The 51,086-nt window shown below is 41.6% G+C and overlaps 1 protein-coding gene and 1 long non-coding RNA gene across 2 annotated transcripts in view; both read right to left on the bottom strand.

The window, feature by feature from the left end:
* The window catches only part of LOC116061474, a 21,687-nt gene extending 20,493 nt beyond the window's left edge, over positions 1-1,194 (bottom strand). The window contains exon 1 of the long non-coding RNA XR_004107725.1: positions 1,119-1,194. This is a non-coding gene — a long non-coding RNA (uncharacterized LOC116061474). The remainder of the gene's footprint in view (positions 1-1,118) is intronic.
* A 13,609-nt stretch (positions 1,195-14,803) lies between these two features.
* LOC116061469 (heparan sulfate glucosamine 3-O-sulfotransferase 3A1-like) lies at positions 14,804-50,619 on the bottom strand. Its single transcript, XM_031315691.2, has 2 exons — positions 49,707-50,619; positions 14,804-16,421 (listed from the first exon to the last, which is right to left on the bottom strand). The coding sequence occupies exons 1-2, from the start codon at positions 50,270-50,272 to the stop codon at positions 15,800-15,802; spliced, it is 1,188 nt and encodes a 395-aa protein (XP_031171551.1). The 5' UTR covers positions 50,273-50,619; the 3' UTR covers positions 14,804-15,799.
* Positions 50,620-51,086: the final 467 nt, after the last annotated feature.

Raw genomic sequence — 51,086 nt, 5'->3', positions numbered from 1 at the left:
GAGTGCTATGTGCAGAGGCTGGAGCAGAGAGGTCATACTGACTGGTTCAGACCTGAGAGGTCACTGCTCACAAATTAGTCTGTTGATGGGTCAGTGAGAGGGGTCGGGAGCCCGCAGGAAGAGGTCAGGGGTCAAGTTTGTGCAAACATAAACTCACCGTGTTGCAGCTACTGTCAGGAGCTGTGCAGGATGCAGTCATCTTACGTAGTGGTGTATAGTAGCCTTTTCCAGTCGGCCCTTTCCTCCCTGGTGGCTTAGCTGGATATAGCTTGACGCGTGCAGTTGTAAAGATGAGGAGTAAAAGTTGATCCAGTCGGTCCAATGACCATTTATTGTTATTGATGTAGGTAGAATGTTACAAAAAACTTGAGGTAAAATAAAACAAACAATTAAACTAAAGCAGTCTCTTATATGGTAGCAAACGGCTTGTCACGTCATGGCATCATACAGCACACCACCACACGGTCAAAAGACCGTTTCCCTCTCAGGCCACGCCCACTACTGTAGCTTCCTGCCTTTCCCCTTGGGCTCCACCTTCAGCCTCCTAACCGTCCTTTAGGTGGGGGTAGACAGGCCTGTGGCCATATTACTCACTAATTCATTCATCCATCCACACACACACTCACTACTATTCACAAGAAAGAAACATGAAATAAACCCAAAGCTCATTTTGGCTCCTACATGGTGAATAAAGAGATGGATAAAGTATGAAAAAAGGGCTTTTTTTGAAGAAATGTTGTAGCATCATATTATTATGGGTTTTTAACAACAGGGCAACTATATCAACATTTGCTAATACTTGTTTTTAGCCATGTTAGCATCAACATTTCAGCTTGTTTAATACTTTGGTGTATGACGAAATACCAATAACATTCCAATGTAATGCTAAGCAAAGTTGGTGAACATGGTAAACTTTATACTTGCTAAACATGTTCAATGGACTGCATATATATAGTGCACAAACACTTAATAAATTAGCATGTTAATATCCAATTGAGCCTGGCTGTTAGTAGGGCTGGGCGATATGGCCGAAATCTTCTATCCTGATGTAGGTACTTTGATATCTCGATAACGATATATATCATCATATAGCATGTTGTCTGGTAATTCAATAAAACAATAGTCTAAATCAGGGGTCTTCAACATTTTTTAAGCCAAGGACCCCTTAACTCAAAGAGAGACGGCGCAGGGACCGATTGCTTAGCCCGTCCTGTTAGCATGCTGACGTTAGCATTTAGCTCAAAGCACCACTGTGCCTAAGTACAGCCTCACAGAGCTGCTTTCATGGGGGTATACTTTTATCACAACATTTTAAAAATGAAACAATTACTCATCACATTTACTCTCTACTACGCCTGCTTTTATAATAACAAAATTCTATCATCTTATTCATATTCAATTCCTTTAGTCCTTCATCTTTGAACAACATCATCTGGCTTCACTTTCCTTAAAAAAAAGGCATGCTTGTCTTTTTTTGTGAGATTGTTTTACAGTGTTGAAATTGGGTTGTGCAAAAGAGAAAGCTACTTTAATCTACCGTGCGGGCGGGCAGGCAGTGTGCAGATATTTTCTATCGCTCCATTACCTCCCTATTGATTGAAGGACTGGATTTGATGTGTTAATCCGCTCTCCCTGGTAAAAGATTCCTGTCTATAGAGACACTAAACACACACACACACACACACACACACACACACACACACACACTACCGCTTGCGCTGACTGAAAAAAAGTAATCAACAGAGAATTCTACAAGGTTCCTTATTCACCTCGCAGTCTTCTGAAAGCCTTTGATCAAGAAGTGCTTAGGTTTCACATAAACGGTTGGATACCTTTCAGAGACCATGCTAAGCACACAGCTACTTGGGGGATTTAGCCTACTTTAATGCCTGTTTTCAGAGCTTCTCTGTGGTATTTGAGCCAACACGTTAGCTGAGGTGCATGGCGAGTTATGAACTGCCACACAAGTAGATATCGCGGAGGCCAACGAAATGCATGATTGTCATGAAATATTGGCTAAACCCAAAGGCTCTTCTTTGTTGTTCCACAACAAAGCAGCGTGCCTTCAAGTGGCTTTTGTCAGCTCTTCTTAATTTTATGGCTCTTTGCATTAAATCATGTGGAAAGGTCAGTGTGAGAGCATCAAAAATTAAACCAAAACATTCTGTAAGATACTCTGTTTCCTAAATAATATAATAGCATGATCTGAACTGAATTTTAGTCAGTGATCCAAAATGAGAGGAAGAAAAAAAATTTGTAGATATTAGTTATTTAGTAATAAATAATAAAATCTCTACATCCTATTAAGCTTCTTATCCATCCACCCAGTTTACACACTTTGTCAAATTAAATATCAACAAATCCTATTTCCTATGACAAATACGCTTCATTTCCAATAACTGTGTCCCATTTCTGTGCCATCTTTCTGACTGACGAGACATCTTTGTTTGGAAACACTATCCTACTCTCCCAAGTCCTGAGACACCGAGAGTGAAATGAGCCATTTTGAAATCTTATTAAATAAACATGTTTGTGAGTTTGCCTGCATCTACTGTATACGTGCCTCTTTGTCTCATACATGTATAATGTGTTGACACTCCCATAGCACACTGTGATTAAAACAAATGCAATTTTTAGAGTACACATTGTCGAGCAAAGTGGCCTGTAACGTTGATTAATTTATTCCTTCTGAGCGTCCCGTTTCCTTTGTTTAGTTACGCTAAACACTTCTTTTCCAAACCACAGTATGCCATAGTGCACCCTTCACTTCCTATTTTGGTTGTTGACATACAGCAGGCTTTCTTTTTTCATTTACTTAACTCCTGGATTCATTGCCCCTTCCTTTTCTCTGGATAGAGGGAATCCTGCACTTGCAGGAAGACAATGTCAGACTTACCTCTTGGCCAAAATTCACCGTCTCCACGTTTTTCAGTGGCCAGCGCAGTATTGAAAAAAAAAAAAGCAACACTCACATGAGAGCACCGCCACCCCCATGAATCAAAGCGCAGAGCAACGAAAGGTTAAAAGCTCCTGGGGCCTGCAGACACATTTTTCAGGGGGGGCGGGTAATAGGATCAGGGCTTCCATAACTCCTCAGAACAGCCAATCCTCCCTCGTTTCTGCCCGTTTAGCCTTCAAAGAGAAAGTTTGTGTGTCTGTGACGGCTGGTCAGGGGGTTAAGAGAGGAAAGTGCATTTTTTCGGTCACAAACTCAATTTCCTTGGTGAGCTAAAGAGGCCATGCTTTAAAACCCAGAGCATAAAGCAGGTTTAATTTGTCCCACATACAGTATCCTCCTGAACCTCTCACTCTGGTACAGACAGAGTCCTGATTGCTAAAGCTGAAGAGCCAGCAGCAAAAGAATGTCTATCCAGCTATTTTTCTCTGAATCTTGACCCTTTGTAACTATAATAATAACACACTCTGTATTCATTCATGCTTCTGTGTCATCGTGTCTTCATGTTGTTATCTTAATGTGGAAAATTTGTCAGCAAAGGAAATGAGGCCAAACAAATTAACCCTGTTTCTCATTTTTAGCAACTACAATATGTTATTTTACATGACAGCATTTTCCCGTACATGCTGTGTTTTATGGTACATGCCCTGATCTGTAATATAAGGTTAACAGAGACGAGGGAACCAAGAAAAGAACAAAAACACAGAAAATGACAAACGTATACTAACAGAGTACCAGACTAGTCACACTAGCATTTATAGAAGTGACATTTCTGAGCAAAATTGGCAAGCACGGTGGGCCACTGTAGCCGGCAGTTAACCGATAAATTATAAGAGTCTATACTCCGGCAATGTCCGACGAATCAGGTGCAGAAATTGTCCGAAGTTTCCCTCTCACACATGTAGCACAGAACAGGGGATTGTCCGTGTCAGACAAATTCTCACATAGGCCTACTGAAAATACTCTGTTTGGTTAACGCGGATACTACTGTAGTCACGTAGCCAGTTCATAATTTGGTCATAATCAACAAGTCCCTTGCCGTTCCTTGAAATTGTCTGATGATTTCGCCAACTTCCATTATTAACAGAAGTTCCCGAATCTTGTCCTCTCTCCAGTTTAGTCTATATCCACGATGTTCCACTTCTGGGATTGCTCCAGTGCTGCAGGAAATTCCGCCGGATGCATGTTCGTTTCCTTCAGTTTTCTTTGTGTTGTAATTTTAAACTCCGGTCGATTTCTGAGGACTATGGTTAACTGCTCCTCAGATCTCTGCAGGGTAAATCCAGACAGCTAGCTAGACTATCTGTCCAATCTGAGTTTTCTGTTGCACGACTAAAACTACTTTTGAACGTACACATTCCACCAAAACAAGTTCCTTCCCGAGACTATTTTGCAGCGGCTCCATGCGGAGCTTAGCACCGCCCATGCCGATTGTGATTGGTTTAAAGAAATGCCAATAAATCAGAGCACGTTTTTCTCCCATCCTGGAATGCTGTGTGGACTAGCCAGACCCTCCTCCGCAGCGCTGTGGAGGAAGGTCTGGCAAAGCGAGACTACTCCAGTTAGACATTTCCGTTGCAGTCTTCGTGTAAATCACCCTTCTTCTTCACCCTTGCATGCTTGTTTTCTTCCAGTTTCGTGCGAGCCACGATAGAAACGTCATCAACACGCCCACTCGCTCGCTGTGAATTCTCCGGACAATGACCTGCTCTACAGTATTCACACATGGGCTCAATCGGACATTATACAAACTTTGTACTAAGGAGCTAGCAGGGTAAAGACTGTTTAATGTCCGGTCCAACTGATTCAGACATTTGAGTTCTCACATACAGCTCCGGGTAATGTCTAGATTGAAGGACACAGAGAAACTAGTTAACCAGCCTTCCCCTGTGAAAAGAAACCTCTGCATGTTGGATATTCTGACAAAAAGCTCTGTAGTACAGACATGAGAAGGTGGTCATGTAAACACAGACCACAGCAGATCCCAGGGGATGTGTATTGTGTATGTGGTATTAAATTGGGGACTGTATCTGCTGTAGGAAAACTTTAAAACACTGTAACTGTTAAAGGAATAGTTCTGGGTAATACACTTGTTTGCTTTCTTTCCGAGAGGATCAACACTAATCACTTGTCTGTGTGAGGTGTGTAGCTTAACTTAGCATAAACTGGACGCAGTTAGCCTGGCTCTGTCCAAAGTTAAAACAACTACACCTCCCAGCAGCTCTAAAGCTGACTAATTAACATGATGTATCTTGTTTGATTAACCCGTCCATGAACAGAAATGGAAACACTTTCCACTTTTGTTTACATTGTTGGGTTGGATTTTCTCAAGCTCTCTGTTCACATCTGAGGATGTATTTCATCTGTAGTTATTTTAGATATGCCCACTGCATGAGGCTTTGACACAGTGGTAATCTGGGCTAAAAGTAACACTACTACTCACCATGGCCTTTTGTATCGCGTACACGCCTCTACAATGTGATCAATTATCACTGTGCCTCTGAGGCTACATGCCTGAGTGCCTGAACTGCTCGTCTGATGACTGGGGGCCAATACATTTTAGCTATCATCACTTGAGCGAGAACACTGTCCCTGATAATTAAAAGAGCTCCATTGTTATGCGGCAGATCTGCTGTTCCTACTATGCATGCGGCGCTGAGATCAGATGACGATGACAGGCCGAGTGTGAAGCGGAGCCTGGGAGTAGGTGACGAGGGGGCAGGGTCCCCGAGGGTGACCTCGGCCAGGCTTCACTTACCAGCTGCTGCCTGAAACGGGACACCCGAGCCCCTCGGCTGCTATCCACCTGGATCACTTACCTGACACGCACATAGACTATGCTGCATACACACAGATACAGATGCAAATGCCTACGGTATCCCTTTCTTTCTCTTACTGTACAGTAGTCATGCACACATTGCTTTCTTTCAGGCAACATAAATTGCTGTGGAAACTCAATGCAGTGTCATCTGTGGGCCAATGTTATGGAGTTTTAGACTCAGGGCTTAGGATGTCTTTTTGTTTAGGGTCTTGCCTTCTATATCAGCAATAATATCATAATTGTTGTTTACTGGCCCAGAATGGATGAATCAAACTTTAAAGCATTTCTCTTCATTGATCTGTTTCATTTCTGCTGTTCTATCGGTGTATAATTCAGGACACTCAAGACACCAGTAAAATGACTACTATTGTTTCCCAAAGTGTGGTTTCTGTGGTTGCCAAAGAGTTGAACCATCACCCACTCAGGCAGCAGCACCAAATAGCTGCGTTGACATTGGAAACAATGGAAGTGGCTGCGGTGGCAACTGCTTTCCGTCTAAAAGTATTTTTACCGCGTCAAAGCCCTCACTGGCCTTCCACCAGTGAATATAGCCAAATGTGTGCTGGAATGCACAACCAAACTGGAGGTACCACTACTGGGACTTGAACCCCATGTTTCTGTTACATTGGCCTAAACAAATCAATTTCATCTGATTTATAAGATGCTAATTCTGTGCTTGTTATATATGTTTTGTGTCACATTTTATCTGTAAAAGTGTTAGGACAGGCAGGATACGCTTGACAAAAGCCATTTTTTTAATTTCACTGAGCTTTTCTTTGTTAAATAAAGGTTAAATACCATGTACCAGCATGACCACGGAGCCTGCTGAGAAAAGGGCACCACGTTAAGAAATGTCCACAAAGTTTACGACTGTTTTTCAAAGGCCAGGCGGCGTTATGTGCAGCAATGCATCACACTCAAACACACCTTACAGCAGTCAGCGTGTGGCGAAATACTTGACAGCACGTGTAAATGATCCTCCATACAACCTCGCTGATTACTGTGGCATCCCCAGAAACAAATCCATCACCTGATTACACCCAAACCTTTACGGCAACACACAAAGTAACACACTGTCATACCTGTCATATTTATTTTAGAGTGCGAGGGCCTCTGTTTGTAGCAGCCAGAGCTCGTGCATACTTTACACAATGACCCCCACAGCACTCTCATTTGTCAGAGCAAGACAAACCTTAGTTAAAGTCAAGGAGTGGAGGAACCCCCCCAAGTTGGGTGGAGTGACAGAATGGGGAGTGACGCTAGATAAACACACACAGTGTTATATGTCATAGGGTGCTTAGTGTTAAAAAAACCACTCCCCAAGAGGTTAAAAAGCAACTGACTAAATCAGATTCAGTTGACCAAAGGGACAAATTTGCCTCATTCGCTGCTGTGAAGACCAACAGCTCATAGTCCCCATCGCCCGCTCTCCATCTTTACATCAATTGTGCCAAGATTGCAAAAGTGTGCCATGACCTGCCTCACCAAAATGCACAGTCTGAGAGGTAATATTGAATCTGTCTGTAACACCTCATAAAGGCTCTCCTCTATGGGAGTTCATGTTGGCTTTCCCCAGTAACACTTTGCCTCCACAGTCTTAGGTGATAAATAATTACTTGTCGGAGACTTGACTTTTTTTCTGTGGCGTTTGCATGCTGTCCCTTCACTCAGCACTGTGGCACTCTGAAAGCGTCAATTATTAACGAGCTGCCTTTTTGCCTCAGTGTGTACTCTGTCTCTGTGTTTGGATTTTTGTGTTGTTTCTGTGCAAATAATACTGCAGACTTTTGTTTTAGGTTGCATGCATGAATGTGGATTGACAGATGATTATACTCGAATAACTTCCTGTTTGTTATTTGTATGAAGTCTTTATGTCTTTGTGTTTGAGTGTCAGCGAGGGTTTCTGAATGAGAGGTAAGGGGGGGTGAAAGTGAGCCAAAGTGTAAAGAGGTTGGTGAGTTTTTCAGCCATAATCAGAATCAGAATTAGAATCAGAATCAGTTTTAATGGCCAAGTGTGAACACAAACAGAGAACTTGACTCCGGCTTTTGGTTTCTCTCGAAGTACATACACAGAAATACACATACGGCTCAAAACAACAAGACTGTTTGACTGCTATGTGCAGATATGTGTATACTTGTATATAAGAAAGTGAATATGTAAATACACATACATGTAGACAAACATCTGTATAAGGATTATAACATAACAGTTTGCACCATGTTTGCATCCATCATTAGTGTAAGGGGCACCCAGATCTGATGTGTGTCTGTGTGTGTGTGTGTGTGTGTGTGTGTGTGTGTGACGACCTCTGAGCATGATGGGCCAATGTCTGTAATGAGTGGGAGGTAAACAGGGACGAGTTCTCATTTATTCATAAGGCAAACAGAGACTGTGCAGTGAATGGGAATAAGTATGTAATGATTTATTTAAAGCTATTTGTTTCAGGCCACACAGACTAATTTCTCTCTTTATCCAACTCTGTGCCCCCATGTCTCTGGATATACTTCTCCTTTGTGCTATGTCAAAATAACAAACGGAGCTATTTGTACCATCTCACCCTGGCTGACATGTTTTAATTCTAATGTACACAGTGTGGAGGAACACCTTTTGTAAAATGACTCCGGAAAGCAGTTAATGCGACAAAAGAAAAAAAAAAAAAAAAGTACAGCCTTCCTCTAAGAGTGTTTACATGTGGTGTCGCAATTATGAGGCTTATGATTATATTAGGAAATGTTTATCCAGAACATAATGTTTCAAGGTTGTTTGTCTTCTTGTATGCATGACTCTAACAATACTCAGGTTTCTGCATTTTGTGTGTGATTTTTTGACATCCGGTTTCATTCTCCACAGCAGTTCAGAATCTACTTTAGTGTCTGGCTGCCTGGAAAGTGCTGCATGTATCACTCCACGCTGGATTTGGCTTCTCTATCTGATCACCAATAAAATATATACTTTGACTTTCATTACAGTGCATAAAGTTATGTGCTATTTCTTGACAAACAACAGTTCATCCAGATGCCCAAATACTTCGGTGCATAGTCTGGCAAACTCACTGTGACAACAAGACTCTGGGAAGTCACTGCGCCTATTCTTTGTGAAGAAACAGTTACAGCACGTAACTCGCCATAAAACCACAAACTTTCATTTTTACATTTCTTTTAGTGTGCGGATTAACTAAACTATCAAACATACATCAGGTTTGTTATTAAGCTTTGGAGCTGTTGGTAGGTGGATTGTTTGTTTGTTTTTTACTTTGGACGGAGCTAGGCTAGCTGTTTCCCCCTATTTCCACTATTTATGCTAAGCTAAGCTTATTGCCTCCTGGCTCTTGCCTCAGACTCAATACATATACACATATTCACAAACACACACACACACACACACACACACACACACACACACACACACACACACACACATATATATATATATATATATATATATATATATATATGAGTGACCAGTTAACAAATCAGCTAATTGTACCACAGGGTGTTCCAGTTTATTTAAAAGTAACCCAGGGGATATTTTGGTTTCTGAGAACCAGAATAAGAGCTGTGTACATGCAAAAACACAAGGACACAACTCTTTGAGACCTGATATAACCTAGAAACCAGTATCCATGCATGACTAAAAGGTTCCAGTGTTGAGTGGCAGGGCTGACAGAACCTTCCACTAACAGGGCAAACTTCTCCTCCCTTGAGGACGCTTGGGCTCTACCCCTCAGACGATCTGGCCGTCTTGTTTAGAGGCCTGTCACCCTGCTTTCCATCCAGGAGAAGGAAAATTTGAGCTTAACATGAACACATCTTTAATCATGTGTCAGGATCAATTATCACCCTTTGAAAAGCAGCAGCTCTTTTGAAGAAGGTTCTTTTAAGGAGAGATGCGTGAAAACTTTGACGAAGTCAAAACACACATGTCTGGAAAGAGTCCTGCTCCCAGACAATCTTAATTGCTAATTTTGTGTGTTGTCTGCTATACTCCGGGCACAGAAATGACAGTTCAAAGAGCAGTCATTTGCTTTATTACTAGCATGCAAACCGTTGGTGAAATGCCTTTTCATCAAGAACAAACAATTGGTCATTTTCATGAGAATGTCTTTAAACCTAATACCAACAATTTTGCTGCAGCATAACTAAACATTTCTTTCTGTACGTACATTTTTTTTTTTTTTTTATGCAGGCCACAATCTTTCTATTCTGTCACAACGAGGAAAATCTGCAGTGTGGTTTAAAAAATAAATTATAGAAACGAAAACTCTGCCGCAGAAAATATGAAAGTCTTTCTTTCCCCATTTGAATCTGTACAACGAATCGAACTGTTGATGCATGCTATGCTGTATGTTTAATGTAAATGCATATATGTTTACTGGCCTGGAGGCTACTGAGTATGAAACACAGGTTTCTTGGTTACATCTGGCCACAGTGCACCAGATAACAGTCGAAAAGTCTGCTTTGAAGTTTGAAGATCTCCCTTTAAGATACACAGTCCACGATAGATAAAGCAAACTTGAAATTGAAAGTGCGACTCGGTCACCCCCCTCGGCTGTTTTGATTAAGGCTGTGTGTGGAGCGTGCCTGCCAGAGATATTTGCTCAGACTTGGCCAGGGATTAAGGGCTTCTCTTCTGGGATCCAGAGGTCTGATCCCCTCCATGTCCCTCCGCGGGGCACAAGTGGGTGGCGACTGTGTTCGTGTGTGTGTGAACGATTTCATATGCGTATATGACACAGCGTGAAGCCACGTCTGCATGTATGTATATATAAGTGTGTGCAGTTAAAGGAAAGATGCACAAACCATTCAGAGTTTGTGTCTCACTGCTGCCTTCTTCTTCAAAGCAACCTCTATGATCCCCTCACTTCATCGTTTTACATGGCCTATATCATGCTTGTGGCACCTCACATGCAGGCGCACAAGTACACATACACAAGTGCTGGTGGGTTGTTATTGTACAGCCCACCCATCTTTGTGCCACACTCCTGTAACGCCTGTGTGTGCAAAAACAGGCTCAGAGTTGCGTGTATGGAAAAGGGGGTCTGGATGAGTGGAGGTTTTGGTGGCTTAGTTACAGTTTAAAGGGGGAGGGGGGGGGTACAAGCTAATTGTGCACAGGTGACTCCACACAGGTGCTCTTGCGTCTTTACACGTGTTTGTGAGAGAGAGTGATGCCACATTTATGGAGTAAAAAGCATAAAAGGGGAAATATAAGAAGAAAGAAAAGCGGCTCAAAGAGATTTGCGAGGCTACCAGAAATGCCTGTCTTTCTGCAGCGGCTCGCCCCACCCTCAAAAAACCACCACATGCGGTCAGCTGTTTTTCAATAGACAGCCTGCAAGTTCTCTCCAGGTCCGTGCCATTGATATTGAGCTGAATGCTCTCTGACAGGGGTGGTCTGTACGCCGTCCCGCAGCAGATGTTGCCGTTCCATTTTCTCTTTCATAGTTAGCTGCCCTTCAGAGAATTGAGCGGGAGGATGAAAACTGTCTCTGTTTATTACTGTGAGGAACCGTCGCTGAAGAGGCCCCGCTGACCCACTCAGGAAGGAATAACAAGCAAATTGAACAAGTCAACAAATGGACATCAGCCTTCCTTTCCCTCTGCTCCCGCAACTCAGTTAAAGTCACGACATCATTTTAGCACACTGACGATCAGCATGAATAGGCTTCATAAATGTGTTGCCTCTCAACAGGTTCCCTCGTCTCATCGGGGTTCGTCTACTAAGTGCCTGACAGGGCAATTTCTCTAATCAGTCAGCCGACTGCGGGAGGGAAAAGGCTGAGACATTCCTGTAGCATAGAAAAACATGCAGGTGGAGTGGAGGAGCACTGAATCAATGGAGATGTGGGGAGAAAAGGACAATTTTGTTTGGGCGGGGAGGGAGACATCTTTAGAGCTGCAAGGATTAATCGATTAATCAATTAGTTGTCAACTCTTACATTAATCGCCAACTATTTAGATAATTGATTAGTCGGTTTTGGTAATTCTTTAAGACAAAAGTAAAAATTTGTTGATTCCAGCTTGTTAAATGTGAATACTTTCTAGTTTCTTCTCTCCTCTGTGACTGTAAACTGAATATCTTTGAGTTGTGGACAAAACAAGACATTTTGAAGACATCATCTTGGGCTTTTGGGAAACACTGATCCACATTTTTCACCATCTTCTGACATTTTATAGACCAAACAAAATTAATCGTATAATCGAGAAAATAATCAACAGATTAATCGACTATGAAAATAATCGTTAGTTGCAGCCCTGGACATCAGTAGACATAAGTAGAGAGCTTGTCCCTTCAGGCATAAGCTGTGATTGACATACTGTATCACTACAACATTAAGACTACAGTTATTCTGTACAGTGACAGAGGCATGTTTGCGGTTTCAAGCTGTCAGTTTTACTATAGTCTCACATTGCCAGACCTTCCTCCACAGCGCTGCGGAGCAGGGTCTGGCTGGTCCACACAGCATTCTGGTGATGGGAGAAAAACCGCACGGAGCCATGGTGCCTCTGCAAAATAGCCTCGGGAAGGAACTTGTTTTGGAGGAATGTGTACGTTCAAAAGTCGTGCAACAGAAAACTCAGATTGGACAGATAGTCTAGCTAGCTGTCTGGATTTACCCTGCAGAGATCTGAGGAGCAGTTAACCATAGTCCTCAGAAATCCACCAGAGTTTAAGAAGCCAACACAAAGAAAGAGGAAGGTAACAGACATCTGGCCATAAAGAGTGATATCCGGTGGAATTCCCGGCGGCAACAGACCAATCCCGGATGAAGAACGTCGTGGATATAGACTAGTTTTACTATAAAACCATCATCAGGAGGAGGTGGAGGTAATATATGAGAACTTTTCAACTATTAGGCCTACTATTGATAAAGGGTTTCTATCTCTACTGGCAAAATCTTTAAATCTAGGCAGGTCAAGCACAATTTTAACTGCAAATTGGTTGCCCACGACTAATTTTAGGTTCATTTCTGCCAGATCAGTTGCCATTTGACATTCAGTCTGAGGCGGAGGACGAACAATGGACGATCGGACGTATGGCACATCAGAAATTTTGTGTTCAAAAGTTGCATTTAAAACTGTTGCAAGCTTGTTTTAATATGACTGGAGTAGTGTTTTACATATTGTGGCTAACTGTAGACTAAAATGGAACTTCACTAGAAAACAGACCATATTATCCGTATCAGCCGTCTGCAAGTCCATATTCTTTTGTTTCTTCTTGGTTTCAATTACAATTACACGCACACATTAGTAGTGCTGCCTTTCTCTTTTATGTCTTTTTGAGCAAATCTCCATAATATTGTTTACATAAATACTTTATTGTAATTGTCAATGTACAAAACTTACCGGGGGTTCTGTCTCTGTGCGACACCCACATCGTCACCGGTCGATCAAACCATTTAAGCAGAAAGGGATTGAAACGTGTAGTTTAAGGTGACAAAACATAGATTAACAGTGTCTAGCCAGTTTAAGGATTGTATGTTGTGCATAAATGATCTTCTTTTATGTTAGAGTCTACATATTAAATTAGATTTAACTGCATTTCAAAGCCAATAGACGTACTCGTACTTCGAAGTCTTCAAGCTGCCAGGAGACCTTAAATAAGGCTCCCAGATTGCAAGCATCTTTTCTTTTTTTGGGGGGGGCATTTCTGCCTTTATTTGATAGGAAAGCTGAGATATGAAAGGGGAGAGAGAGAGAGAGAGAGAGAGAGAGAGAGGGGGGAAGACATGCAGGAAAACAGTCACAGGTCAGACTCAAACCCTGGACCTTATGCGTCGAGGAATAAACCTCTGCGTATGTGCACCCGCTCTACCAACTGAGCTAACCGGCCACTGCAAGCATCTTTTAAAATCCTCAATGCCTACTTTGACACCCGGCCCTAGAGGCTGGACAGAGATAAGCAGAGACAATATGTGAAGGTGTACCAGTGGAGATAGGAAAGGAGCGAGGGAGTGCTGTTGCGATTCTGCAGGAAGCTGAGCTTGTTAGATGCGTGAGCAGCACCGCAATGAATTTAATGTTCTCTCCTTAACGTTGTGGATAGGGTATCCCGTTACACTGTATGCATGCATTTTTTGAGTTGAAATAGAATCAATACATAAAAGTCAGTGTAAATAAAATATTTACATATAACATCTTTTATTCAAGGAGTGCCTTCAAAATCCCAACAACTTTCAGAAAACAACAGTCAGAACAGCACAATTAGATTGGTAATATAATCCCCCCCCCAAAAAAAATCTATATTAGATTCCTCTCTGATGCGCACACCAAAAAATCAACATGAGTTTGTGTCTTTTGAGGCACATCTGCTTTTAGAAAGTGGCTCACAATACAAGTAGACAGAAATTAGGAACACAACTCAGCCATTGTTCTCATGCTCCCTGGGTTTAAAAAAGTCTTCCACGCACACGCACACGCACACGCACACGCACACGCACACACACACACACACACACACACACACCGCCTCGAGCCAAGGAAGGCCAGTGACATCAAGTGTATTCAATTCACAAGGAGGCATGTTGAGGAAATTTGAGTCACAGTTTGGGAAGGAGGTCTTTTCCCTCCACCAGAGTCGCTGTTGCTTGAATAACAGTGAGTGCTATCTTTGTCTGTAACTTCATTAACTGAAGGTGGAAGGGAACGAGCCTCGAAATAACAAACTCACAGCTCTGGCACTAAAAGCTAAAAGTGGAGACAAGCGTTCCCACACTGTATAGGAAATATATATTACAACGGAGGACCTGAAATTAAAACGAGGATAACATGTTTTTAGTATAAAAAACAAACCAAAACTCTAAAGGCATGGGGAGCATATAATAATAATAATAATAATAATAATAATAATAATAATAATAATTATAGTAATAACAGAGCAAATAATCACTGAGGAGTTATTCAAAATACATACATACTGCTTGAATAAATACATTTCAAAAATACATATATGTTTATCTTTTCTTTTTGCTAGAAAATTTCAAATTTGAAAGCAGCTATGTGTGTTTAAAATATGGCATTAAATCACTCAGTAACTGCTCTTATCAAAAGCCCCTGGACACAATGTGATTTCACCCATCTTCTTAAAGAAGCACTGCATACTGTACATTATTTCTGTGTCACAGCCAAGGACTTCACACTGGAAAAAAAAAAAAATATATATATATATATATATTCAGAGAGATATGATGCAAATCCGTTCGACGACTCAATGTGTTTTCAGAAAGAAAATATCTGTATGATTGTGGATTAAGATGGAAAATGTAACAGTGAAATATTGCATATCTGTGGTGCCACTGAGAGGAGATTGGGCGTCTTTCTCTCCTGGAACAGCCACATATTGATTAGGGTTAGTGCTGAGGACGGAGTACGGGGAACACTGTTTCGGAAAAAAAAGAAATAGAAAAATTTAAGAATAAAGTCATAATATTTCCAATAAAAAAGTTATAACATTTCAGGAAAAAAAACACAATATTTTGAGTCAATGTATTTTGGCAAAAAAGGACTTGTCCTGTGACATTTTGGTTGTTATATTCCCAAATATATTATATTTATTTGTTATATATATTTATATATTAGGAGAAAAGTCATACTTTTAACAGAATCAAATCTCACTGTGATTCCAAAAAAGTCAAGATATATGAAGTTGTATATTTATGAGAAAAAAATGAACTTTTATTCAGAAAGGTAATGTTTCGAGAGTATAACAACCAAAATGTCATAATTAGATTATTATGAAATTATTAAATGTGCATGTTTTAGCATTGCCTGACTCGCCATAAAGGGTTTTGCTTGCAAAAACCTTATTTGTTCAACAGATTATTGGGTTATTCACAAAATATTCTACTTATTTTTCATACATTTTAGGACTCAATTCTTTTAAAATTGTATATTTTTCATACTGTTGGTTTCTGTAACATTACGACCTTTCCTGAAATATTACGACTGTATTCTCTAATCACCCCCTTAGAGTGATCCTAATACTCCGTTGTAGTATTTCTCTCTCAGAGAAAAACACATTCAGTCATCCCAGCCAAAAAAACGCCCAGTCATCTGGTAGAACTTCATGTTGAAGGGCCTGTAGAAGTCCCGTAGCCTCTGCACCACCTCAGGGTCAATGTTGGGATGGGTCCGCCCTTTGGTTTTGCCCAGGCAGTGGGGCTTGCTGCTGCCCTCTGCCTTCTTGAGGCACGGGAAACCCTTGGTCTGGTTGAAGTAAAAGTGTTTGTCTGTGATGATCCTCTTGAGCCCCAGGAAGTCCTGCACGCGGCCCAGCTCTCCGGCCGGGTCGCTGATCAGCCGCTCGCCGCTCACAAACAGGATCTGCTTCATGGGGAAGTACTGCAGCCAGTTGTCCAGGTGCTTGGCGTAGATGCCGATCTGGATGGCGCTCCATGAGGTGTCGATGAGCCCCGTAGTTCTGTTTTTGAAGGTGAGGCTCTCGAAAGAGGGGATGTCAGGCTTCTTGGACAGTGTCTGTGTGAAGTCCGAGATAGCCCTGGTGACGGGGTCCCTCACCACCACGATCAGCTTGGTGTCCCGGGACATGGCGGATATTCTGGCTGGAGCCTCTCTGGTCACAAAGTAGCTGGGGGTTTTCTCCATGGTGATCTGGCCTTCCAGGGTCTTGGGCATCAGCTCCCTGGTAGGAGAAAAATAGAAGAAAAAAAAAAAGGAAGTGAGATATTTGTTTGACCTGCACTCCGGACTGAATCCCACTGAGTAACTGTCACAGTTTTATAACCGCTCTTATTACAATAAACATTACAAACTGGATGAACTCAGGCTATGTCATCAAAAACTTTGAATCCAATCAATCAAGAATAACACTGGAAACAGTTTGTTTGCGGTTGTATATTTATTTGATCGCTATCGGGTGTCTTTTTCTCCAAGCTCAATTAGCTGCCAAGAGGTGCGACCAAATGTTGATTTGAAGTTTTGGCGCAGCACCGCGCTCTGGATGTAAAAGACATTCTTGTGGTGATAGTATGCAGATGCTACCTCAAGTGTTCCTTAATGTAGCCTGAGGGCTTATGAAATGAAGAAGGGGACTCCCCTGGGTCCATTTGAAAGAGGGTATTCTTTACTCTCATATGGCGCGAAAAAAGGAGAATGTCAATCTCTATACCCATACTGTGGTAGTGCTGGTTATAAAATATTGATATTTGAGCAGAAAGGCCCTCTCGGCATAACTGATCACCTTCCTGTATTTCGCTTTTCACAACAAATGGTGGAAGAACATCAGAAAAGTATTTCGACATTTCAATTTTGCCACCGGTGGATAGTGAGACATATTCTTGTGGTGAAACACTGTATTTATTTGAATTTTGGGGAATTGCTCTGTTTGTAGGTGTTATAAACAGTTCCACACACAGAGTACCTATAGACAGAGATTTTATTTGTAAAATGGGTTCACCTCCTAGCAGAGATGGGGACTCGAGTCTGAGACTCGGACTCGAGTCACACTTAAGTCGCACAAACAGCTGACTTCAGACTTGACTCGGACTTGACCCAAAAGACTTCAGACTCGAGTTTCGAGACTCGTCAACAACATGTTTTCATGAAATTATTTCTTTTTAAATATAAATGTATTCATGTATTTCTATTTTCTTTTATTGGTGCATATACGTTGGGGAAACGTATGACGAGCCTCATGTCCCCTGCCCTTTGCCATAATGTGCAATGCAACGCATGCGTTATGCCTTATGTGCGCGCACTCACACATAAAAATACATTGACGATGGCGACACCAAGTCCTCCCAGAGTTGTGCCTTTTGTCATTAGTTTTGATTTCAATTAGGCCTACTTGGTAAACAGAGACAGTAAGTCAACAGCTACGTGCAAGGTGTGTGGCACCAAGATAAATGATGCCGGATCAACAATGTCGAACTTCATCAGGCATCTCGAAACGCACCCAAATAGGTCAGTCACTCACACGCTAATGTGAAAGAGACGTTACATTTAGCATATATCGTCACAGGTAACAAGCTAACCATTGCAAAGTTTTGTGCTAATGCTGGGAACAGGCACATTGTATCTTTATAGTTAGTAGTTGCTGAAGCTCAGACATCCATGGCGCACAGGAGGCAGGACGCACAGATCCCTCTCCCCAGGAACAAACCTGCCGTGGATACGCTGGCCTCACTAACCTCTCCTCCTCTGAGTCGGCTCTCCCTCGCACTGGACTCCGTTTCACTGAGCGTACTCACACTTAGAAAATAAATAAATTGCATTAGATCAGTGAGTTCAAACTGCTTATTGTGCGTAATTTGGACTGACACTGAGATGCATGTTGTTCTGTAACTGGTGTGGCGCTGCCACTATTCTCTTGATTTCCACTTCGACATTAGATTTCTTTGAGTGAAAGAGACGTTACATTTAGCATATATCACCACAGGTAACAAGCTAACCATCGTAAAGTGTTGTGCTAATGCTGGGAACAGGCACATTGTATCTTTATAGTTGTATCCATATGATGTGACAGCTTTAGGTTAATATTTCACCAGGTCCGAGGGCTAGAGGGATGTGTTAAGTAGACCCCATAAAGTTATCCCACAACTGATTTTAATACTGTACTGTACAGATGGTAGCTACAGGACATGCTTTGAATTCATAAGATTTAACAATACAGTGTTAGGGACAGATCAGATGGCCAGAGACTTGAGACTTGACTTGGACTCGTGGCAAAAGACTTGAGACTTGACTTGAACTTGCCCCTCAAAGACTTGAGACTTGACTTGGACTCGAGCTCAAAGACTTGAGACTTGACTTGGACTTCCAAAAAATGACTTGTGAACATCTCTGCCTCCTAGTGATGAAAGTATACTCATAAGTAAAGTTCAACTAGACATAACCTCAATCAATCAATCAATCAACTCCACACACACACACACACACACACACACACACACACACACACACACACACACATATATGTACAACACTATATCACTCCCCCCAGCCCCATTCACCCACCTACCAACCCAGCCCTAAATCGACAAAAATGAGGCGACGCCTGCGAGCTAGTTCAGGCAGCCAACTCGCGCTGCACTGCGTACACACACATGACATGCCTCAATCCCTGTATCATTTACCAAACACACCCCCTCAATTTGTCTATTTAAGCTGAACAATTTCCCCACCTCTGCCTTGTCAATGCTGCTGCTGCTCTGCACCTGTATCGCTGTTAGCCCCACCACCACCACCCCAGCATCCACCTGCAGGCTCCGGCCAGGGGGAAGCTACTTTATCATCACTACCCATTATCTCACGTGAACCCATACTGCGGGGAGTGATGAGGTCGGAGTCTGGCCTCCAAACACAGTGTTCTGCTGTTATAATAAACATTTCAAACTGAAATGAAATCATTAAAAGCAGGAACCGTGCTGAACCAAGCTGAGGAAACGCCAACCTCACGTTACAACATTTATTTGGCGTCATGTGTGCATGAGTCCTTTCTGCCGCAAACTCAGGGAGACCAGCTAATCCGTTCGGCCACGCCACTCATCTTTCTCCGCTTTCCTTCTTGCCCAGTTGCCTTCACGACTGTGACCTTAAGCAAAGCGGGTAAAAGCAGCCCATGAATGATTAACACGCCCTCCCTCTACCATTTAGAGCCTCTGCAGAATACAGCTTTAAAATTCTACAAAGTACAGAATGCAGGCGTTAATTATTCATCTGCTTGGCTTGTGCTGCTTTAAGCGAGGACTGGCGCTGACAAAGTGGCCCAGGCTGCTCCCAGGGTAGACGCAGTTTGCCACCCGTGACAGAACTACTGAGACCCTAAAGCAGGGAGGTCCTCGGATATTTCTGAAGAGTGCTCAACACTTCAGTCTGCTGTTTACAGGACCATGCTGTGGCAAGCTTCTTCCTACTGCGGGGTGTCTTTTTCTGATGTGATGGGCATCGTTTTTTTTCTGCATTGCAGAAAGAGGCTGGTAAACAATCATGCTCCGTTTAACATTCACAGAATGAAATCACACAGAGGGCACTGAGATATTTGCTGAGGACAAGCTTTACACAAACAGAGCACATTTTTAAAAGATACCAGCTGTCACAATGAATGTGATGGTTTCACTGCAGGCTTCCCCCCCAACAAGTCCTCTAAATTAAATGACAAAACAGCTTTTAATTGCTCTCTAGAATGACAAGCATTTTCTGATCTGATGGCCCTATCAGCAGAAAAACATGCAAATCACTGTTATAACAATTAAAGCATTTTCTGATCTAACACAACTAGGTTTGCTTAGGTTTAGTCACAAAAACAACGTGTTTAAAGTTAGGGAATGATTGTTGTCATGGTTGAAAGAAACCAACGTTGACTGTCAGAAGAAAATGGGAAGCGACCAGTCGTACCCCCATGTCAAAATCCAACGTTTTGTTGACCCGGGCCTCCACCTTTCTGCGAACTTTGTTGTTTTTCCTTACACTCCTTTCCTCCAAGACTGCTAAAGGTCTTTGTCACTTGTAAATGTGTAATTTTGGGCATTTTCTGAAACAAATGATGCTGTCGAGGACATTCTCTTTTCCTCAGTCAACAGTTATTTTTTTCTCTCGCTTTTACAAAGAATAGATGCATGATGAAAAACAAAACATTTGGACTATTCTTAGCACAGATGTGGAACAAAATCAGTCCACAAATTAATTCAAAAATAAAAAAAAATATCTCTGACAATAAAACTAAAACCATGTCAGAGGAAGAATCCCAAACTGCTGAAGAGTCACGATTACTGAGGTGACATTACGAGTGTGTCTTTGCCAAGTTTTCCTTGTGGTTGTTTCCGGGCTTTAAAAACAGCTGCTGGTTGAGCTCAGCGTATGTAGTGAAACAGATCTAAAAGCCATAAGTCAATACCTTCAGGCCAATGTCAAAACGCATCCCTGCTACGTGGCTGAGTGGATGTCCTCTGTGAGGAATGGATCACGAGGTCAGCGCAAGGGGGACACATTCAGGAAGCGGTCGATAAGAGCAAGAGCGGCAACACAGGTGCACTGATGTCTAGAACATCCTCCTGCAACGCTGACTGTTACCTGACCTCCAGAGTCCTCTCAGTATCTGCGAGCTCTCCTACAGCTGTGTAAAGAGCAGCATTGACAAGGCTCCTTTCCTCTCACATTAGCTCTGCCCCGTTGCCCCAAGAGTCCAGAGTGAGGCTGTATAATGGTGCTTTAAAACAAATCCAATGCCACCTGGGACTGCAGTGGCTGCTAAGCTGACAAGTCGATAATAAAAGAACACAGAGACAAATTATCGATGGGGGATCATCAGACGCTGGCATCTTCCTGAGCGTCTTCCTGACAATACTGGCAACATGCTAATTTGGAAACCGCTAGACTTCTGAAACAACAGCCCTTACAGTACCACAACTGTATGATGCAAAAGAGAATATTTTGGTTTATGAAAAAGAAATGAGCCCGTACTAAAGGAAGCATCCATATTTGATGGCGTGCGTCGAGCTTATTCTGTGGTCGATGCACTCACAGCGGTGGTGTGTCGGTGCGAGGGCACTCTGGAGGGTTTTTCAGGGTCAGTGAGGTATGTGGCATGGTGTGCAACATGAGTATGGTCATAAATCATAAAGTAATCATGTATCCAGGTTGATGTACATTTTATAGTTATTGGGAGAATGCTTTCCGGTTCATCGGTGGAGTGCAGTCTTATGAAACAGGTACTGGTTTAACGCCATTTTGTTCTGTTCAAATTTAAACATCATACCAGGTCTGTATCTAATTATTGATGATTTTAATTATTTAAATTAGGTATGCCTTAGTCTATATCCATGATGTTCTACTTCCGGGACTGCTCCGTTGCCGGATTTCACTCTTTTTCGGCCGGATGTCGGTTACCTTCCGCTTTTTTTTTGTTGGAATTTTAAACTCCGGTTGATTTCTGAGGACTATGGTTAACTGCTCCTCTCTGCAGGGTAAATCCAGACAGCTAGCTAGACTAGACTGAGTTTTCTGTTGCACGTCTAAAACAACTTTTGGACGTACACATGTTCCAACAAAACAAGTTCCTTCCCGAGGCTATTTTGCAGAGGCACCGTGGCTCTGTCCGGCGCTTAACATCATCACAATAATCATGACGACTGTGATTGGTTTAAAGAAATGCCAATAAACCAGAGCACGTTTCTCTCCCATCCCCGAATGCTGTGTGGACTAGCCAGACCCTGCTCCGCAGCGCTGTGGAGGAAGGTCTGGCAAAGCGATACTAGGTATGCCACCAACTGAGCATTGCACTCACTTTTTTTAAAAGATAATTTTTTGGCTTGTTTGGCCTTTATTTGATAGGACAGCTGAAGACAGGAAAGGGGGGAGAGAGAGGGGGATGACACGCAGCAAAGGGCTGTGGGTCGGTTTCGAACCCGGGCCACCGCGGTAAGGACTGGCGCACTCACAACCAGGTGTGCTACCAGGGCACTATGAGCATTGCACTTCTAATTATGTTTAGGTGTAATTATCCCTGGGTCTTTTCTGGATCAGACTCATTGTTACCTCCGCCGAGCAGGTTATGTTTTCAGCTTTGTAGTTTGTTTGTTGGTGTCTGTCAGCAGAATTACAAAAGAACTACAGGTCTGATTTTCATAAAACTTGGTGGATGTGTGTGGCATGGGCCAAGGAAGAGCCCATTCAATTTTGGGACAGATACACAAATTATTTCTCACTTTCGTTAACATTGGGAGACATTCATGTGGTGTCGGAATAATCGGAAAATTTACACTGCATTAACATTATGAAAAGGGCCTGCCTTGGCTGGGGTCTGTCCTCTCAGGGTGCCTTTTTAGTTCATACATTTATTGATACATGTTGCATTCGGGAAGGTTTTAGAAAGGGCTCGTTTTGAATTGTTTCCTAAGTTTTAGACCTGTGGAGCCCTCTAAAGCAAAATCGGGAAATTTGAGGAGTTGAAAAAACGTTTTGTTTTTGCCAGACAAACTATATTGTTGATTATTTTCATGTCCATCTTATCAATTAAGTGACAAATGCACACCAATGTATGTGTTATAGAAGTAAAGAACTTCAACTCTCAACTTTCAGGTTTGAGTTCGGCAAAGGAGCAAGGAACACAGAGAACACAGTTTTACAGTAAGTGAACTGCACATGGGGTATTTCTTTCCATTCTGCAGCAGAAGCATGCAGCGCTCTCTAATGAAACTTTATTGGCAGGGTAGGTGATGTAACAGATGACAAACTGGCCAAGCGCTTGATATTCACTGCAGTTCCAGATCCTGCTTTGATGTCTTCATCCTACTGCTAAAATATGACTCCCCAAGCACGCTGATGCATGAAACACAGGCATCGGGATCCACTCATGAAACAAAAACAGACCCAAACCGAATAAAGAAACACGGGACATGAACCATGGCTTCCCTTTAAATCAAATTCACTGCTTTGGCATGCATATAAGTATTGGAGAGACACAAGAAAAAACATATTTAGGATGACTAAAAAGTTTAGAACATTAAAAAACAACTTGTGTACATAACAGAACAAAACATACTGTAATTGTACGTCGTTCCTCTCATATGGAACTAACTAGCTGGAGAGGAAGGCCAGGCAGCTCATTCAGGCAGCTCTTTTCCCTATTAAAAAACCAAATCCAATGTACACAGTAACGTGCAGTACATCACTCAATGCATCCTTTGTAGGCTCGTCTATAAAGTAACCACTTTAGAATAAAGGGCCTGACGCATCACTGCTTTCGTTTCCCTACTGAACGAATTTTACTCGCAAACTAACTCAACTCTGCCCTCATATATAGTGTAAGCTGTGACTCATGTCTGCCTGTTATATATAAATGCCAAAAAAAAGTCTGAATGTGCCCATAAGGTCTTATTTACTGTAAATCAGTTGCACACATAACATGACAACATGACATATGAATTAGGGAGAAGTAAAAAACTAACAAGTGATCAGCTCTGAATGGGCCATTTCCTGGTGTTATCCTTTGCCTTTTAGAAAGGGACTTGGATCTGGGCCAATGTCTGTCAATTGACGGGAGTTGTAAAGACAAAGAGGCAAGTGGGCTTGAGTGCTGTCCACTTCACCCCCACAAGCTTTTGATTCATTTTTTCTCTTCCAGCAGGGATCCCTGGCAGACATAACTGCACTCCCACAGTGTTCCCCTGCCACTACCACCAGATAATAATCTTGTAATTGGCTCAATATTTCTGCTGTTTGCAGGCGAAGCAAAGGCAAGCGCCGCTCTTGGTGGCTTGGACTCACCAGATATTTTCCAGGTCAGTGGATGCTAGCGGAGGTCAGAGAGAAAAGAGGAGGAGGTAGGGGGGTGAGTAATGGCTGCTGTGCGGTGAGGTGAAAGCCCACTCCTCGGAGCACGGGGCTTCACTGCTCTGCCGGCCTTGTGCAACAACACACCCTTAACCTGCCCTGCAGGCAGCAATCACTGCCAGCGCTGCCACACATAACGGCATACAAATGAGAAACATGCCGTGGGATGTGCCGTGTAAAAGCCTCTGCAAATGACTCTGGGAACACAAATGAATGACAAAATGACATGTTTGCTAATTCACATTCACACGTTTTAGGGGTGGGCAGTGCAACGTGGGCTTCATCATCTGCTGAGGCTGGACGGCGAGCAATCAGCTGTTTATAATTCAGGGATTACAGGTGTGAGCTTCCCAACAGCAGACAGCCTCGGGCCAGGATAATCGTCCGTTTTATGACCCTGACAGTCTCAGTCCTGCCAACCTGACCTTTTTTTCCCCCTCCACTGGATCCTCATGCACTGTGTCACTGTCTCTGTCTGCACACCTGCACTTTACACCTCTAAATCCTCCCCCACCCCCTCATAGACAGTTAAGTACTCCTCCAACATGGCTACACAGGATTACTGCCGTCTGAATTGCACAGCTTCCATATCACAGTTGAGTATCTTGAGTTTTCTGTTAAGGCATTTCAAAAACCGAATCAGGGACAAACGGTGTGCAGGATTGTATTCCTAACAAAGGCTACATTGTGTGATTTTCCTCTCTGGTTGAAGGTGTGTCAATCATGAAAATCACCTGTTGTTGCCTTTGATTGTAATTAAAGCTTGCATGCTCACAGCTGCCCTTGACATATGAGTAGAGAGCCCTGTTTGTCAAGGAAGTCGAACTGAACTTTATTATTGCCATAGATTTTCAGCTAATTCTGACTCTCTACTTCTAACTACATACATTGTGTATGACTTTGTTCCTACGTGGTCTTAACTGGTCCAATCTGAAAAGGATGAAGAAAAGCAGTCCAAAAAAAATCCTAATTAGTAATGCTTATTTTGTAGTCAGACCTGACATCTGAAAATCATCTTGTGCACTGTTTTGATGCAACCTTGGCCATTGTTTTAGGTTTTCTTCCCATCATTTCCCAAGTCGTCCTACAGTAAGTAGCTTTATAGTGAAGCATGACTGTGGGGACATTGGCTAAAAAAAATAGCTGGAGTAGTCATGCTGTGTTAGAATAGAATACAGAAACTGGTTATTTTACTAATTAAGCAAAAGCAAATTCTCAAGCAATTGGCAATTTCAGTTAAGTAGAAATTATCCAAGGTGGGCTCTCGAAATAAAGAGTGAAATCAGAGTGGTACATGGGAACTGTAGGGGGTCGGAAGCAATTATGAAAAACATACAATTACTAGATAAGAGTCGTCTATTCTTGGAAAACAAGATGGTTTTGATAAAGAGTGAGTAGGAAAGGAAAGAAAGCCTGCACGACACTGGGGACACATACGATAACAATGTCACTGCGGATGAAAAACTTGGGAAATGTCAGCTTTTAAATAACAGGAACCTCATTGTCAGATTGATGATTTGGTGTGTTTCAAATTAGACGAAAAAGGATTTGAATGGGTTTCAAAAGCTTGTGCTGGTTCTGTCTGGCAGAAGAGCAGGAACTTAGACTGAACATGCTAAACTTGTTTAAAGTTAAACATCAGTGTCATTTAATAAAACAACTTTGTTAAAAACGTCCAAAGTACAACACATGAGTAGATCGGGGAAAAGACACATCGGAAATGCTACAACGTGTTGTGTTGTAAGATTCAGTCACATTGGCTATTAGATGGTGAAAGCATTCAAATACACTTGAAAAAACAATGCTGGCCTGTTGCCATTGTAATTTATCTCTGGTGAAATGTCTGGTTACTCTTGGAAAATGTCTGTCAAATTTATGAGACCTCATAATGTCTGGAAGGAAAAAAGAATCAGACCTATGCGATTTGTTACAGAGTGAACTTGATTATAAATGGAGATAAAGAATACTATTGTATCGTACACTGTTGTAAAAACATTTCTTTCATGAACACTTGCCTTACCACTGAGCATCAAGTTTTTCCTCCTTTTTTTTCTTTCCACACAACGGCCGCTATGCGATTTCGTAAAAGATTAATAGAGTTAGCTTTGCAGTATGTTCTTATAAATTTATCAACAGTGTTTTTAACGGAATACTTCTTTTTTTTCCGTGGTGCTGAGTGTAAGTCCCCGGTTTATTGCATAAGGGGGGAAAAGGGGGCTTTATCTTTATGGCAACTTGCTTGTGTATTATTCACCATCTCTAATTGTGGTGGAAGAGTGACAGAGGGAGGCAAAGAGGTCGCAGGACGCACTCAGGCCATCTGAGGCCTTTTAGACATCAACGAGCAAAGGCTGCTCACTTTTAGATCCAGAGTGCATATCAGCAGAGAGGACAAGGGGGTGAGGTGGGTGAGAATGATGAGGGGCACAGAGAGGGAGACCTAAAATAGAAAGAAGAAAGAAAACAGGCACAGACAGAAATATCCCATTTACAATAAGAGTATATACTTTACATGCTAAAGTAGCTTTTAAAGCAGAATTCTTATTTTAGTTTAAGATTTGACCTGATGGTTGCGCTAGATAAAAAGGTTAGGGAACCTCCATTGTTACTGCAATTCAACCTGAGGGTAGTATCGCATTGCCAGACCTACCTCCACAGCGCCGCGGAGGAGGGTCTGGTTTGTCCACACAGCATTCCAGGATGGGAGAAAAACATGCTCTGGTTAATTGGCTTTTTTTTCTTTTTTTTTTTAAAACAATCACAATTGTCTTGGGCGGCGCTAAGCGCGGGACGGAGCAACGGTGCCTCTGCAAAATAGCCTCCGGAAGGAACTTGTTTTGGTGGAACGTGTACGTTCAAAAGTTGTCGTGCAACTGAAAACTCAGAAAACCCAAAATGAGGGACATCCGGTGGCATTTCCAACGGCATGTGAACAATCCCTTAAATGAAACTTCGTTGATTTAGACTATCCTGAGGGCAACATGAATGTCTGTACAAAAATACATAGCAACCGAGACATTTTACTCAAAACCACAAATGTCAACCTCATGCTGGCGCTAGAGGAAAGCTCATTGTAATCCATTCAATGGTTGTTGAGATACTTCAGTCTAAAGTAGAGCATTCAACTGACGTTTCCGTCCCTAAATCCAGGTTGTTACCGTCGCTTAAAAACAAAGGTTGTGCTACGTACAAAATGACAACTCTAGTTGCCATGATAACCATTTATTCTCTGGTTCTGAATCTATATAGGTCTCCTATAACCTGAGGATGTTTTTTCTCTCTCAGTTCTGCTCAGATCAAGTCAAAACTTAGCACTAATTATCTGTAACATTTCTGTGATGCAGTGATTTACGTGAATTATAAAAATACATCTGAGGCTTGGAGAAATCGTTTCATTTTACACCTCCCCGGGTGGTTTGAGCAATTGAATTTCAATCGGTTCACATTGCTTCTTTGGTGCTTTTACACCTGGATTTTCACTTGGATTTTACGTTGCCATGGGATCACTCGAGATGCTTTTCAATGGCAGGTGTACAATAAAACGTGGCGAAAGTAAGCCGGGTGAAAGTCTGTGTCCGAATTAGCTGAGACGCGGAACCAATTCTGTATATTGCCTGGAGAGTCTGACAAACCCACACAAACTGAAATCGAGCCAGCAGAGATAAGGCTATATTTTGGATTTAGTGATTCATGTTCCATCGAACCAAATTACTATAAGACCTAAATATAACGCAAGCTCTGTATTTTATCTAATGTCATCACGTGGGGTTTATGTATCTCTGAATGGATTCTCAGACACAGCACGCACATTACTTTTTCATATTTCTCTGACCCACTTGTTCAGAGTTATGTGGAGTTTGAGTCAGAGCATGTTGGAGATGACACGTGAGTGGGATCGGCTTTGGTAAAAGCTCAATGCTATTTTTCTTTCTGCCAAGTCAGTTGTTAGGGTCTCAACAGCTTGTGGGAGATAAGACATCTTAACTTGATTTAATACCAACGCTCATTTTCAAGGTATTGTGTTTCTTGAACGTTCACTTTTATACTGAAGGTGGCTTCATTAGGAAAATTCAAGTGGTCCTTCCATAGCCCTCCTTACCCTTTCTCTATAGTTTCTAGCATTGAAATAATCTGAGGAGAAAAAAGAGCCACTTGCCTCAAACGGAAACCATTTCAATGGGTTTTTAAATTCTACATTTAAGCCTGATTTGAATACAAAAAAAAGCCCTGTGTCAAATGCATGAGAGCAAAATTAAATGTGAATTTGTTCAGAGCCAAATGGAAGGCTTTGAGGGGACTGCTCTGCAATAATTACCCATGACAAAAGGCTAGGGCTTTTGTCTTTGGGACCATTACCATGGTGATTTTCAAGCTGCTGAAACATTCAATATACACATTCAGTCTGCTGAATATGCCACATAGACTTTCACCAAAAAGATATGTTATGAGCCACATTTCTGCTGGCACAGATCCCGCCTGAGTGCCTCCACTGCTGCTGCTGTTGTTGAGAGGAGCAGCAAATCAAATATTAGAGCTCAGAAAAAGACATAAAACCTTGCGGTTTAAAAAAATATGAAGGCTAAAGTATGATAACTAAAGCCCAGTTTCAGATCCTTCTACAAAAACAAAATGATGGGCTGGCAAAAAGACAATCCCTTCCTTCTTCTCTCTTTGTAGACTCATCATTTCTCATCATGGTGATTTTGACCTTCTCATTTTATTAGGGTGAAAACTCCCAAATGTTCAGCCTATTGTGTATGTTGATGTACTGTACTTTCATCTTTCTCCCTAAAGATTTTTTGGGATCTTCAATCAAGGAACATGGTGGTGTTTTTTTCTATTCCTCTGTTGTTTGCTCTGCCATATCCCTCGGCTCTTCCTGTATGATCTAATATGTATTCTGATAGGCGGCTTATTAAACAGTCTTGTTAAATCAGGGATGAAGGTTTCATTATCAGTGCAAGGAAACATTAGCAGATTCAAGAAGACGTCTCATATACACAAAAAGCATTTGGTCATTAAACTTTTGGGAATGCTCTTAAATGCAGCGTCGCCACACCTAGAAAGTGCATCCAGTGCATACAATACAGCATTACTCATGCAACATGCACGTCTGTTATCATCTTAAGTTAAAACCTGTATAATTCTTTTTGTCAGTGTAGTGTGTGTCCTTATCAAGCGTTACTCCATTAACCTATCCTGCTATAAACACCCTGAGACAGTGGGGGGAATGATAAACTGCAGCTTATTTCAAATTCGGAGCCACTTTTAATCTTCTATGGTTTTTGTGTGCATCCGTTTTCCATTATACTGTAATAGGCATAGTGGTAAGACTCGCTATGGGCTTGTGTTTCACCAGAACGATCGACTGGCATCCAGTGGGGAGCTCCTGAACATGTCAGTCAGTGTCATGGTTACTTAAAGGGAGGAGCATTTAATTAGTTTTCCCTGTACTATTTACAGTACAGAAAAGGCTGCAACTATTTTATTTTGTGATCTATTTCCCAACGACCAACAACAACATGTTAGTCCGTCTCTCAATACTTTCCGACTTCCTGTCTGTGGTACTCCAAGCCTGTTGGTCTCAGGCTATTCTCATTCACTGATCGTTCTTATACTTATAAAGAATAATGCACTACAAGTTACTCAACAAATCTACTTATTTTACCCCAAACCACAATCTTTTCTAAACCTAAGTAGTTTTTTGGGGGCTTGCGCAGGTGCACTTGCTGCTGTTGCATTTGTAGGATAACACGCAAATTTGTGCCTAACTTTTTGTCAGATGTCTTACGAACCGTATGAAGATATGTTGTGGTTTCTATCGAAGAGATAAATTTCTTGGGGACTATTTAGCTGTGGAAATAATACCCATTTGGTGCGCTATTAATTGTTTATGGACACAGGATAGTGTATGTGGGATTGAGTCCAGATAAACTACAGTCCTCCATGTTCATCACAATGAAGTAACATGTCACCCAGTGTAATGGTATGGTTCATAGATGTGTGTGTTTAATAAGCTTTCAAACAACAATGTAGGTCTACAGTGTAGGACAGAGGAGTTAGATATATATCAGGCATTGGCTGCACAGACAATACTTTTTAGTAGAATCAATTCCTTGTTGGTTTTTGTCTTTTCATGGAATTTGTTCACAATAAGAACATTGCAAGCCTTATTTTTTAGCCAGAGGAATACAAAGGATAATCTATAGAAAACAAATAAAAAGATTTTTTTTGAGGGACTTGAGGAAGGCTGAGGTATAGCTGGATGTGGCTGCATGAGTGTGCTTGTGTGTGTTTGTGTGTGTGTGTGTGTGTGTGCTGCTACATTATAAATTATAACAATCTAATTATACTGTGTGCACATTTCCACGAGATGAAAAGCTTGTGGAGATGATGTCATCCTCAAAACCCAAATTTTCAGAATGTCTGCTTTAGTCTTCAACAATATTTCCATCCCCAGACCCACAGCACAGGTAATCATATCAATGTACTGATAATAATACAGTGGACTCAAAATCATACTGTACGGTACCACACGCACAATTAAAGTAAGAACTTGACAGGTTGAAAGCCCGAGTCTGAGTCTTGCTGGCGTACTTCTGAGAGCTCTGACTGTAAACCGCCTGGGATTTTCTAAAATAGAACGACTTCTGAAAGGGAGTCATTGTTCTGTTCAAATATAAGCAAATAGAGAAGCCAAAATTAGTCAGGTAGTATGGGCTTGGCAGATCTCCTCACTGAACTCAGAACATCATCGCGTTTTATTCTCAGGCCGTGTGGACTACCTCACAGCAGAGAGCGGGTGTCAGTTTCAGCTGCAATCATGTTGAATTGCATTACAGTTTTTACTTTCTTACAGTACTTTGTCTCAGGACCTATAAGCAGCAGAGGTCACCAGGCAGTAAAACACGATTTCCATATGCAATTCGATAGCTGCAAAATAATGAAAGCCAACTATTTGACAGTTCATTTTAACCAGTTTTAGGAGCACACGAAATCTAAGCTGAGCTAAAGTTAACGAGATAGCAAAACAGTGCTGCACATATTCAATGCATACAAAAAAAAAAAAGCAAGGCAGATAGACAATGTAAGATATTGGGGGAGGGGGGTGCAGAGAAGGCTAGGGATAAGAGTCAAGCATCAGGCGGACAGCAGTATCGGGGAGTGTAAAAGTGATTACACTGTCTCCATGCTCTCTTCCTCTCTGTCTACTGCCTTTTCCCCATTTCATTTTCTCCCTCCTCTTTCCACCCTTCATCCTTTTACTCCCAGCCTCAGAATACAAAGCGCCTGGCACCATCGCATCGCTTTCCTCATCTCGGTGCCAAGCCACAGCAGAGCACACCAGCGAGCTCGCACCCTCTGCGCCGTCCTGCCACCACAGAAGAAGCAGAGAGGGGCAGAGATTAGCATGTATGAATGCTCCCTCTTATCGCTTCTTTTTGACATAAACTCATTACAAACAGGCTCGCTCAGTCTCTCTGGGTATTTCACTCCCTAGATTGTAGTGCCAAAGAGACACAGACAGAGGCAGCAGAAGATTATGTTCCATAACTCACATCTCGGAGCTTTAAATATTTGATAGGATTTTTTTTGCTTCTGCTTAAACATCCTGGCGAATTAATAATGAGCTTGGTAATAACAAGATACCAAAATGATTTATGCTCACCGGGGATGAGAATGAATGCAGTTCGGAAAAGGCAGGCAGGGAGGAGCCGGGGTTAAAGACATGGTCGAATGCGTGATTTCCATTTTGCGCCCCTTGCATTATCCAGTAAATAAATAGCCCGGGGAAAATGGAACTTCGTGCAGCTCGTTTCTGTCGAGACAGCAGCGCTGTGCATAACGAACAGGTGATGTCGATGTGTGTGATATCGCCATGCTATCAGCACCAGTTGCACAAGCTCATACTGACTGGAAGCAGAGCTAGTGAGGTGGGGCGCGACGGAGAATAGGTTGTCGCTGAAAGAAAAGGTGAAAAATGACCCACAATGTCACAGCGGCTTAAAGGAACACAGAATGGCAAAAGCGGAGCCAGCGGTTGCCTGGGGCTGGGCTGTGACCCAGAATTCAACAGACCCCCAGTGAGAAACCAGGAGGCCCCATGACGACTGAGCTAAACTGGCCCGCACAACAGGAAAACACCTCCTCTTCCTCCCCAGACTGCAAAGAGGTAACCCCATCTGGGAAGCTGGATTGAGGGAGCAAGATAATATGAAGTGTAACGGAGAACTGCGGCGTCTGAGGAGCCGCTGACAACGTGCTAATGTTTTAGCCTGTCAGCTCTCTGTGAGCAAAGACGGATGGTTTTAGAAATAGAATGTAATTACAGGGCAGAGCCTCATTGTCAGGGTTAGGACAATGTGAATAGTGTAGTGGAGCTTTCTTCTTTCTCCCTGCTAGAAGGCACTCTCCTGAAGCTGGAAAGTGAGCTTTACAGTCTATGTTTTGAGCATATAAACTGACCAATGCAAGTGATGTGTCTTCTTAACGTAACTTGCTTTTGAGAGAGTTTATGCAGGTAGCCAGACCAACCAGTAAGAACTGCTGGTGCAGCTACAAGGTTATGTATCCTCACTGGCTTACCACCTGAACTCCTGCACCAATCTTTTTTATTTTGATATTATGGGGTGTTTAACTGTGCAACATTTTGAAAACATTTATTTTGCAGAACTGATGCCTCAGTTCCACACTTTTATAAAGATTATTATTTTTGGGGCTTTTTTCCCTTTATTTCAGAGTGACAGTGGATAGACAGGAAAGGTGGGAGAGAGATGGGGAATGACACGCAGCAAAGGGCTGCAGGTTGGACTCGAACCCTGGCCGCTGCAAAGGTCTCAGCCTACATGGGGCTCGCTTACTGGGTGAGCTAGTGGTCGCCCACAGTTCAACACTTTTAAGTCTCGGAGCTGAGCTAGAAGACTCATGAACAGCTACAGATTAATAGTTATCTCCATGAGGGATGTCGCACTTCATTCTTTTACGAGCAGGTCTGCTGCGTATTTATGTATGGCATTACAGAGGCATGGCCCATGCAGCTGTTTGCCCGTATCGGTCCAATAACAAATGATCTAATTCTCGCCAAAGCCCGTCTGATTACTAAACCAGCGCCATAACCCGATCTCATGTGAGTATTCAATGGCATGTAGGCTGTTCCCCAGCATGTTGCCAGGAGATAGTAAATGAGGTGTTCAAGGGGGAGGGGACACAGGCTTGATGATTCATGTTATCAATCAGAGGGTTATTTTTCTATATTTCACATTGATGTAATCGTCCTAAAAACACATTAACATTGAGAGAATACTCCGAAGAGAGATAATGGCTGGATATTTGTTAGTGAGTCAAACTCTGCCAGGCTTGAATGACGGATGTGCCACACATACAGATACAGGATGTGTGGATGTGGCATGAATAAATACGGTCCGTCCGAATCACAATTAGAAAATAAATAAATAGAGGGTAAAGACAATGATGAGGAGGGGATGGGTGTGCACAATCATTCAAGAGAACACATTTACGGAGAAAAGAAGCAAACCAAAACGAAATGCATATTAGTGCCATTCATATTCATGACAGTTGAATGGGGGCCATTATGAACCACTTTCAATCACATTTGCATTTACATTACGGGCCTGTAATGCAACTGTAAACCTATTGAACAAATGGTGGTGAAGCAAAAGTAAAATGTGTTGCAAACAACTAGCATGGGTACTAGTTCTTGCTCCACTGGATACCTGTATTATATATTAAAAAAAAATTATGAAATACATTTGCAGTGTGTGCATGTTTGTGTTTTATGTTGAGTGCAAACATATGTTTGTGATGGTATGTCTTCTTGAGTGTGTCTGTCTGCATATGCGTGTTTGTACATTCACCTAGAGACTCAAAAGAGCTCTTCTACAGGGCCATTTTTGCTACAATGTTAATCCAAGAGTTCAACAGCGAGAGCTAGAAACACTCAGAAACGCGCACTGGCACTCGATTGCCAGAAGTAAAAGCTTTGTGGGTGAGGGGGGAAATCCCTCCTGCTGGATTTACGCTTTGCCACAGCCGACCCTGTTTAAAAGCCTGTTGGATACAAAAAAAGAGAGAAGAAACATAAGAGCAAAAACAGGGCGGTGAAAGAGAATATTCACTGCTGCTGCTGGCCTGAGCGGAAAATAATATGATGTAATAAATGGTATGTAAGAAACAGACCTGCCCACGACAGCCACCGAGTCTGTAGATCCGTGTGTGTGCATATGTGCATTCCAGTGCGTGTGTGTGTGTGTGTTAAGGCTTCTCCATTAGCGCTCACATAACATTTGGTCCAGCACACAAAGCACAGAGTCATCAATGAGGACCACTACAGCTGAGGAGGATAGTGGGGTGAACCCTTGACAATATAAGCCTAATTACACACAGTTGTCTCAGCAGAGCCACAAATCAATGCTTGTGGTGAATACTAAACAACAAAATCAATACGGTTGCGTCTCAATGGCCATAATGAGAATCTGGTTGAAGGAACGGATTTTAAATCAACCACATATAGGCTCATTCTGGTGAGCCAAAGCTCAGCGAGGTGTGAAACGCATGTTAGATTACAGTATGATGATTCAAACACAACGGGCATTCTGACATTTTAAATGTGTAATTCTTACAAGTTGCGGTTTTTGTAATCAAAGTAAAACAACATTTCATTGTGATCAATAGATTCATAATTCAAATATTTTTCTTACTACTGTCTATTGTGATAGGGAGCGGTTATTAATGACTGTGACACAAGGGCAGAGCCAGACAGAGTCAATGTGAAGAAAAGCGTGACTCTAAATGTGTAGGAACAACAGTGGGGGCCCTGAACTCTCATTTGTGTTCATCAAACTTCTCTAATTGTTTGTATAATGAAATTATGGCCATCAGGGAGGCCTGGAGGACATCAATTAAGCAGATAAGCACTGAAAATAAATCACTTTTTATCAAATGTTTTTTTTTTATGTGTGTCCGCCTGTGTGTCCGGTAAACACAGGAAAAACAGGAAGTGATTCTATTCAGAGATTCGAGGCTCCATAAATCGCAGCGACAAGCAATCAGGATCGTTCGTAAAGCTCTGAGAAGGACAGCTAAAACATTACTTCGTCTTCAGAGCTGAACACTGAGGGCATAATACGTTTTTTATTTTCATTTGTAAGTAATGATATAGTGTTCATTTTAGCAACTGATTTGATTTAGTTTTGTTCAAAGTCTTTAAATCAATATGATTATTAATTTTAGTCCAATTTTATTCATTTCACTATTAGTTTTGGTCTAGTTTTAGTGAAAAGAAATATTTTTTAGTCAGTGAATTTTTAATTTGCAAGTCTTCTTATCATTCTGAGGCTACAACTGTCACCATCTTTTACAGTTATCATGGTTACTAGTGATTCAAGCTCTACCGATTTAAAATCGATTCATAGAATTCCAAAAATCGATTCATATTTTATTTAAAAAAAAAATTATTAAAAAAGAAATTTTATTTATTTTTTATTTTTTTTTAAAAATTGTATGTCTACTGCAATCACAATGGGAAAAGTAACTACATTTACTGTGAATCGTTTTTTTTAATCGAGAATTGTTTTTGAAGATGAAGATGTTGCTCATTAGTGCAACAGGTCAAGTCGCTAACCTAACTTCTGAAGATATGTTTGAGTGGAGGGGGATACTGGTTTACTAATCAGGAGGATACAATGTGTGATGCATGCTGGTCCCTTAGTTAAAATGCATTATATTAATGAAAAATAATAATAATGTACTTTATTTGTCACCTTGGGGAAATTTATTTTTTCAATCTGTTGTAATTTTTTTTTTTGATTTACACATTTACATCAAATGCGGAGAGATGTCAGAATGATGGGTCGCCGTAGCACAGTGTCCCAGGCAGTTAAAGTTTAGAAATTAAGTTGTAAAGTTTCTAAGATAGATAAGATTGTGTCAATGTTTTTGGCCATTATATGACTTTAATTGAGACAGCAGAAAGATGACAGGGAATGAGGGAAAGAGAGAGATGCAACAACTCTAGCCTTTATTTTCATTTTTGTTATGGAATAAAGGTTACCAACTCATACTTTTGTCATAGTCTCCGTTGTAGAAATGAGCACTATAATGATACTACAAATACAAGCCTTAACCAAGGTTTAACAAACATTAAAGGGAATCATAAACAATTTTTAATGGCTTTTCTTCATTTGAAAATTGTATTACAATGTTGGGCGTACTCTGCATGTGCAGCACCTTCAAAAGGAAAAACAAAATGTTCATGGAGCACTACATGAATGTGCTGGAAACATAATTTGGTGGTCAAATTTGTACGCTGTGATGGGGGACAGTGGGCTGTGCGAGTGCCACATGGGAGAGCCACAATGAGGCAAGGCAGTGATGTTAATGGATGTGATCACAGCTTCCTGGTGAATAATGCAGCCTTCCTAATTGGCAGGATTAATAATTGATGAGGGCGTGTTTGAGGTGGGAGCTGCAGTGGATAAAGAACATGCAACCGTCTTGTTAGAGAGTACTTTGAATGCTATATGGTGTACATCTGTCTATGCTGGTGGCTGGCTCTATATAACCGCCTTCTTCCTCCTATTGATATGACCGTGTGAGACGAAGATGTCAGAATAAACAATCGCCTTGACAACATAATGATATAATGAGCCTCAGCCCAGACACATGTTTGACGGTTAAAATGACTTGAGCTCATGTCAAGTCCCACAGGCTCCACAATGTTGTTACACCCTTAGTCCAAACTGGCCGTGGCTGACCCAGAACTAGCCAGCTGCGTAAATAAAAATGACTGCAATAATGCAGAAATGAAACATAAGGTATTGATATAACAGGGTCCATTTTTTTTACAAATGCTTGGGATGGATCTGGAGCTTGGTGATCCAGCACGAACTCTGTGACAGGAACTGATGTTCAGAGAGGGGCAGGACACGAGCTGATGAGAAGAAATAGATGTGGCAAAAGAATGGGACATAAGAGGGTAAGAAAAATTGATTTTACATTAAAATTGATTTATCCGCTGATCTCGAAGTGTCCAGTTTCTAGAGGATGCATAAAACCTGCCCATAAAGAAGTCCTGTCTCTTCGGGGTTAACACCTTCAAACCACTGTTGTGCTCTTACAGGAAACAATAGGATCAATATCTCAGGGTGTGTTCAAAAGGATTTCTGACAATCCAAAAATAATTTGTTATAGAGTTCAATAGGTGCTAGACACAAAAGAGCAGAAAAACAATGACCTGGTCCGATCATTGAAGCCAATAAAGCAACACGGTCTCACGGCAGTTTGTGTAATTGTCACGTTATTTTTAATCTATTGATTCACGTACAACAACACATTTATCTCATTTTTTTCGTGGTGGCCAGCACGAAATGGGAACCATCTATACGGAGGTTGGGTTTAGGAAAAGATTAACGGGGAAAGCAAACGTCATACCCCGGGACACGATCCGTGGTCTCTGGGGGACACGCGACAACAACAACGGGACGGCGGTAGTTGGGTTTAGGAAAAAAACAACGGGGAAAGGACGCATACATGCCGGGAGACGGCCACAGAGGACGTGCGACAATAACGGGATGGCGGAGGTTGGGTTTAGGAAAAACACAACGGGGAAAGGACGCCTCACATGCCGGGAGATGGCCGTGGGGGACGCGTGACAATAACGGGAGGGTTATGATTAGGAAAACAATGGGGAAACAAAACGCCACACGCGGGATGCGATCCCCGGTCAGTCCTGTATTGTTTGACCCATCCACCACCCCGACCAACCTCCCTACGCGGATTTTCGGCTTTTCATACTACTCGAAATATGCTTCCCATTGAAATACATTAGTTTACATTTTCGTGCTGGCCACCACGAAAAAAACGTCCCTGTGAACACGAATCAATAGATTAAATAACGTGACCATTTCACGAACTGCCGTGAGACTGGGTTGAATAAAGACTACACCTGTGTTTGTTTGATGCAAAGCAGCGCAGAGAGGCACAATGTGAAGATGAGAATTTGGAATAGTTCTACGCTTATTTGCTTTCTTACTAAGAGTTTGATGAGAAGATTGGTACCACTCTAATGTCTGTACATTAAATATGAAGCTACAACCACGAGACAGTTCTCTTAGCTTAGCATTAAGACTGGAAACGGGGAAACATGTAGCCTGCTCTGTCCAAAGTTAACAACATCTGCCTACCAGGACTTCTAACGCTCACTGATTTACAAGTTATATCTTGTTACTTTAATTCATACAAAAACTAATGGAGAAGAACCAAATAGTCAAGCACATAATCCTCCGTAAAAACCATAAATTGTAGTTTTTACAATTTTATTTACACTTCTATTTTGTACTGTACAGCTCTTCCCAACCCTTCCACTTTTTCTATTTTATATTAGCCTATGTTTTTTGACTTTTGCACCAAAACACCAAGAAAAATTCCTTGTATGTGCAAACCTACTTGGGTATAAAATTGTTTCCAATTTCTGATTCCAGGTTTCCACTCTTTATGCTAAGCTAAGCTTACCAGCTCGCTGTATCTTCAAATTTAACAGACAGATAATGAGAGTGGTATGGATCTTCTCATCTTATTTTTTGGCAAGAAAGGAAATAAGCGTATTCATGCAACTCTACAATTTGACATTTTCTTCACTGATGACTTCATAACTTTCTTTTGCGAAAAATGTGTCTTTTTAATGGCAAACAAAATTTTGCATCTGTAATTTCCCTGCCATGATTCATCGCCGCCTTCTCGGTTACTGGTCCATAACTGAGGAAATCTGTTCCCCTGCTCTTCTCATTAACATGCAAATCCTCATATTTAGCATAATAGTGGAAAAAAGAAGCCCTTTTGTGCAACTCCAGAGCACTGAGGATGTTCCTTCCTGCTTCTATTACCTGGACATGTTCCTCTGACAGCAATCTTCTTCCTGTCTAATGTACAGTCAGACCTAGTTACAGTAGCAATTACTAGTGTTCAGGTTAAGATTAATTGAATTACTGGGTGGCTTCCTGCACTCCTCTGTGGGCATATCAATCACAGCCTGTGCGCTACACAGACCCTTTATCACCCTCTTCCATCTTTATGTAAAAAGACGCAGGCTGTGCTGTTGCACTCCATCTATCAATAAACAGGTCTGGGGTGGCAAACTCACACACATAAAAAAGCTCTCTGCCATCTTTTCTCCAGATGTATAAAATGTTCAATTAAAAATAGAGCAGCTGGGATTGTAACGACCGTTGTTTGACTGTTGAGAAATAGGCCTGCACTCTGTATGTCCATTGAATATTTGTGATACATCTTAATTGATCATTTGTAAAGAGAAAATCCTGCTATATAGAGTACTGTGAATGGCTCTATTGTGCTATGCAACCTTTCAAATTTAAAATACAAAAGACTGTATGTAAAGCGTTTGTTTGAACAGCTGTATTTCTACTTGAGGATCCAGGTAGCTTTTCAAAAACCGCACATGCAATGGGTCTGCGGGGCTTCTATTTGAATAAAATAGCTCTCATGGCAGATTAAATGCCACTCTGTCATTCTCTCTCCATTCACCACCTCCATTATTAGATATTTAAAAAATTTGTGCAGGATTTCTGGTCATGGTCTGTAGTGCTGCCAAACCCTAATCTTCAGCATGTTTTATTTCCCTTGTCACTACCATGCGACTCTTTGTTCGTCATCTAGCAGGAATATACAGAACATACTTGATGTAGAAGTGCTGAAAGCTCGAAAATAACATTTGAAGGAAATAATGTGTTGGCCTCTTTGTGGGCCGTGCCAAAAAAAAAAGAAGCCAATCCCTCATTTCAGATGGACTCCAAGAGCCCCCCCCCCTTACACACACACACACACACACACACACTTGCACTTGTGCCTCAAGCTTAGCTACAGTATAATTCTGTGTTTGCATGGAGACAGAGGTTGGACAGTCACATAGAGGTTGTGCCTAAGGTGCTGTCTGGCATAGCCTCTGCCCATGTCTGCATGGCAGACTCTGCCAAGGCGACTGGCACTGGCATAGGATGGTTTGGTGCCATCCTATCACCACACAGGCAGCTGCAGATAGCACACATGGCAAGTGTGTCACAGTCCATGCCTTTAAGCGCTGAGACAGAGAGGGAAACAGTGTTTGGCCAGTAAGCCTAAAAAAGACCCTTGAAAAGAATGAGAGACTTTCCTGCTGAGTGAACAGAAGGGCTGGAAAGATGAACCTCTAACTTCCTTGGGTATTAAATACTTAAATGTTTTTTTTTTTTATTTTATAGGGAATTGAAATACAGGACCGAGATGTGTGCCAAAAAAAGAAAGAATATGTGGCAAAAGTATTTTAAAGAAAACATTACAGTTGGAACGGAAAATGGAGGACCCAAGAGGAGAGGGCTTCCTTCTTTTTATTGGTTCCCAGGCTTTCCATAGCCCTGGTTCTCCCTCTGTTTCTGTCTGTCTCGGTCTCTTTCTCTCTAGTGGAAAATATAGGGAGTTCCCTGTCCTGTGATAAAGCTGTTGCCTGTGAGATGGGAGAGAGAGATCCATCACGTTGAGGCGTTGGTTTACCCTGCCAATCCGCACCACTGTGGGCTGTAACGCGTACATGCTCCATCCATGCATCATTTACCAAGCCCTTCTCTGCCCAAATAACATGGGTTTGGCTGCACGTTTCTGAAATCCTAAAGCACTCTGGCAATTCCTCTGAAAGTCTTGATATGCATGAATTCTGGAGGTTGTTTTGCGGTTTGTTTAGTTCTCTTCTACGTAGAGAGAGAGCTGAAACAGTCTAGTCTAAAGCCCCTTGACTCTCCAGTGCCAAATGATAGGGTTACAGTCTCTCTTTGTTTGTGGAAGGATAACACTTAACTTCCATCAACCTTGGTTTGCCAAGAAGAAAAAAATCAAACATAGAGGAACAGAAATACAGTACAGGAAGAAAATTGCAAACATGATTCTTTCTTTTTTCATTACAGCCGTACTGCTTGTAAAGTGCCTGAGGGCAGAAAGGCTATGATGTTAGAAAACATTACCTGGCAGGTTTCCATGGAGTTCGAGGAAAATAAACATCACTGACATTCATGGGCACTGCTTGAAAACCACTAAACTAGTAAAGGGCTTCAGGTAGGCTATATCACAAGAAAATAGAACACCATGCTGCAGTCCTAAAGCTAATGTCTTGAAAAGGTCAAACGCCTCCACTTCAGAAACAATAAGACAATAGAAATGATAACGTTGTATCGTACACAGCAATGTATCTTTGCATGGCCAAGGACAATAAAAAGTTGACCTGAGGTACTCCTTTTGAAATATGAATCTCAGAATAAATGCTTCATAACGTATGGGCTAATACCTCATAAAAAGACCAACAGCTGCTATGCTGAATAGGCCTGAGATACGACGGGGTCAAACAGGTTGCTGACTAGTGTACACAGAAACCCAAAAGTGAACAAACAACAGAATCCTAAAAACAATGTAACCCGATCTTAATGTTGCAGTACCATCTGCTGGCATTGTGAACTCTGAGGGTGGCACATTCTGTGGCAGCCCTCTAAGTGACCCTCCCGACCATGATCAATCACACTCCCTTTCTGCACGTTCATCACAGCTCCCGGAGTTCCTGAAGTATGTGCATGAAAGTAACCAGTTAGCTTCCTTCATCTTGCCGGGTTTCAAGAAGTCAACAAACAGCTCTTATTTTGGGTGTGTCAGGTGAACGCATCAGGTGTGAGCGTCTGGTGGAGATCCAGGTGGTGTCTGCAGAGCACCCTGCACCTGCTGCCTGTCCTCACTCACCCATCGGGGGGAAGATTCCCAGGATGCCAGAGGGCAGCTGCTGACAGGCACTACTTTGGATCGTCCCCTTGCTTCTATCTGCCTCCCCTGCATGGGGCCTCCTAGGGTCAGCTGCTAAGGGCATGCAAAGATGTCGGTAGGGGTGACGGAGGTCAAGGAGTTGGCAAGGAGTGGGGACTACAGTCATGGGTGGGTTGCATGCCTTCAGCAGGAGGTGAGCGTCCCAGTTTTACAATTATACTCCCCGATAATCACTTTCACAATCCAAAGGCAGCTCAGAGCGAATGCTCACGAGGTCTCTGGTGATCAAGTTACGTCCGCTGTGTGTGCCCTCTACAACCCCAACCATGACCCCTCCACCTACCCGTGTCGGTCCTCTCTACTCCACCTGCCAACCACAAACCTGCCCCTATGTTAGCAGATGTACTGAAAAACTCAATACCTAATTCTATAAAAACACTCTGTTAAAATGCTTTTTTATATGCTATATTTCATTATAATTATGTGCAAAAAAATGCATTTTCTTTCACTTTTATATTGAAATTCCACCCTTTCTCTTGTAAAGCATTAACATATTTTTTAGCCAAGTACTCATTTAATGAGTACATAGATTTTGGGGCTGCCCAGCCAAAGATGGTTTATTTTGGAAAGGACTTTATTTCAAACTTGAAGGTAGACCTGCAGGTTTTATATACCGGGTAGTAAATAAAACCTCTCCCTTCCGAAATTAGGCCAGCTCCCACATCCTGTTTCATGACGAAGCATGTCTAACTACATTAGAAAATTACAATCCAAAGCCATTTCTTAGAACCTTTAAGGATATGTCTTTTCTGCTCAGTAGTTTTCGAATATGGTGTCAAAACAGGCTCAATTAATCAGGGGATCAATTACGGTAAATCTCGACTGTGTCTTGGCAAAAAAAGCTACAACAAATGTCTCCTTGCAAAGCCTCACTAAAGAGTCCACGGAGAAACATTTTAAGGGTTTGCACACACAGACACATAACACCAGCAAAAAAAACCCCAATGTTCCTCATATTTTTGGCTGATATGGTTTTATGCATCTAAACGGGCAAGTGAGGTATTTTAGAGTTAGTATATACAGTGTGGTGCAAAGGGAGCGGATGGTGAAGACCAAACTATTTTGAACTCTATCGCTGTATTTAAAAGTTCTGAGGAACATGTCATTCCTGTATTCCAGGCTGGGTTACATCCAGGGGCAGCAGCGAGCGCCAAAAGCACATTGGAGGTTCTTACAGTTTGCATGCTCACATAAATATGGACCCATTACATACACACATACACATACACATACACACAGTTAAATCTGGCCTCTTGTTCCAGCTGGTGTGTGGTTTTGTCATGACAACCTGGTTCAGCCACACAATAAACAATGTACGCATGGATGTTACAACTTGTTTTGTGTGTTGTCTAGTTTTCTGCATTGTGATTATGAATTGGTTAAATTATAGGAACTTAGAGATTGGAGGTGTATACGCTGCTTTAGAGTGACTGCTAAAACAACCTTTTATTAGACTAAACTGAAGAGCTATTTGGTAATTCCCTTACTATTAACATCTAGTCTCTCCCATTTGGAGTTGTGTCATGCTTTCCACCGGTCCTCCAAGCCTCTCCACACTCGGAATGACAAGTGAAATGTCAGGCAGCAGCGAACAAGGCCAGAGTAAAACTCTGCCACCCAATTAATTGACACACACTCTAAACACAGCCAACATATGAGAAACTTGGAAGACGACCTCATTTCAAATGCTGGGAATTCAACAGCTTTTCACCGTCAGCACTTGACAAATGTGTCTTTATTTGCTTTACGTTTTTGTGTGTATGTGTCTTTTCTTAATGGAGTTGTGTCAAAAAATCACTAATGAAGAAAAAAACTGGCATTCATGGAATTTAAACACAGACGGGGCAATTTTATTATTCCACATATTAACATCTGGATCTTTATTTCTATTTGAGTAACAGAAAAAAAAAATCTTTGATTTGTTATGTCGAGCTGTCGTGCCACACAGACCGCAGTACAATACAGAAATACAGATCAGATTGACATCGCTGCTTTCTAACACAAATCCCCACTGGGTCACTGCTTTTATGATCAAGAGCCATTTTATTTTATTACCATTACAGAACACCCTTTCAAATAAGGCCAGTTTTATGAAGAGGGAAACCCCTAATTTAATGTAATTTTCTGCTTTTTTTAGCTGAGCATACTCTTTTCGTTTGCTTTCTCATGGCTTTAGATGTTGCATACATGAGGGAAAGCATTTGCGGAGAAGCTGAAGTGGATACACTTACTCTGATCAACTTGACACAAAAGATTTGCTGATATACACGAAGCTGCCATACACCTTTCGATTTCCTGGATTTGTATTAGTTTTTTAAAGTTGTGGTCTGTTTAAGGTCTTGTTGTATTGTCTGTATACATGCATAAAAGAAGAAAGAATGTGTATTCCTTCACTGAATACGGTTGTTTGTTTGTATCTAGATAACTATGTGTGTGGCGGAGGTGGTGGCACATTGCCCTTGTGTTTAACGGGTTACACATGTTTTTATGAAGGATAATTAACCCATTAAAGGATCTGGTGAAGGCTAATCCAGCCGGTCTGCAGACATCAAACAGGAACTACGGCTGGGTCTAGACAGGTGAACGCTGGGCGTTCAGTAACCCAAGTAGGCCAAAAAACATATTACTGACTACTCTGTAGCACGGACCTCTATAGTTCAGTGTTTGTGCTTGACCTGCTTGTTCACTCCGAGTGTCAATTTCCACAACAAAAGCCTAACAGGTTGTATGTGATTATACAGATACACCGCTGAGAAATGTGCAGTGAAATGTAACACTGACTGACGGGGGTGATTGGGCCAGGTGTCGATTTCCTGTTTAACAAAAGGCCTGAATTCACTGGATCGCGAGAATGACATTTTATTCAGGGAGCTACAATGATGTTTTTATTTAAAAAGTACAACACCCAAAAAAAGTGTAAAAAAATAAATATATAAAGTCCTTACCAAGATTTGAATAAATGCAGATGGTGAGACAGAATTTTACTACTTGGAGACTTAGGACACATACAAGTGAAGTTAAAAGTTTAAAGCTACCAATGTTTCATGCTCTGACAGCTGTACTGTCAAAACGGGAATTTTGTTTTATCCTTCTCAATAAATCACAGACTTTTGCATCATAGCTTTGGGTGTGCGACTGACTTTTTAGTACAGTTGATGGAAATTCGCATAACAAGCCAGACAATTTTAATTCTAAGAAAGCTGGAAAAAGGAAGGCTGGAGATGTTGCCACGTCACATTAAGAGCTTGGAGGTGTAACAGTTAGGCAATATTACACCAGAGTGTGTGCTTTAACATCATTATTGGCACGACAGTGATGCGGCTAGGTACAAGGTGCTTGCGTCGAGGTCCGTAAGCCTCACTGAAGCATCACTTTACGGAAAAAAAAAAAATCAAACTGTATTCATATTGTGGGGCAATTTGTTCACAAAAAATAAAAAGACTAAAAGAATGAAAGAAATGATAGAGGATTTCCAGTCCCTGTTTAGGCAGCATATATATATATATATATATATATATATATATATATATATATATATATATTAGGGCTGTCAAAATAACGCATTAATTTTGATTAATTAATCTGAGAAAAAATAATTCGTTAAAAAAAATAACGCAGATTAATCCATTCCATAGTGATGTTTGACCCGGAGCCGTTCTAGCCACCATTGGACTGTAAAATGAAGGAGGGGGACGATAATGTGCTGCCTGGATCATTAATTGGAACATTTACTTGTAAAAATCTTCTTCCTGCCAACCCTGGCTACCGAAATCTGGTGCCACTGATATGTCTGCTCTTCTCTCTGATGCTCTGAAACAGACATTAGAGGCAACACAAACACCGCTGCACGTGACGCTAGTTAACACTATACTCGACAGCAGCTAACGTTAGCCTACCGCTAGCTAGTTAACACTACACTCGACAGCAGCTAACGTTAGCCTCCCGCCGACTAGTAGCTGGATTAAAAACGGTTAAAATGCTGACAGCTAACGCTAAACGGTGTAAAGTTTTACTGTAGAGGATTCAACACCGGTATGTAAGCTGCCGTTGGAAAAACAACACAGACGGTGCGTTCAATGAAACTGGTAAACTACAGCGTCGTGGTGCATTTGAAGTTATTGTAAATGTTCTTTTCCCACCTGGTGGTTGTTTTTGTCGTTCAACAGCAATTTACTAGTGAAATAAGTTATTGTTATTGTTATACATCATTATTAAATCATTTAATTTTGACCATATGGCCTTAGCAATAAACAAGCCGTTCTTTAATGTCACCGACTGTTGTTTAGTACCCTTTTTTTTCTTTTCTTTTTTTACTTTCTTAAAAAGTATCGGTTCAGGCACCGTTAATTATGTATGCGATTAATTTCGATTAATTAATCACAGAGTATGTAATTAATTAGATAAAAAATTTTAATCGATTGACAGCCCTAATATATATATATATATATATATATATATATATATTATATTATATATATTTATTAACTGCATAAAACAAAACTACTTTGCTAGCTTAATCGTGTTCGGACTAAAATATTCGCTAAAAAAATGAAATGTTCCATGGACAGATTTAACTATACGTCCACGAACTTCAAGCCACGGAGAAGATCACTGGTCCTTGTTTAGCTAGTCACCCAGCTAACTTGAGCTAAGTCAACTTTAGCTTTGTAGAGATCGTGGGATTTCCCAAATTGACGCGTACAAACACAAAGCCGCTTTGCTAGCTCAATGGTGTTGTAACTAAGATTTCTGTGAATTTTTATATTTTTTCCATCGATAGATCGTTACCTACAATGTTCGTGAACTTTACATGTAGGCTATTTTTAATATAGCGCCGTGTCACTAACTCACCGGCAAAGCTAAACATTTCCAATAACTCCAGATCATTGTATAATAAGAATACCTCATATAATTCGATGAATCACTACATACAAATACAAATAAGTGTGAGAGCTTCTGTGTGTTCCACCGTTGGTTCGTGATTTATTTTCATGAATAAAAATGTTTCATAAACAGTTTTTGATTCAACTCTGGAATGTTGACATTGAAATGTCGGAGTAATATGTTTAGTGACGAGCATGGTGTGATATCACGCTGATTTGAGCACGTTCTAAATGTCTAGTTCACCAATCAGATTGCCTGGTCGGATCTACTTGTTGTATAATTCACAGTCCCATAAGGACAGAGAGGAGTAATTCATGCTGAGGACACACATCGGCCTTGACAATAAACAAAGAGTCTCCTGAGACGGAAGCCGTTGGTTTTAAGTATTCACTGCTGCTAATGAAAGGAATCGCATAATTCAAGCAAATTGGACACAGTGATTAGTCACAGAAGATCTGGGCTTGTTTTGCACTAACACCAACAGATTGTTTATTTTTTTTAATTCTTTCATTTTAAAGGGTGGCATTTTTGAGTATTCAACATGTAGTGGAGGCTGCTTCTTAACATTTGGGAGTTTGTTCTTCAACCATGACACTTTCAAATTGTCACGTCAGAGGATTTTCAAACTGTCGTGCAGTCACTAAATCTTAAAACCATCGGTACAGTTACTGTGTCTCCGAGGCACCGAGTTTGTGCCGATTTTTTGACGAGGGGCCTGGTAAGTTCAGCGATGCAATCATCCTGATTTCCTGGTTTCGACAAAGCACTTTTGAAGTGCGCAAAAACACCTCTTTATGACCTCAAGCCAACAACCTCAAATGAATGCGACTCAATCAAAAGCTTCCACAAAAACACAAAAGCTATGAACAGGAAGACTCTCAGACGTTGTCGGGGAGAGCTGACAAGATGAACTCCTGCAGAGCGGGCCATGCTGTTGTAACAGTTATTTATTCCTCTTTTAATTCAAGGGTCCTTCTGTTTTAAATGGACGGCATTAAGGGGAACCGGCACTAAGGTCTGTCCTTGGAGGCACGGTCCAAATTCCAGAGAATCTTGGCAACTCCTCGGGATAGATGGGACCCTCATGGATATAAAACCCCACAATGGATGAATAGGTAAACAGAAGGGTGTGAAAGAGTGATGGCGAAAAGAGAATGTTCACTCTCAGAGAGGCACAAAGAGGGAGGTGTGTGAGTGGGAGATGGGAGAGAGCCAGAGTGTTTGGGGGAGGAGAGGGGGCAAGCGAGAAGGGACTGGAGGGAGTTGTCAGTGAGGGAGAGTAAAAAGTTTTGTCTCCAGGCTTTTAGAGGGTGCTGTGTGTGGTGTTAACTCAATCAAAAGGTGAATTATACCTCCTGAGACACTCAGGTAACCTTTCATTATGGCCCTAATCCTTCTTAATAACAGAGCTGCAATGTCGGCAATGCCCCATTAGACAGAGAACCACTGAGAGGGAGAGCCATTATTCCCCACGGGCCTGTGGAAATGTGAACACACAACACTCACTCACACACGCTCGCAGTGACAGATGAAATCAATCACAAATTCGACTTGAGCGAGGAAAACGCAGCATACACTCCTCCGTACGGAGATGGAGATACTGAAGGAGAGTAAATGTGTGTTTATGTGGGATCAGAGTTTCTCTAACGTTTCACTTTTGTCAGGCGAGACTGAAACTGATGCTATAAAAGCAAACTCAGACGGAAACTCCCTCTTTGGAATAGAGGATCGACAAGTAAACTTGTGCTTTTCATCTTCAAAGTTTGTTAAAAAAAAACACACACAATACAAAACGTTTGATGTACTAAGTTATGATTTCAATACAATTTACTTTGTGATGTATGAGGTTGTAATTTATCTGCATTTAAAGATTACATTTGACTTGTTAAGGGTTTTGCACTTCCTAATAGTCGGCACATCTAAGCATTAAGTCCGGCTTTTTAGAAAAAGAAATCCTGTTTTACTATTTAGGGAAGCTAAACTAAGACTTTCTGTAACTTGCAAAAGTGTTTAAGATTTGCAGCGGACCAATGTACACAGCCTACGATAATACATAATTAAATTATTAATTGTAACAAATATAATTGAGGTCTGAGTTTAATTGAACAATTGGGTTAAAGAAAATGCAATACATCTATTAAAAATGTCTGAAATAAGTATGTATAGATTGGAAATGTCTGTTTACTGAACAAATACTTCGCATTAAGTGTTAATAAATTAAGTTAAAGTGTTGAGAGAAAACTTGTTTGAAGTTTGAAGAGCAGACACTTGTTTGAAGTTTCACAAGCAGATGTAGTTTTATGAAGTTATATAAGGCAATAATGCTACAACAGAGAAAATGTAAATTGCAATTCGTTAAAATTTTAAATACTTAAGATTTATCCTCGTCTAATTTCCCAGCCTAATCAAGCTACAAACTGTGATTCCACTATAGTCCTGACCAAAACAACTTAAAGGCAGTCAACCCTAAAATGTGCAACAAAATGAGCAGCCTGATAACATCTAATGAAAGCAGGCCTAATGTAGCGTAATAAATCAACAGGCTGTCCAAAGTGCTTCACCCAGCAGCAACTAGGCCACTTTTACAAAAGTTGAGATGTTAAATAAAGATTTCTTGGTTATGTAGACTACACTTTATCAGTGATGTAGTAGTAGGCTAAATAAAAAGTTGGATAAACACAATATATCATCATGGCAATTTAATGACTAATAACAAGATAGCCTATATTATAAGAGGGCCATTTATTATAAGCTATTACAATATTTCCACAGTAACTTACCTCAGATTGATAGAATATTAATGTATGCTAAATATTTATTCGGTCTAAAAGGTGTTCACATTTTCATTTTTTCTCCGAACATAATCAGTTTATTAAATATTCACCTGTACCACTCCAGTCCGTTCTCATAGTTGCGGTCGAAGAAGTGCGGCTCCGCTCCCACGGCTCTGATGTCTGGATGAACGCGGAGAAACTCCAGCAGAGCCCGGGTCCCTCCTTTCTTCACCCCGATGATGAGAGCCTGGGGCAGCTTCTTGCTCCCCTCCCCGAGCGGACTGAGTTTACCTGCGAACCTCGGCGATACTTTCCTGGAAGCAACTATATCCGGAGGCGGCAAGATGAAAGACTCCTCGGGCAGCTCCAAAACCTGCCTCGCGCGCTCATCCGCGAGGACCCGCGAGGAGCGCCTGGCGGCCCCGTAGCCCATCAGCTCCGACCCGGCGGTCCATTCGTACGCAAGTCTTTTAGTCCTCAGCGACCTCAAGTCCTCGAAGAGCCCCGTAGCCCGGCTGGAGGACGCTTTGACCGGTGAGGGCGAGGTGGTGCTGCAGCGGTCGGCGAGGCAGTGCAGGAGGAAGAGAGAGGTGAGGAGGGAGCACAGCATGACCGCCGCTTTCCTGAAGATGCCTCGGGACGGGGGGTCCAGTTTACTGATGCGGCTAAAAGCCATACCGGGCCCTGGGTGGTCGGTTCAGGAGCCACAGCCATGCTAGGCACCCATTATAGAGTCTTCTTTCCATGAAAAAAACCGAGGAGTGAGTCTTCATCCACAGTGTGCTGCTGTAGATAACACCTCTGTCTTCTCCAAAAAAAAAAAAGAAACAAAAAAGCCAAATGATACCTGCTGCACACAGGTGAGAAAGACGACGCCCAGAATGACCGAGAACAGCCACAATAAGGTGCTTCCAGACAGTGTAGGCTAAAACGATGTATGCACACAGGTAACAAACTCTCTTCTTTCCTTGCTCTGTGTAGGATGCCACCACGAGCCCTGATGTACCACCCGCACGTGTATGGAGTTGTAAACTTGTCTCGCATGTCAGTTTGCTTGACTGGCACCTCCATGGCCAATGAGATGAAGAGAGAAGCAGACAGGAGCCAATGATATTCCAGGTGGGCGGAGACACGGGTGCACAGAACATTTCAGGCAAATTAGAGGGAATTTTCCTACAAAATTAAATTGTGAAGAGGAAGTGCTGCATAGACACACTAAATATACACACAATAATGAACAAAGAGAGGTGACACAGACACATTTGCAAACTTGCAAAATGCAGACAAATATAAACATTTCAATGCATTTATTTTATTTATTCAAACCTTTATTCAAATGGTGTATTTGAGATCAACATCAAATCGAGACTTGTGCACAAGAGTGAACATATAGCCTACAGTAAAAGCATACAGACAAATAATTTATACTCCTGGATGCTAAAACTCATACATGCTAAGGCGTTCTAAAAACCAAACACACACAGACACAG

This window comes from Sander lucioperca, chromosome 22 (assembly GCF_008315115.2).
Source record: "Sander lucioperca isolate FBNREF2018 chromosome 22, SLUC_FBN_1.2, whole genome shotgun sequence".
NCBI classification, from domain to species: Eukaryota; Metazoa; Chordata; class Actinopteri; order Perciformes; family Percidae; genus Sander; species Sander lucioperca.
Note: the sequence above shows the minus strand (reverse complement) of the source record. Positions and strands in the feature narration are given on the sequence as shown.

Bases quoted from the DNA above. Each gene is read 5' to 3' on its own strand.
- LOC116061469 (XM_031315691.2), bottom strand. From the start codon at position 50,272: ATGGCTTTTAGCCGCATCAGTAAACTGGACCCCCCGTCCCGAGGCATC. The intron at 16,422-49,706 runs GTGAATATTTAA...TTCTCCTACCAG, and splicing joins AACGGACTGGAGTGGTACAG to GGAGCTGATGCCCAAGACCC.